General features: G+C 38.7%; 2 protein-coding genes and 1 long non-coding RNA gene across 3 annotated transcripts; 1 reads left to right on the forward strand and 2 right to left on the reverse strand.

Moving 5' to 3' along the window:
* Positions 1-30,947: 30,947 nt before the first annotated feature.
* Positions 30,948-31,631, reverse strand: LOC104249911 (uncharacterized). The gene has a single exon (XM_009806434.2). The coding sequence runs from the start codon at positions 31,629-31,631 to the stop codon at positions 30,948-30,950; it is 684 nt and encodes a 227-aa protein (XP_009804736.2).
* A 10,136-nt stretch (positions 31,632-41,767) lies between these two features.
* LOC104247605 (uncharacterized) lies at positions 41,768-42,492 on the reverse strand. Its single transcript, XR_716262.2, has 3 exons — positions 42,326-42,492; positions 42,059-42,120; positions 41,768-41,974 (listed from the first exon to the last, which is right to left on the reverse strand). It is a non-coding gene; the product is annotated as an uncharacterized lncRNA (long non-coding RNA).
* A 7,022-nt stretch (positions 42,493-49,514) lies between these two features.
* Positions 49,515-53,545, forward strand: LOC104247604 (phospho-2-dehydro-3-deoxyheptonate aldolase 1, chloroplastic). The gene is made up of 5 exons (XM_009803658.2): positions 49,515-50,183; positions 50,719-50,996; positions 51,610-51,886; positions 51,982-52,227; positions 53,087-53,545. The coding sequence occupies exons 1-5, from the start codon at positions 49,614-49,616 to the stop codon at positions 53,342-53,344; spliced, it is 1,629 nt and encodes a 542-aa protein (XP_009801960.1). The 5' UTR covers positions 49,515-49,613; the 3' UTR covers positions 53,345-53,545.
* Positions 53,546-72,089: the final 18,544 nt, after the last annotated feature.

Genomic DNA, 72,089 nt, shown 5'->3' on the forward strand with positions numbered 1-72,089 from the left:
TGACACAATCTTTTATTTTCCCTTTATCGAAATTTATCTCTACAACTTAATTTACACAAGGGACGAAAGGAACAAAGTATACTAAAACATATATTAGTCATTTAAGACATAAGCATCTTTAAAATATCACTGTGTCATTCCTAAACACTGTTACTACATAAAAACTTTGCAAAATTCATTTGAGCTAATTAAAATAATTTGAGAGGTGAATATGTATGAAGTTAAAAAGCAAAGAGAAACAATCCTTCTGCCAAATAAGTTACCTACTCTAGCATTAGAACATCTAATCCCAGAAACAAAGAAGTCACGATAAATAAGAATAAAAAGAGACTTAGCAGAATAGTTCTTTTTCAAAATCTATGTTCATGTAAAGAATGTAGAAGGCTATGTTCACTATCCCAAGCCTCATAGAGAGGACAGAAACACCCATCTACCATATACACCCATCTACACAAAATTTGAAAAGAAAGACGTTTTATCTAACCTTAAAAGAATGAATTTGAACCTTGGTTGTTTGACAGCTTTAAGACCCAAAAATGAACAGGACCACGACGGAGCTTCGAACCTCAACTGAAACTCTTGTGTTTTAGTGATTGGAGCTGCTGTTTCGGGTTATTTTTGGCAGCATTTTTTGCTAATTTTCAGCTGATTTTCGTTGCTCCTCTTGGCTGTTTTCGCAGCTAGTTTGCTACAATTTTGGGGTGAGATTTGAGCTGAAATTTTTGATGGTTTATTGCTGATTTCATAGCTGTTTCGAGGGGCGAACTAGCAGCGTTTTTGTTTGTTTTTGAGTGTTGTTGTGACTACGTTTTTGAGACTGTATTTCAGCTACATTTGGGGTCAAGGCAAAAGTATTTTCATGGAGTTTTCTAGCTTGGTTTTATTGGGTTTTCAAATAGACAACTACGATGGAAAATGGACGAATAAGGTGGTTGAAGGTGGAGCTTGAGTGGCGTTAATGGAGTGAAGGAGTGAAGGGCTGCTGCATTTTCTTGATTCTTAGAGGAAGAATACACAACTTTTTCTCTAAGGCTCTAAGGTTCCTCCCTTGCTCTAAATCAGATGTAATAGTTTTATAGGGTTTTAATTAATTGGGCTGGGTAAATTCTTACTAAGCATTTTAAAGTATTTGGGCCTTTAACTTGTGCTGGGCTTTCTTTTAAAAGACAATATGTAAATAAATAACATACTACCCTAAATAAAATATTTATAGTCTAAGAAACATATAAAGACTTTTTTGTGCGATTTTTTAATTTTATCAATAAACCTACTTAAAAAGGTAAAATAAAGGCTAAAATATTAAGATGAAACTTAAAATTATTTACATACTAAAAGTGTTGAAAAATTTCTAAGTATGGTAAAAAATTAGGTGCTCACAGTAAACAAAACCAATTATTTGTGAAAGTGCAATTAAGAGCAAAATCCGCATCTCTACTCGGATATAAACCTAACTCCAAACTAATTAGGCAAAATACATAAGTTACCCATTGACCTTGCACCCAAATCCCTGTTACACACCTCGTTTCCACGGGCAACCTTTTACACAACCAACCTTTTAAAAGTGTGTCAATGACACACCACTTCTGTGTTTGACCACTTTTTCTAAACACGTGTGTGTCACGCATGAATAAGGTTGTGGCACGTGTCACTAACTTAAAACTAGAAAAATAAAAAGAATCCATCCAAGTTTTATTTAAAAAGTAAAGAAAAAGAAAAGGATCCCCACCCAACTCGTCGGAGAATGCACTCCGGCCACCAATGTCTTGTATCAGAATTTCACATTTTTCTACAAATGCACCAGGTTTCAATTCCACAAATTCATTAGGTTCCAAATTATGGCTACAAGAGAATCTTTTTTTTTAGAAAAATTAAATTAGTTCTCTGCTCCTCCATCTCTCCTGCACATCAGCGGAGGTGACTACCACCACCATAGCTGGCACCACTCATCACATCACCTTCACATCCATTGAACCGGCAACTTAAAATTATAATTCGAATTTTTTTGACACGGGTTCGAATTTTGACAAACCCAGTAGCTTATTCAAAAATTTAAGCCCAATAACTGTTAAAATCAATTTTAGAACAACAACAAAAATTTAATTCAGTAAACAAGATCAACAATTCGGTCCAAACAATTTTCAATATTGTTGCGAGATTTCTCCGCCCAGACGCCGATTCGAAAACTCAAGAAACCCCAACAATGGAAGTTCAAAACTTTCTCCTCCGAAATGACGATTCAAATATTCGACACTACCACAAATCGTCAAAATTTCGGAATGGAAAAGGAAAAGATAGAGAAGATGACTAAATTACCTTATTTGATTGAATATTATGGTGTAAATGTGTATGATGGGCTTTACCTTCTTTATGGTGAAGCTGCCGGCGAATTAGACCAGATGGTCTTTTCCTTCTCTTCTTATTTTTTTCTTTAATTTTTTTGTTTGTTTTTTAAAATAATTTTCATTTTGATTTAATTTTTGACAGATTGCACTTAAATAAGATTTTGGACAAAAGATTTACCTTTCTCACGCTCTTATTTTTTGTGTTAAACACGCACATGCTAGCTAAGCAAAATAGTGTGTCATTAACACACTTTTAAAAGGTTGGGTGTCTAAAAGGTTGCCCGTGATAGAGAGGTATGCAACAGAGATTTGGGTGCAAGGTCAATGGGTAAACTATGTATTTTGCCAACTAATTAACACTCTGTGGATTCGATCCCGACCTTTGTTGGGTAAAACTGCATCGACCATCCTTGCTACTCTATAGTAGTGCAAGTTTGGGTTGGGGGAGGAGGTAGATGATGATAATGTGGATGAGATTCAACCCGAACCACAAGCACAAAGGAGAGGCCGACCGCCTCATGATAATATTCCAAACCCTCCCCTACCTCCAGCAAGGGCAGCACACCGGGTGTTGCCCAATGAAGGATACCCAAGTGCAATAGTCCCGCCCCGGATTAGGCCGAGCAACTTCCAAATAACCAATGTTATGCTTACAGTCTTGGAACAGAGGGGTTTCTTCACCACCGCGATGGAATTTCGGCGACCGCATTCAGGTAAGTTGTGGGGTCCATCTTCTAAGTATAAATAGGAGGTTCTTCATACCCTTACACTTTTCAACCCCTTTGCATTCCAACACTCTAGAGCACTGTTCAATCAGTCCGGTTTACATTGACAGTTTTTGATAATATGCTCTTTATCTCCCTGTTGGAGACCTCCACTTGTCCACTAGCCTAGAGATGATAAGGGGTTGACACCTTATGATTGACACCATACTTGAAAAGTAAAGTATCAAAGGCCTTGTTACAAAAATAAGAACCCCCATCACTGATGATCGCCCTTGGAGTGCCAAACCTTGTAAAGATATTTTCTTTAAGAATGCCACCATACACCGTGCCTCATTGTTGGGCAAAGCCACAGCTTCAACCCACTTGAAAACATAATCAACAACAACTAGAATGTAAGTGTTACTACATGAACTCACAAATGACCCTATGAAGTCAATACCCCACACGTCAAAAATATCAATCTCAAGTATAGTGGTGAGAGGCATTTCATCCTTCTTAGAAATTCCATCAACTCTCTAACACTCATCACATCTCTTAACAAGCTCACTAGCATCTTTATGAATGCTATGGAAGGGGTAAATATGATGGTCAACAAGTGGATACAAAGAGGTCAACAAAGTTAAGGAAATCCGGATCAATTTAAGCAAGGTAGTAGTGGTTACACTCAAAATGATATGTATGATGATCAAAGTGAAGAGGTTTAGTATGTGAACAACTACCAAGGACAACAGAACAATGCTCTGAATCAACAACAACAGTGGAGATCCCAAGGAAATTGGAAAAATTAAAATCAACAAGGAAATTGGAACAGTAGCAACAACAACAATCAAAGCAACTGGGGGAACAATAATCAAAATTGGGGCAACCAAGGCAACTGGGGTGGCAATACCAATAACAATTGGGGAGGCCAAAAATTGATCAGTTCCAAACCTGCACAACTATAGAGTAGCAAGGATGGTCAATGCAGTTTTACCCAAAAAAGGTCGGGATCGAATCCACAGGGAGTTAATTAGTTTGGAGTTAGGTTTATATCCGAACAGAGATGCGGGTTTTGCTTTTAATTGCACTTCCACAAATGGTTGGTTTTGTTTACTACTTCTACTTCTAGTGTGTAGCATGCAGTAATTGAAACTAAGTACTATGTTTTTGTTGGTTGTTTTCAAGGATTAAAAAGGACTAGGATAGTGACTTCCGCCTAGGTGGATATCTAACGGATAACAAGAATCTAGGGCAATCATGTGATTAATTGGGGTCGTGATATAGCTATCACACTTGGGTACTCACTCTATACCTCTCGGTAGTTTAAGTGATTTGCCCAATTTGGCTTTCTCAAGTCCAAATGGGTATTCATGCAATTCAAGTGATTTTAGCTCAAGTCGGGTATCACTATCTCTAGGTTTAACCTTTTAATTGGGGCTATTAATTTTTTGAGTTCACCCCAATTCCTTGTTAGCCTAGTTTTCCTAGACTTAGTCCCTCTTTCTCAAGTAGAGACTAAGTCATAAAGATCGAGTCCGCGCTTGAGCTTCCGCGGTCGCTTAATAATAACCGTGGTCCGCGTTTCTCCATATTTGAATCTGGACTAGGTCCTGTTTCGCGGATAGCATAAACTCCACCGCGTCCGCGTAGTTTGGACGCGGACCGCGTTCTTCAGTCAAACTTAACTTGCAGGGCCTCTGAACCTCGAAATACGATCTCAGCGAAAATACAATCTCGGCCGCGCTAGACATTCTGCAGCTGCACTTTTCTATCGCGGTCAGCGGTCAATATTGTGCCCAAAAATAGCCTCTCTGAGTCTCACTTTCGCGGGATGCGTATTTATAGCCGCCTCAGCAGTGGTCCTTATACGGTTGCTCTTTTCTGTTGTTGTAAGTGGTCCAGTCCCAGCCTTGAATTTGTGCAAGTTTGACTCCTTCATGAGTTGATTATGGCTTCTTTGCCTCATTTTGACCAAACCCTGCAAACAAGCACATTAAGTCCGTTTTTGGGAATACCTTTACGTATTTTCGACCTAATACCTAAGCAAAAGAGAGCAAATAATAGGCTAAAATCCCTAGTTATAACCAAGGCATCCTAGAGTTGCTCTAGTTACACCATAAGTGGATCCAGTAGAGGATACTATTATTGGAGAGCAGGGTGAGGTGCCTGCAGTAGAGCCAGCCCTAGAGGATTTCATGTCCGCACCAGAATTCCAAGAGATCATGGGTCGTATGTTACGGTTCATGGATTCTATGACACGGGTTGATTCCATTCCAGCAGACCCAGCCACATCTCAGGCGGGAGGGGGAGTACAGATAGGCTCCTAGGCATGCAACTACCATATATCAGACCTCGGGCATACTACCTGTGAGCGAAGCCCAGCCAGTGGCAGCAGCTATACTTGAGCCCAAACCAGCTGCGGCCGGTGAGCTACAGAAGCTATTAGATAGATGTCCAAGCTACACCCTCCTGTCTTTGGAGGTGAGCGACATGAGGACCCTCAGGACTTTATTGATTTGTGCAGGGACAGACTGCACAACATAAGGATATTAGAGTCCTACGGAGGGCAGGGCCCATCATATCTACTTGACAGACTAGTGGGTTCTCCTCCCATTACTTGGGATCAGTTCACACGCCTCTTCTTGGACAAGTATATTCTAGCCTCTCAGAGGGAAGAGTTGTGGTTTCAGTTCAAGCAGCTCCAATAGGGTCAGATGTTAGTGACCGATTACGAGACGAGGTTCTCTGAGTTGTCTCGCCATGAACTCATGATACTTCCTACCAATAAAGAGAGAGTGCAGAGATTTATTGTAGGTTTGCACTCTAGTATGCAGGCCACCATGGCCCTAGAGGTTAAGATAGGGACTTCTTACGAGCTAGTTGTGGAGATAGCTCGGAGGATTGAGGGTGTTTGTTAGTAGAGCCGAGTGCAAATGCCGCGAGACAAGTGGTTCCATTATTTCGGAGGGTTCAGTAGTGCCCCATATGGGGCAGAGGTAAGTTTGGGAGATGGCATCCTAGTAAGCCCACATATCCAGCACCACTGCCTCCTCGAGGTGCTCCAATGTAGCCCTATTTCAGCACCATATAGAGAGTTACTACCGGCCGCCATCTATTCAGGGTTCCTCCAGTAGGTATTCAGGCCATCAGGGTCAGACTTCGGGTAAGTAGTCCTCCATTCCGAGGGGTTGTTACGAGTGTAGGGATCCTGGCCACATGAAGAGATTTTGTCCTAAACTTTGGGGCAAGGTAGTACAATAGGGTTCTCAGCCTATGATTACAACACCAGCTGCCGTATCAGCCGCACGGCGGCCTAAAGGCAGATGGCAGGTGGGTAGGGGCCATCCTAGAGGTGGAGGCCAAGCAGGTGGAGGCCAATCAGGTGGCGCTCTAGCTAGATTCTATGCTTTTCCGGCCAGACCAGATGCAGTGGCCTTAGATGCCATGATCACATGTATTATTTTTGTTTGTTGTAGGGATGATTCAGGATTATTTGATCCAGGGTCTACATATTCATATGTGTCATCTCTATTTGCTCATTTCTTGGATGTTCCTCACGAGTCCTTGGGTACTCCCATTTATGTGTCGACTCCAGTAGGCGATTTTGTTGTTGTGGATCGGATCTATCGATCCTGCATTGATACATTCTATGGTTATGAGACTAGAGCGGACCTTCAGTTGCTTTATATGATCGGTTTTGAGGTCATCCTAGGCATGGACTGGTTATCTCCATATCACGTCGTCCTTGATTGCCATGTCAAGACTATTACCTGGCGATGCTAGAGTTTCCTAGATTGGAGTGGAAGGGTTTGTCTGTTAGTGCATCTAGTCAGGTTATCTCTTTTTCGAAGGCTCGACACATAGTGGAGAAGGGTTGTTTCTACCTTATGTTTGGGATACTACTACAAAGACTCCGGTGATTGATTTAGTGCCTGTAGTCCGGGAGTTTTCCGATGTGTTTCCTTCTGACCTTCCAGGCATGCCACCAAATCGTGATATCAATTTTTATATTGATTTGGCTCCAGATACTCAGCCTATCTCTATCCTACCGTAACACATTGCTCCGAAAGAGTTGAAGGAGTTGGAGGAAATACTTGAGAAGTTGCTAGCAAAAGGGTTCGTCAGACCTAGTGTATCGCCTTGGGGTGTGATAAGTGATAACTTAAGATTTTAAAGTTTTTATGTCCCTACTTGCCTATGCTTTGAGTATAAATTGATACAAAAACAGTCCCAAAATGCTCACAAGTTGTGCTTGATTGCAGGGTTGATTGACAAAGTGACGAGATGTCAAAAATCGGCTCAAAAAGAGTGAAACCTGCTCAAGTATCAAAGACCAAGAGAAGTGAAGAAAAAGGGGGCCTAGTGCGGACCGCGTAACAATGACCGTGGTCGCACTAGGAGGTTCAGAGACTGGACATTTTTCGAGCCTAAGGTCACGCGGCCGCAGTAGGATTCACGCGGCCCGCGGAGAAGGTTCGTGGCCGCAATCCTTCTCTGTGTGGTCCGCGTTCATAGGGTTCAGCAAAGGGGAATTTGTCCTCATGCGGTCCGCGGTCACGTATGCGCGGACCGCGCCAGTTGCCTTCACGGCCGCGGTACACTCCCACGCGGCCCGCATCCCCCAGTTCAAGTCATCAAACAACTGAAACCCAAGAGCTAGTGCGGCCGCGGTCCGTTTTGTGCGGCCCGCACTGATCCCACAGGGGTATTTTTGTCCAGTTTTTCCAGCCTAGTATAAATAGAACATTTTATATTTTTAGACAGGGAGGTCAGATCTGAGAACAGGAGAATAGCTATGCTTGGTGTTGTAGCCATTTTTGGCATATTTGCTCCCCATTAACAATAGATTATTGTAGTTTCTTCTTAGTAATTAATTAATATGTGTAGTTCTTCATCTATTTCTTCAGTTTCTTCTTTAATTATGTGTAGTAAACCCATTAGCTAGGGTTGTGGCTCAACCCTAGTGTGGGTAATTGATGGGTGTTGCCATCTAGGGTTAGATTGACTATGGGTATTTGTTATTTGGGTTGATTTTATGATTTAATTTAGAATTGGTGGTTGCAAACACTGATTCAAGCTTTGGGGGTTTAACTCTTCTTGAGAAAGAGAGTTTATGACCTCAAAATTGACCCAACAAGGAATTGGAATGGACTCATGAGAAATGATAGTCCCAATTAACGGGTTAAATCTCGAGAGAGTAATCACCCTACTTGAACCCTAGTTGTTTGGTCTAATTTGCCAACCCAATTGGTCTCGAGACAGTCAATTGGGTAAAATCATTCTCTCTACCGAGAGGTGTGAGAGTGGGTAAAATTTGTGCAACAGTTATAACATAACCCCCAAACAAGTCAATCGAACCTAAGTAACATCTACATGTCAATTAGCCACCAAGGTAATGCCACAACCCTAGTGCTCTTCCTTCTCATTAATTACAACTTAGCAATATTCTCCTAGCATAATCTAGCTTTAATCCGTAGTTTTATAATATTAGTTATAAATACAAAAACTCAAAAGATGATTGAAGTGACATTAGAAGCACAACCACAACTCTAGGCTAGACAGAAAATACAACTCCACTACTAGCTCCTTGTGGAAATTCGATCCCGGACCTCTATTCGGGTAAAAGCTATTGCGATCCGCTCTTCCTACCATAGTGTAGTGTCGAGTCGGCAGCGATCAATAAGTTGGTATTTTACCAACTTATCTAGTCTTTTAGCCTACATTTTTGCTATGTTTGAGTGATAAAATCATGAGTTTAATGCCATTTACTTCTATATTACAGGTTCTATGTGATTTAGAAGTGATCTTGAAGAAACCAAGTGAAACGAGTCAAAAAGAAGCTAAAAGAAAGAAAATCAGGGAAGGGGCCTCAGTTGTCACAATTGCGACAAATTTATGGGAATGCGAACAAAGCAGTAATGGGAATTGCGAGTTGAACTTCGCAATTGCGAAGGAAGACAAATTAGGCTGTGATGACCCGGCCAGTCATCTTAAGAATTAACGCCCTGATCCCCTATTAACTGTTTTCCCCGAGTTTATTTCTGCTATTTTGATTTTTCTGGATGTTTGGTTTTGAGTTTTGGAGAGTTTTGGGACACTTAGTCTTTAAATGAGAGCTTAAGTGTTGGAATATTGACCGTAGTCAGAACAATGTGAAGACCGCCTCGAAATGGAGTTCCAATGGTTCCGTTAGCTTCGTTGGGTGATTTCGAGCTAAGTGGCGTGTTCATATTGTGTTTTGGAGGTCCGTAGCTACTTTAGGCTTGAAATTCTGAAAGTTGAATTTTTGAAGTTTCCGGTTCGATAATGAGATTTTGATCCGGGGTTCAGAATGGAATTCTGGAAGTTGGAGTAGCTTCGTAGTGTTGAATGTGATGTGTGTGCAAAATTTCAGGTCATTCAGAAGAGGTCGGATAGACTTTTTGATCAAAAGCATGTTTTTAGAGTTTTTGGAGTTCTTAGGCTTGAATCCGATGAAAAATTGTTTTGATGTTGTTTTATGCGTTCCGAAGGTTGGAGCAAGTTTGAATGAAGTTATGGGATATGTTGGTAGGTTTGGTTGAGGTCCTAGGGGCCTCGGGTGTGTTTCAGATGCTCAACGGACCATTTTTGGACTTGGAAAGATTGTAGATTTTCTGTTGTTGTGTTGCAGAGAAAACATTCATCGCGTTCGTGAGAGGGTCTCGCGTTCGCGTAGAGCATCTGGGTGAAACAACTGAATCGTGTTTCGCATTTGCGATGATGTCCTGTGTTCGCGAAGGTATGGACCTGTTGGTCTTCGCGTTCGCGACATGGTCCTCACGTTCGCGTAGGGTCTGCCAGTGTAAGCTACGCGTTCGCGAAAGAGGAAATTTGGCCAGTAGGATTTTGTGCATCGCGTTCGCGATAGTAGTCTCGCGTTCGCGAAGAAGAACGCGTCTGGGCAGAATATAAAATTTCAAAGTCTAGGGTTTGGCCATTTTTATCAAAACTTAAGCTTGGGAGCTCGGATTTGAGCGAGGTTTTGAGGGGTTTTTAGAGATATCGATTGGGTAACGATTCCTAACTCATTTTTGCTTGTAATCCATTAATCTAAACATGAATTCGTCATTTAATTTCGGAATTTGTATGAAAATTGGGGGAAAGTTCTTAGACTAAAAATTTGAGTTTTGATTGGGGATTTGACATTGGATTTGGATAATTTTAGTATGGTTAGACTTGTGAGGTGTGAGAATTCTGGAAATGTAAATTTTACCCGATTCCGAGATGTGGGCCCGAGGGGCATTCTGGTCATATTTGGCTAATTACGCATATTATCTTAGAATTTAATTGTTGAATTGGTTACTTGAAGTGTTATTTACATTATGAAATTGAATTGAATAGATTTGGGCCATTTGGAGTTGAGTACTCGTGGCAAGAGCGTGGTTTCGGGTTGAATTGAGCTGGTTCGAGGTAAGTGGCTTGCCTAACCTTGTGTGGGGAACCTTCCCCTTAGGATTTGGTATTACTGTTATTTGAAATGCCTTGTACATGAGGTGACGAGCGTGTACTTGTGCTAATTGTTGAAAATCTGGTTTTTATTAAGTAATTACTAGTATATTTCCTTTCCTGTTTTTATTACTTGCACTTTATGCCTGTTGTTAGTTAGGGAAAGTATGCCTAAGTGATTTAATTGCTTTATTTGTTCAAACTGTTTTACCTGAATTCTGTGCAACATGCTAGACTAGAATTACCTGTTTGCCTTAATATGAAACTGACATTTGCTGAATATATTTCCATGTTGCTGTTGTGTATTTACATTTGGGACTACAGATGTGGGATTCCGGTAGATCCCCCTTGCCTGTTTATTTGGGACTACGGATATGGAATTCCGGTATATCCTTCTGCATAGTTATATGGAACTACGGGACTGCACCCGGTGGATTCCCCCAATACTGGGTATTTACATTTGGGGACTACAGAACAGGATTTCGGTAGATCCCCGGTGCATTATGAGTTGGACTACGGGATGACACCCGGGAGATCCACTGGACATTTACATTTGGGGGTTACAGGATGGTATCCTGGTAGATCCCCGGTTGCTATCTTTGTGTTGAGCTGTGTTCCCTCGGTGATTATTTTGCCTCTGTTTTATTGTTGTTGCTCTTTCTATTATATGTTATTTCTTACTGTTGCACTTAATTATATTGTTTGGTTCTACACTATTATGCTTTGTATTTTATTTAACCTCAGTAGGGCCCTGATCGGTAAGCTCCATGCCTTTCGGAGTTTCTAGGTCTAGAGCCTTATGTATATCTTGTATATATACGTATATATGTCAAGAGTAGGTCAAAGAGCCGTTCCGATCATAGTATATCCATTAGTGGAGGCTTGTAGACATATCTTGTCAGTTAGTGCAGTATGTTTGGCTTTCAGGCCTTGTATATATATTTGGTTGGTTTGTCAGCTATAATAAATATGGGGACCTTGTCGGCCAAGCTTTATATTGATATTTAGTCAGCATTCAATGTCGTCTTGCAATGTGTCCCATGGACAAAAGTATGACATCACATGTTCAGAGTCCCTTATTTGCAAGTTGGTACGCAAGGATAGGTGAGGCACTGGGTGCCGGTCTCGCCCCCCAAGTTCGGGGCGTGACAAAAGTGGTATCAAAGCAGTTCTATCCTAGGGAGTCTACAAGCCGTGTCTAGTAGAGTCTTGTTTATGGGTGTGTCGTGCACCACACTTATAAGCATGAGGCTACAGGGCATTTAGGATTGTCACTCTTTCTTCTTACTCTAGATCGTGTGGTAGAGCTCACTTATAAGAATTCAATTTCCGAACTTGTATTCGTAATAAGACGGTACTCATATCCAGAAAGAAGGTTGCAAAGAGAGATTGTTGTGGAAGTGTTGAATTAGAGGAACTTGACTTTGTATCATGCTTAGGATAAGTAAATATGAGTTCTTTAGCAGATCATGGGTGTACTGAAAGGTGTAAGCTTCCTAATAAGAAGCTTTAAGGCAAGAATGCCTATCCATCTTTATGGTGAAGGACAATGATAGATTAAGAAGATAAGTACAAGTTTCAGCAAGTAAAAGGAGAAAGGTAAAAAAGGGTACGAGGTACCTAGTTAATGAAGGTTAACAGCGTTATAATTGAGGCAGAGGAACATAAGCTTTTTGAGTTATATTCAATAGTAACAGAGGTATATACAATTGGTCGCACCCCTTCTAGATATGCCCTATGGGGGTACCAAAAGTAGTATAAGAAGATATGATGGATGAATTGTTTGCGTCAGTTGACATTTCCGAAGGATATTGCAAATATGCTAATAGATCTCCTTATGAGACACCAGATGGTGCACTCTAAAATAGTGCAGCCAGATATGAGTACTACAAAGACATGCACTATAAGCCTTGAAGGGATAACTATTACCTTAGTGTGGCTCGCATCCCTAGTAAAGCGAGAACAATTAAGCAATTTGAAGAGCCGATGAATGAAGCAAGGAGAGCTAAAAGCGAAAGAATATCGTGTTGAAGTTTTCACAAGAAAAGGGATATGCAGAAATATTAGCGGGAGATGAGAAGAGAATTAATGAAACATTATGAGTAAGATATGATACACGGATGATAACGGTAGGTCAAAAAAATGATGACAGTATTACAGAATTTACAGTCAAGTGAAGGGAAAAACAAAAGATGACAGACCTTGAGACAATGAAAGAATATAGGCCATAAAGTCATATTCTCACTTTGAGAAATAAGTTCACAACTCTGACGCAATTACCAAAAGGAAAAGTTAGACCCCAGAGTAACAAGAAATCAATAAGGGCTAGTGAATAAGATAAACTAAATATGAATTAGGGACTGAGAGATTTGGTAATAGTTAGCATCATGAGAATTTTAGATCACATTCCGGCAATAATATGACGGACAACAGAAAGAAGGTTCATGAGAAATTCAGAGAATGGTCATTCAGGAAGAAGCTTCCCTAAAGCAAGGAATGTTAACAAAGTTAAGCTTAAGGGACCATATGTACCAGTTACATTAAGTGTCACCCTCGCGAGTAAGGGGATTTTTCATCCTTGATACAGAAGGATTGCCGCAAGGCGAGTAAGTATCATTGATGTAAGAGGATGCCAAAGATAAAAAGGTAAAATATCTATAGGCAGGTCGTCATAGCTCCAACTCTTAGCACACCCCTAAGGGGGGGAATATGGAATGGTGTGGTATTAAATCAGAATTAAGTGGATCTAGTAACTATGGAATGGTAAAGGAAGAATGCGATAAATAAAAGAGGAATGAGACATCACTTATCCAAATCTTATAGATACGCTACGATTCAAGAACATTATGCAAGCGCGACGTCAAGGAAAAGAAGTAAGGGTTCCTGCTCGATATGTTATTAACAATTAAGGAGCTAGTGCAAGACGTAAGTTAAGACCAAGGAAATAACCCAAGAAAGATTCCACGGAATATTGACATGAGAATGGGATAACGAGTAGTTAGTAGTTAATTCAGGAAGAGCCTAGTTATGGCTAGTCAAGAGGATACAGACAAGACAACAGGTCGTGCAAGATAAAGATAGTAAAACCCAATATAGTGAATTTAACCCCGTAGTTATGACATTGTAATTACTTGGGAAATATTCAAATAGGAGTTGGGGTAGTTAAAGGTACCATATGAGTATTACAGAAATAAAAGGTATTTCCACTGGGACGACAGTCAAAACTTCAGTTCAGAAGTAGTCGTACGAGCAGATGAGTGTGGAGGTAAGTAACTAAGGATAATTGCAAGTGAGCACGAACATCAAGAATTCTATCAAGGAATACGATATAATAGGCTCGCATCTTTACAAAAGTCGAAGGATCCTCCCTAAGTACTACAGTGAAGGACTAGCTGAGGAAATGAGGAAGAAGGCTTCAACCTAAGCACAGTGACCTAAAGAGGAAATGGTCTTGTAACAACAGTTTCACAACAACATTGTACGTCCTCCATAAGAAAGAGGAATCTACCGTGGCTAGTGAACGTGAAGTAAAAATCAAAAGAAACATCCGAAGATCATATGAGTTGTACAAAAATTTCGGCATGCGTGGGAGCCACGCAACAAGGGGAAGAAATATCAGGAAATATAATAGCTTACATTAAAAGAAAACTGAGAAGGAACGAAAGGAATTATTTGATCAATAATCCAGAGTTAGTACGTTATGGATACACTCAAGATTTTGGAGCATTACTCAGGCAGTATATTTGTTGACAATCATACAGCCATAGAAGACTCTGGTATAAGTTAAAAGAAAGAATTGAGCCTAGGGCATAGACAAAGGATTGAATTGTTAGAAGATTGTATCATGGATATTCTATAATGGCCATGAAAGGCTAAGGTAATAATTGATACCATGAGCCACGGATTGGAAGATAGCTTAAGCCTACATAAAGGAAGAGAAATAACACAACAATCATAATCTATAATGGCTTTACAAGGAAGCCAGTTAGAAGAAGTACCAACCTCATAAGAAGTCAGTACGAAGCTCCCACTGGATTGTGTATGTACTAGAGGTGTGAGTATTATAATAGAGCTTCAAGTTATGAACGTGAATTACACCTAGGTGGAAGGGAGGTCAGGAAAGGGATAGAAGATACGATGAAAGATTTTAAGGTAAGTAAGGTAAAGGTAAACAACGTACGAGATACTCAAAGGCAGAAGATTGTGAATAGTCCATACTTCGGATAGAAGGCTATCAGCACGGGGATCCAGTAACCGGGAATGATAATGGCATTGTCAGCGACATATCTTCCAACCTATGGTTTCTAAGTTCTGAGAGATCTAGTTAAGAGAATAGAGAAGAGTTAGAGATATTGTGATATATCGCTTGACATTCCAGAATAATATAAGGAAATATATGGTGTAAGCAAGTTGAAGGAAAGTTACGAGTATTATAAATGGATATTTATAGGTTGCAAGCTAAAGTATAGTAGAGCGACAAAGTTTTGAGAAAACATGAGTAAGAATGAGGAAAGGCAAGTGAAAAAGTGACGAGAATGGATAAGTCCTCAAGATTAAGTCCATGAAAATAAGAGAGCTAATGGTTTCTCTAAATTATAGAAAGTTTAGTATAGCCTGAATGAGCTCAAAGGAGTCTAAGACTCGTGGCAATTAGAAGAGATGAAATGTTGCCCTGGTAATAGAATGAAGGTATAATTTGGGCAATCGATTGAGTAATGATCTGACGAAGAAAAGAAAGGAATCTCATGAATTGGATAGGATTAAAATACCCACACAAGGTGAATCACATTGAGATGTTATGAGATACGGTTATGAAAGCATGGTATTCCCCAGGGGGATCAATTTAATCATTTCAGATGTTCCCCGATGAAACGTGAATCCTAGCAGAGTGTTACATAAAAGGTTATGTTATTAGGGGTAGATTATAGATCAATATTGAGGTGAATCAACAATGGATGGATAAAAGTTATAAAGTATGAGATGATAAGTAGGTCGTCATTCTTAAGATGAACAGTAATGTGGAAGCATTAAAGGACATAAATTTATACGTATTGGATAAGTAATGAAAGTAACCTGGAATTTGGTAGCAGACCTCAGTAAGGAGAAATCGAGGTAAGAGTTACGGTATAATATGACCTATCTTGATGTTGTAAAGTCATACGGATGGATAAATGGATTTATGAAAAAAAAGGTATAGCAATATTCGTAAGTTCAACAAAGTACCGAGTGAAACACTTCAGTACACCTATAGATGCTCAGAGGGGCATCCTATTAAGCCTTATATATATTTACAAAGTAACGCCTAGAGATTGGCTAAAAGACGGAGGAGAAATGAGAGAAGAGTCGCATATGCACACTTACAAGGTCAGTATCATAGAGGCTTCATGATGAAAGGTAGCAACAGTTTCGAGATTGGAAGGATTCCGACTACAAGTTGGGGTGTGAGAAGGAGGCCTAAGGGAGGAATGCCCTGGTCTTTGGACTTATTCACAGAACAGTTGCCTAGATGGCAAGAGGACTACTAAAGTATTCACAAGAGCTATGGGATATGATAACGATAAGCGCATCAGTCAACATTCGAGGACGAATGTTCCAAAGGGGGGAATGATGTTACACCCCATATTTTCGTACATGAAAATATGCCATAAATGAATAATTTATGAGAGCCCGGAAGTGAGATGTCACGTCCCGCAGTATTATATTATGGTGATGTCACGTTTCGCAATATTAAGTTACAACGATGTTGCACCATGAAGTATTGTATGTTAAAATTTCGTTTTCAGTTAACCGATGTAAGACTCGAGGATGAGATCATCTTTAAGATTATTCTTGCTGCCACATTTTGGCTCACTTATCTTATCCAAATACTTTGATTAATCAATTATTAATTGACTAGTTAATTCCACTACTATCCCACAATTCACATAATTAAGGATTATCTCAAATTACTTAAAATACTATTCCCTTTTAACACACCTTATACACGTTACTACATGGTCATAGGGCACCTTGTATGGTACTAGTCCATAAATATCGGGTATTTTAGCTCGGGCCATATTTTATCCCAACATGTCAAACTTTGACTAAAAATTTTTTTTTTTTATTTGCTTACCCCCTCACCTTCACGAATTTACTCATCACTTGTTTAAAATAGCATAATGCTTATAATGCAACATCTCATTCCCAAACTTACGTTGATTAGCTTACGACGAAACTTTAACATACGAAAATGCAGGATGTAACATCTGACTTAATGCAACATCACTCCATATTCCCCCCCCCCTCCTTTAGGGAGTACTAAGATTTAGAGCTACGACGATCTACCCATAGATGCTTTCCCTCTTCATTTTTGGCATCTTTTCACATCATCGATGACCCTTACTTGCCTTACGGTAATCCTTCTATACCAAGGATAACAAAATCCCTTACTCACGAGGGAGACACCTAGTGTAACTGGCACACACAGTCCCTTAAGCTTCACTTTGCTCACATTGCTTGTTTTAGGGAAGTGTCTTCCTGAATGACCATTCTCTGAATTTCTCATGAATATTCTTCTGTTATCGCTGGAACGCAATTTTTGAAATTCTCATGATGCCGACTTTTATCAAATCACTCAGTCCCTAATTCATGTTTAATTTATCTTGTTTACCATTCCATACTAATTTCTATTACTCTGGGGTCTAACTTTTCCTTTTGGTAATCGCGTTAGGGTCGCGAACTTATTTCTTGAAATGAGGATAAGACTGTATGGCCCATAATCTTTTTTTTGTCTTAAGGCCTGTCACCTCTCATCTCTTCCTTCACTTGACTATAAATTCTGTAATACTCTACCGTTGTCATCCATGTATCACATCTTACTCATAATGCTTCATTATCTCTCTTCTTATTTTCGTGCTAATATTTCTGTCTATTGCTTTATTCTGAAAACTTTAACAAGATATTCTTTTGCTTTTAGCTCCTCTTGCTCCATCTACTGGCTCTTCGGGTTGCCTAACATTCTTTCTCTACTAGGGATGCGAGCCCCACTAAGGTAATATTTATTCCTTCAAGGCTTCCAGTGCCTTTCTTTGTAGTACTCATATCTAGTTGTACTATTTTAGAGTGCACTATCTGGGTGTCTCACAAGGAGTTCTATTAGCACATTTGCAACATCCTTCGGAAATGTCAACTAACGCAAACAATTCATCCACCGTTTTGGGTCACTCTAACCCAGTCGGATCCTGATATCCGTCCTTCTCTTATACTCCTTCTGCCCCCATAGGGCATAAATGAGATGGGTGTGGTCAATTCTATATACCTCTGTTATTGTTAAAGGTAACTCAAAAGGCTTATATTTTTCTGCCTGAATTGTAAATATCGATAATCTTCATTAATTGGGCGCTTTGTACCCTTCTTCACTTTGCTTCTTTTACTTGTTGAAACTTCTGAATCTCTCACAACCTTTTACCATAGAGGTGGATAGATATTCTTGCTTTAAGGCTCCTTATCAAGAGGCTTCTACGTCTTAGTGCACGCATGATCTACTGAAGACCTTACATTTACTCATCATAAGAATCATGAAAAATGGAGTTCCTCTAACTCAACTCTTCCATCGCCACATTCAATCTATTACCAATTGTAGGTATCGTCCTATTACGAATAAAATAGAAGTCAGGAGTTTGAATTATTATAAGTAAGCTCTACCACACAATCTAGAGTGAGAAGAAAAAGTGACAGTCCTAAATGCCCTGTAGCCTCCTGCTTATAAGTGTGGTGCACTACACACCCATAAACAAGACTTTACTAGACACGACTTGTAGACTCCCTCGGATAGAACTGCTCTGATACCACTTTTGTCATGATCCAAACCGATGGGCCACAACGGGCACCCGGTACCTTACTAAACCGAGTACCTACGTAACTTATTTTTTGTATTATACTATCATAGGTAGATGAGCCAGAGAGGTTGTCGTGTGATAAGTAGAATAAAACATGGGGAAATACTCGACATAGAATGACCCAACCTGATATAAAAACTTACATACGTGACATATGGGCCTATAAGGCCAACATGATCATTTGTAAACTCAAAACATAGGCTGACAAGGTCATAGAAGTATCTGTATACATGACATCTATTTACAACTCTAAGAATACATAAGTATCACAAAGGTTGGGACTGGGCCCCGCCATACCAATCAATACATGTCCTAATTATACTGACCAAATAAGCAACTCCGGAGCAAATGGAGTGCACCAACACCTTCTACTAAGCTGATAGCCTATTTGGAGGACTCTCAACCTGTCTATCGGAACCTGCAGGCATGAAACGCAGTGTCCCCATGCAAAGGGACGTTAGTACAAATAATGTACCGAGTATGTAAGGAATGAAAATCAGTAAACAATAGACATGAGAGAAATATGAGTAAAAGACTCAACATGTAAGTCTGGATAACTCTGTAAATCATGAAATACTTATCGTGTCATACATATGCGTACGAATGTCATGTCGTGCATAGGTACATATGTTCATAACATCATCAAGCCTCTAAGGGTATCCCATCATATCATCTCGGTCACTGTGGGCAAAATCATCAACGTATACCAGCTGATTAAGTGGTGGTGCGTATATAACGCCATAACCTTTTCCCATATCCCATATACATATAATATACATATATACGCGTATATAACACCATCTGGTCATGGGTCATGTACATTTATAAATGAATGCGGAGAAATACATCAATAAAATCTCTCGGAACATCATAAGACTATTATGCCTCTGATTAATATCATGAAATTAAATTTATCAACTTATGTATTTTCTGAGACCCATAAACAAACAATAGAATAATAAGACATGGGAATTCAAGAACATAGGCACCTCTAATACTTCTATGAATAGAGTCATTTATGGAAGTTGTGCATTTGCTCGTTTCGTTTGTGTCGTATGGATCATGCCAAAAATAAAGAAGGGATAGCCTTAACATACCTGAGCCGATTCTTTTGACAATCCTTCTAACACACGCCAATCGCGACGAAACACGTAACAGAGAGATCGAAATAGGGAACAATCCGTATGATATTCTTGAGGAAGATTGCACCGTACTGCCTTCGAATCACAAATCCCGCGTTGCTATAATATTAAGCAATCTCGTTTGAATGAAAGGTTTGCAACTCATGTTGCTAATGTAATTTTTATCTTTGCTGAAGCCTTTTAACATAACTTAGATGTTAAGTGTCTTCATTTGTAAATTAGAGAAGGAATTTTAAGTCTTGATGTTGAGGGCCCCACTTGTAAGACTTGGTGTTACATAATCCTCTTAAATGTGCCACCTTTAAACCTAATATAATAGTCACTTTATTGATACAACTTGCTACTATGTTGGGGGCTCTTTGAATTTATCCAAGATTATCATTAATTCCTTAATTAATTTCTTAATCCCCCATTGACCAATAATTACCCAATTATCTACATAATTAGGAATTATCTCAAATTACTTAAATACTACTCATTTTTAACAAACTTTGTACACCTAATATTAAGGTCATGTGGTACCTTGTATGACGCTAGTCCATAAATATCGGGTATTGTAGCTCGGACCATATTTTTATCCCAAAATATCAAACTTCGACAAAACTTCTTCAATTATCTTACCCTCTCACCTTCAAGAATTTACTCATCACTTGTTTGAAATAGCATAATGCTTATAATCTCAAAATAATCTCATTCCTGAACTTATGTCGATTAACTTACGATGAAACTTTAACATATGAAAATGCGGGTTATAACATCTCATTTCCGAGCTTTCATCAATTTACTTATGGCATACTTTTACGTACGAAAACATGGGGTGTAACATTTTCCTCAGCCTTTAGCAATAGGGGGAGCAGCTCCTCCAATGTCTGGAACATCCGCTGTGTGCATTCTCACCAACTGTGAGAGAATGAGAGAAAGATACTTAGTACAACATCAACTACACGATCGGAGATGAAGAAAGAGTAGTTTCCTAACACAAGCCTCTCGAAGATAAGTACGGACGTCTCCGCACCGATCTGCAAGACTCTATTAGGCCTGCTCATAACTTGTGAAACCTATGTGAACCTAGTGCTCTGATATCATGTTGTCACGATCTAATTTTTCCTATAGGTCGTGATGGTGCCCAACGTTACCGCTAGGCAAGCCAACAGTGAACTAACCATGTGATTGTTTCTTTTAACAATTTAGAAATAATTGAATTTTAAATATTAAGTAAATAAGAAGTGAGAAATTTAATAAAATAAGGAGGAAACAATTTTAAGAACATATGAGGTGAAGTAAATACTCAAAAATCATCAAGTGTCTACTAGCATAATTTCCAAGACCTGGTGTCACAAATGTATGAGCTAGTAGTAGAATATACAAAACACTAAGCTATTATTTGAAATAAAGTAGACAGAAAGTAAATACAAAAGAAAGACTTTGGGTGCTGCAGAACGGGCTCGGGAGGCAGCTCACTGCTAAGTCTCAGAGTATTAGGAGTGTGCATCGGGATAATAACCAGATGCACCTGCCTCAGATCCTACACGATTACTGCAGAAGTGTAGCGTGTGTACATAAACAACATGTACCCAGTAAGTATCTAGTCTAACCTCGAAGAAGTAGTGACGAGGGGTCAACTCCGACACTTACAATAGGCTAATAATAAAATACCCAAATTTCTAAATAAACGTGGATTATGTAAATAATAATGAAAACTCAATAACAAGCAGTAAATAAACAAATCTACCACTGATAGTAAATCCCAGGTCAATTTCCATATTACATAATTGTAACCTCTCAAGGCAATGAAACGATATCCAGTATAATTAAGCTTCGAGTATTATTATGCACGATTTATGCCGAGGTCGTAAATCGGGTCCAATCCTGCACTACTATTGAGTAACGAGGATGGTCGATGCAGTTTTACCCAACAAAGGTCGGGATCGAATCCACATGGAGTTAATTAGTTTGGAGTTAGGTTTATATCTGAGTGAGATGTGGGTTTTGCCCTTAATTGCACTTCCACAAATGGTTGGTTTGTTTTCTACTTCTACTTCTATTCTATAGCATGCAATAGTTAAACTAAGTATAATGTTTTTGTTGGTTGTTTTCAAAGATTTAAAGGGACTAGGGTAGTGACTTCCACCTAGGTGGATATCTAACGGGTATCGAGAATTTAGGGCAAGCTTGTTATGATTAGGGTCGAGATATAACCATCACACATAAGTGCTCACTCTATACCTCTCGGTAGTTTGAGTGACTTTGCCCAATTTGGCTTTCTCAAGTCCAAATGGGTGTTCATGCATAACAAATGATATTGGCTCAAGTCGTGTATAGCTATCTCTAGGTTTAGCCCTTTAATTTGGGTTATCAATCTCTTAAATTCACCCCAATTCTTTGTTAGCCTAATTTTCCTAGACTTAGTCCCTCTTTCTCAAGAAGAGTCTAAGTTATAAAGGCACGAATCAGTGTTTGCAACCACCAATTCTACAATTAAAGCATGAATTAGGCCAAATATCACTAACCCATAAACAATTAAGCCCTAAAATTCAAGACCCATTAAATAGACAACCCTAGCTATGGGTTTAGCTACTCATAATAATAGCAGAAATCAAAGATGAAAATGAAATATAAGCCATAAGATTCAAATACAAGATGAAAATCTAAAGATTGAAGGTAAATCTACTATAAAATTACTCAGAAAGGTAAAAACCACCAGTTCACGTGTTCAGCAAGACATAACTTAACCTAAAAATGTGAAAAAGATCTATTTATACTAGGCTGAAATTCCCGAACAAAAGTGCCCCTACGGAGAATTCGCGGAGGCGTAATTTTGACTGCCTCCACGCTTGAGCTTCCGCGGCCGCGTAATAATGACTGCGATCTGCGTTTCTCCATATTTGAATCTGGACTAGGACCTGCTTCGCGAACAACGTAAAATCCACCGCGTCCGCGTCCGCGTTAGCTTAATTCACGACCGCATAATTTGGACGTGAACTGCATTTTTCAGTCAAGCTTAACTTGCAAGGCCTCTGAACTTTGAAGCACGCTCTCAGCGAAAATACTCGCGCCAGAGATTCTGCGGCCGCGCTTTTCCACGCGGTCAGCGGTAAATATTGTGCCCAAAATAGCCTCTCTAAATCTCACTTTCGCGACCGCATTTTTGTGGCCGCCTCAGCGGTGGTCCTTACGCGGCCGCTCTTTTCTGCCGCTATTAGCGCTTCAGTCCCAGCCTTGGATTTGTGCAAGTTTGACTCCTTCATGAGTGTATTATGGCTTATTTGCCTCATTTTGACCAAACCCTGCAAGCAAGCACATTAAGTCAGTTTTCGGGAATACTTTTACTCATTTTCAACCTAAAACCTAAGCAAAGGAGAGCACATAATAGGTTAAAATCCATAGTTATCAACTCCCCCAAACTTAAGCTTTTGCTTGTCCTCAAGCAAACAAAGTAATTCCCACCTCCACAAGAAAAAGAAAGGAAAATTTCAGCTGTCCTAAGGTGACTTTATCAAGCATCAATTGGGACTAACAATTACCCTCAACACAAATGCATTACACTAACACACAACCTTTTGAGTACCAGAGTTCTAATGCAATACTAGAGCATCAAGAGTTGACTGAATTTACCAAGGAAGCTCACTCTATTACGTAGGTCGTTGTGGAACCCAAACTCTTTCTCCTCTACTCTCCATAAGCAAATATCACTTAAAAATTGAAGCACTCAAAACAAGGATTGCGAAGAAGCACACTCATCTCTATCAAGGGAATGTCACAAGTCCGGCTTTAAGTACCATAAATTTGACCCTTATGTGAATCAACAGTAATATAAGCTCACTCAACTCGAAATCCTATAGGGCTTTTGCGGGAATGTAATGAAGGCTTTTGGATCAAGGTAGGATATATCGATCTATGAAGGTTTCATCTTTCCTAAAGCACTTCATTTCTCATTTCGGCTCACACTTTCTTAACTTTTTGAGTCATTTTCTTCTTCCTTAGGGGAACTAGAGTGACACACTGTCACTCTTTCTTGTTCATGACAATCATTTTTCTCCTTTTTTTTAATCATTCCAAGCCTTTAATCATTGCTTTCATTGAATCCATTCATTTTTCTATACTATTCACTTTCTTTTTGACTTTTTGGCTTTTCTTTTCTTTTGCCTTCCCTTTTGTTCATTTTGTACCTTTTATCACTTTCACATTCCTTGTCTCATCCCCCCAAACTTATGCTTTTGACAATTGTGAATGCTAAGCAAAGATCGGGTGCCAAAAGAGAGTCATTATAGAACAGATAAAGGCTTGTAACATGGTTATTAAAAGAACAAGGGCTTCGGCTCAACGGGGTTGACTAGGGATATAATATTTGGTGGGCTATGGATGCTTTCAAGTTTCAAGTTGGATCAAGGAGAACCTATAATCATTTCTCAAGTTGAGCTACACTTAGAATTTTGCCTAGACAAACATTCAGGTCAAGTTCTAGATGTATTGGCACGAGACTTGGACTTGCAAATCAATACCTCACCTCACAAGCTGTTGGATTGCTAAAGAGAATAGAGTCGAGGGCCCACAACAACCCTAGCTAAGATTGAGCAACACAAATGGCTCCAAGAAGCCACTCGATGATTGTTTAGTCAACATAAGAGTCTAAAGGTCATAACTAGAACTATTCTTTGCCAATCAACTTGTTTCCAATCATGTGTTAGGCCCAAGTGAAGCTTTCCTGAGATACTATTATTCATTACTACTATTTACACAAAAACATAAAGAAAACGGACTCAAACCCTTAAGAAGGTTGTCATGCCATCCATTATCGGGAAGAGCCACCCGGTTCACACAACATCCACCTTTGGAAAGTACTGTGGCATTAAGAAAACCAAAGGCTTATTATCCACATAAAATGTAAAAAGAAGCTAACAACTTAACAAGAAACTACTAAAGGAAATAAAAAGCTAAGCTATTAAGGAAAAAAAACATAAGAAGTTATAAAGTAAACTACGGAAAGTAAAATGAATATGTACAATAATGGAAAGAAACGAATATATACATGGAATGGTAAAGTTATATACATACCAAAAGTGAAAACATAACGATAAGTAAAAAAAATAAAGAAAAATAGCATCATAATTATTACATGCTAGTCATCAAATCAAAATAGGACCCCCCCCCTCCCAAATAAAAGCTAGCATTGTCCTCAATGCTAAAAGCAAAAATAAAATTAGGGAGGAGTTAGAGAGTAAAGAAAACTCCCTATGAGGTTTGCATCGGGTCCTGCACATCAGTGGGGTCCTCGAACTACATAGGATCAGCAGCTCCCATCGGGTCCTCTAACTGGATCTCCAAATCTGACTGGGGGACCACGGGGTTGCTGAGCATCTGGATCATCTTTGTAGCAGCATGTGTAGTGGCATCAGACTCCTCAGACTGGTCAGCTACTGTTGCCTCATGCTCTGCTGCCTGTGCTGTTGCGTCGTGCTCCTCCAAGAGTAAGTCCAGTGGGATGTCTCCAGCAGAAGTGAATCTCTCCACATCCTTCTTCAGCTGCATCACTAACTCCTTTGAGGCTCGAGTATTCTTCATCTTTTTGACTTGTTAGCCCAGATCTTGTATAGATTTTCCCTGAGTCGCCAAAGTGTCCATGATTTTCTTTTGGTTGTCCATGAACTTCTTCTGGTTGTCCAGAAGCTCCTTCAACGACTCCTCCACTAATGAAGGCACCTGAGGTTGTGCCTGAGCTGCTACTGCACTGGATAAGACATATAGCTTTGATGTAGCTACCTGCATCCAGTTGTTGATACTGGACACTAGCCTGAGAAAGCCGCAGTGCAGTCTGGGGGTAGGTGGAAGAAGATGGCACAGACAATGGAATGGATAGCCCGAATGAAAGTGGAGGTACGGCAGCTGAGGATCCCACTGCTGTGGAAGGCTCTGACCCGGTGGCCACTACCCTTAGCTCTTTAGACTAGCCAGTGGGAATAGCAGCTTTACCCTTTGCTTTAGTTTGTCTGGTCCTTTTGTGCTATACCAGGAGAAGGGCTGCTTTGGTTTTGTCTTAGTGTCATAATTCTTCTTCTCAACTCCTTGGTCCTCAAAATACATGGTAAGGAAATTGGGGTATGGGTAGGATCTCCCGTCCTTGCCAATTGCCTTTGTGATGTTATAGTGCATGAGGTTCCCCACATTGATGGGATACCCCACTATGATTGAGGCTATCAAAACACACCGGGTGAGAGGGAGGACACTGTCATGCTGACACGGGTTCAGCCGGCTGCATACATAGGTGGACCACCCTTTGGCTTCAAAGTTGAAGGTGTTTCTGGCTATTGGAAACCCAGTTGTGATCCATGTCGGTGTCGTCCAGGGAGCTAATATCTTCGCCACCTATGGACGGGCTGCTTCACCAAGTGCCAGCTTTTCCAAATATTGCATAGCTTCCACATTCTCGAAACTAGCATACTCATTCAATGTCTTGCCATCGAATCGAATCCTCAAATTCCAGACCTTTGTCACCATGGTGCCTTTTTTTATGTGGGCCACGTTTGCATAGAATTCCTTAACAAGATATTCATTGGCATCTGGAACCTTGCTGGTGAACCATTTCCACCCTACTGTCTCCTCAAAGTTCCTTTTTACATTTGGATTGTGGGGAAGGAAGTCTCGCTCTATGAAGTGCCTCTCAAGGGTAAATGACCTTTGGGGCCACCATTCTCGGAATTTCTGGTAGGCTAACTCACTCACAAATCTGTGCTGCCACACCTCCGATTTTCTTGATTTTTCCAAACCCCCAAAAATAGTATCACCACCTCTCCCATCATCCGGAACCTCGTCATCATCAACATCAATAAGGGTAGGGGAAGCTGGTGAGGCCGGAGTTGTAGTAGGTGGGGAAGATGATCCTGAAGCCTCACTACCTTCCTCTAAGTCATCAGACGACTCAGAAGAGGAGGTAGATTTATCTCGTAACTGGTATTTCCCCTCAAACTGTGTAGGGATATGAGTGGGCATAGAATCTCCTTCCGAAGCTTCCCGGGAAGGGACATACTCACTAGTGTCTAAGTGATCAGCTGCTCTATCCGCAGCTCTGATGCTAGCTTTCATCTTGCCAATAGATTTTTGGACCGCTATGGGCATTTTGGTCTTTCCTTTACCCCTGCCTTGGGAGGGTTCTGCCCTCCCTTTAGATGTATCTCCTCGACCTCTAGATCGGACCATTGGCTGTAGCAAATAAGCAAAGAAGGATAGCCAGAACAAAGCTTCAAAACATATTAAAACAGTGCAGTCGAAATGCAGAAACTACTTCTCAGAACAGGCACGGTGAACCGTAGAAAAATGGTCGCGGCCGCGAAGAAGCAACCGCAGACACGAAAAAGCAACCGCGAACCGCGAAGGAGCTGGGATCAGATACAAACTCTCTGAACTTTGCTCACTGCGGACCGCGAAAATGTAAAAGCGATCGCGAAAGATCAACCACGGACCGCAAAAAAGCAACCGCGGATCGCGAACTTATATACACACAGTTTCTACAAACTAGGGAATGCGAACCACGAAAAAGTGGATTGCGGACAGCGAAATTCAACCAGCACGGGCACTAAGTAACGTTTGTAACCTAGGGTTTTCACTAAGTGCAAGCATTTGTGCAATTACAGGCATAGCTAATAACCCTATCCCCCATTAGGCATGTACAACAATTACCCACATGAATCTAAGCAACAATTAAGCGTAATTTCGATTTTGGCATGTATTAACCCTAATTAAAAAGAAAAAATTAAAACTAAGAGAGAAGAAAAGCAAAAATATAAAAGCAATGCAATGACTTGAGCATACCAGTTGTGAAATTGAAAGGAAATTGGACTCCTGATTAGTAACAATTGAGATTGAAAACCAAAGAAATGAGGATGAACAGTGCTCTAGAGTGTTTGGAAGTTTAGTTTGCGAAAAGGGTAAAAGGCCTAGGGACCTTCTATTTATACTCAGCATATGGACCCCACGACTTACCTGAACGCGGCCACGAAATTCTACCGCAGTCTGCGTTCTTTTACCTGATGAAAATTATTTTAGAAACATGTCCGTTGAGAGCAGAAAAAAGAGCGTGGTCGCGGGAGGTCATCGCGGACCGCAAAATTTCGACGACGGACGCGAATACAACTTCAGAGAGTTGATATTCTGGAATTTTCAAGTCCGCGTCTGCTATCATATTGTGCACCCGCAAAATGTTGTCGCGGACCGCAAAATTATGAGTGTGGTCCGCGTAATTCTCAACACTTAGGCCAATTTTCAGCCAAAGTCCTGTACTGCACAAACAAGTCCTACACAAACTTTATAACCAGTTAGTCCAAAGCAAAGCCTAAACTAAGAAGAAAATCAAAAAGAAAGAAAAACACATAGGTTGCCTCCCAAGAAGCATCTGATTTAACGTCGCGGCATGATGCATGTTACCATCATTCACTTGAAATGGATCAATGCCACCACGTGGCTATCATCAAACTTGCCAAGATAGTGCTTCACTCGGTGCCCATTAACTCTAAAAATTTCACCATTTTTGTTTTTCAAATCAAGAGTACCAAACGGAGTTACATGCACCACTTCAAAAGGGCCACTCTATTTTGACTTGAGCTTTCCAGAAAACAGTCGTAACCGAGAGTTGAATAGAAGAACCAAGTCACCCACCTTGAATTCCTTGTTCCGAGCATATTTGTCATGTAAATACTTCATCTTGTCCTTATATATGGACAAGATGGAATAGGCATGAAAGCGGAACTCATCAAGTTCATTTAGTTGCTCTACCCGAAGATTTGCAGCTACATCCCATTAAAGGTTTAACTTCTTCAGCGCCCACATGGCCTTGTGTTCTAACTCAACTGGAAGATGGCATGATTTTCTAAATACCAGCTGGTACGGAAACAAACCAATTGGAGTCTTGTACGCAGTCCTGTAAGCCTACAAAGCATCATCAAGTTTTCTTGACCAATCAGTTTGTTTTGCATTGACAGTTTTTGATAATATGCTCTTTATCTCCCTGTTGGAGACCTCAACTTGTCCACTAGTCTGAGGATGATAAGGGGTTGACACCTTATGATTGACACCATGCTTGGAAAGTAAAGTATCAAAGGCCTTGTTACAAAAATGAGAACCCCCATCACTGATGATCGCCCTTGGAGTGCCGAACCTTGTGAAGATATTTTTCTTTAAGAACGCCACCACACTCCGTGCCTCATTGTTGGGCAAAGCCACAGCTTCAACCCACTTGGAAACATAATCAACAGCAACCAGAATGTAAGTGTTACTACATGAACTCACAAATGGCCCCATGAAGTCGATGCCCCACACGTCAAAAATGTCAATCTCAAGAATAGTGGTGAGAGGCATTTCATCCTTCTTGGAAATTTCCCCACTCTCTGACACTCATCACATCTCTTAACAAGCTCACCGACATCTTTATATAGGGTAGGCCAATAAAATCCACAACTGAGAACATTTGAAGCAGTTCTCGCCCTACCATGATGACCATCCTAGGGCAAGGAATGGCAAGCATCAAGAATACTCATTTTCTCCTCTTCCGGAACACATCTCCGGATCACACCATCATTACAAATCTTGAAAAGATAAGGCTCATCCTAGTAATAATCCAAGTTGTCCCGTTTAAGCTTCTTCCTTTGGTTAGAAGAGAGCTCACTCGGGATAATGTTGGTCACAAGAAAGTTAGCCACATTGGCAAACCAAGGCATACTATTCAAAGACACGGAGAGGAGTTGTTCATCCGGAAATGAATCATTAATTTTGAGGCCATTATGTGGCCTCCCCTCCTCTTCCAAGTGGGACAAGTTGTCCGCCACTTGATTTTCACACCCTTTTCGATCAATAATTTCAAGGTCAAACTCTTGAAGAAGTAGAACCCATCTCATTGACCTAGCCTTAGAATCCTTTTTTATGATCAAGTAACGGAGTACCGCGTGATCGATGTGCATAATCACTTTAGTACCCATGAGATATGGCCTGAACTTTTCCATGGCGAAGATAATGGCTAATAACTCTTTCTCGGTCACCATATAATTTACTTGGGCGTCATTTATTGTTTTGCTTGCATAATAGACCGGATGAAATATCGTGTTGATCCTTTTCCCCAAAACCGTTCCTATCGCAACGTCACTAGCATCGCACATGAGCTCAAAGGGTAAGCTCCAATTGGGTGCGGTAATGATGGGAGTGGTAGTCAATCTCTACTTGAGAAGCTCAAAATCTTTCATGCAATCATCATTGAATACAAACTTTGCATCTTTTTCCCACAACTTGCACAAGGGGTTCACCACCTTTGAGAAATCCTTGATGAACCGACGGTAGAACCCCACATGCCCAAGAAAGCTCCTAACTCCATTGACGGAAATGGGAGGAGGGAGTTTTGAAATCACTTCAATCTTCACTTTGTCCACTTCAATACCATTCTTTGAGATCTTATGGCCGAGGACAATGCCCTCCTCGACCATAAAGTGGCATTTTTCCCAATTAAGCATTAGATTGGTCTGTTCACATCAGGCCAACATTTGTCAAGATTACCCAAGAATTCTTCAAAGGAGTCACCCACAACACTAAAATCATCCATGAACACTTCGAGAAAGTCCTCCACCATATCCGTAAATATTGCCATCATACACCGCTAAAAGGTAGCTGGTGCATTACACAAACCAAACGGCATCTGTGAGAATGCAAAGGTGTCATACGGACATGTGAAGGTGGTATTCTCTTGGTCTTTCGATGCAATCAAAATCTGGTTGTAACCTGAGTACCTATCCAAAAAGCAATAGTAGGCACGCCCGACAAGTCTATCCAATATTTGATCAAGAAAGGGCAATGGAAAATGGTCTTTGCAGGTCACTTTGTTTCGTTTCCGGTAATCCATGCATACCCTCCATCCGGTGACAGTCCTAGTCGAGATGAACTCATTTTTCTCATTTGTAATCACAGTCATACCCCCTTCTTCGGCACACATTGTACCGGTGAAATCCATGAACTATCCGACATGGGGTACACAACCCCTGCATCTAGCCACTTGATAATCTCCTTCTTGACAACCTCTTGCATGGACTCATTCAACCTCCTTTAATGTTCCACGGAGGGTTTGGCATCATCCTCTAGTATAATTTTATGCATGCAAAAGGCGAGGCTTATACACCGAATGTCAGCCAAAGTCCATCCAATTGCCTTCTTCCTTTTTTGGAGCACCGCAAGGATGGCATATACTTGCACATTAGTTAAGCACGCACAAAGAATAATAGGTAAAGTTGAACAAGGGCCCAAGAATTCATACCAGAGGTGTGAAGGCAAAGGCTTCAACTCCAATGTGGGAGGCTCCTCGATTGAGGACTTTGTTGGTGGAGTCTTCCGGTTCTCAAGGTCCAAGGAAAGTTTTCGGGGCTCATATGTATATGAACTCATTCCTCATAAAGCATTGACACATTCAACTAAGCCTCCATCCTCAGTGACATCATGGTTCAACAACACAGCTTCCAAAGGGTCCTCCACATTAATCATAGCACTGGTGTCTTCAATAATCACCTCGGTCACAAGATCCACAAATGAACATACTTCGTTGCTATTGGGCTGTCTCATTGACTTGTAGACATGGAACACAACTTTTTTATCACCCACCCGGAAGGTGAGCTCTCCTGCTTCCACATCAACTAAAACCTTCCCTGTAGTGAGGAAAGGTCTCCCCAATATGATTGGCACCTCATAGTCAACCTTGCAGTCAAGTATCACAAAATCCGCGAGAAGTATGAACTTGTCGACCCGGACTAGCACATTATCAATGATCCTCAATGGTCTCTTTATTGTCCTGTCTGCCATTTGTAACCTCATGAAAGTGGGCCTTTGTTGCCCAATCCTCATTGTCTTGAACACAGAATATGGCATCAAGTTAATGCTTGCCCCCAAGTCGCACAAAGCTTTGGCAAAATCGGCACTATCAATAGTGCACGGGATTGTAAAAGCACCGGGGTCTTCTAGCTTTGGGGCCATGGAATATACAATGGCACTCACTTGATGCGTCATCTTGACAGTTTCACAATTCATGGATCTCTTCTTTGTTACCAAGTCTTTCATAAACTTGGCATATCCTGGCATTTGTTCTAGAGCTTCCACTAAAGGCACATTGATGGACAAACTTTTCATCATATCAATAAATTTCTTGAATTGGTTCTCATTATTTTGTTTGGCAAGCCTTTGAGGATATGGTGGATGGGGTCCTTGGCAAAGGAGTCTTGGCTTTGGGCACTACTGTTTTCGGTATGTCTATCACGTGTTCCCTAGACGGGTTCACATCAGTTTATATCTCCTCCACGTTGTCATCAATGTCAATTTTTACTTCTTCATTCATATTTTAATCACTCACTTGCACATCATTTCTTTGCTCATCATCCTTTTGTACCAACACATCATCACTCACAACCTTTCTTGCATTAGAGGTACTAGCAACTCCACCTCTGCCACTCCTTGTAGTCACCGCCAGAGAATGGCCCGTGTTGTTCCCTCTCTTCGGGTTCACCACCGTATCACTAGGTAGTGTCCCTTTAGGGCGAGTATTCAAAGCTTGAGAAATTTGGTCAAGTTGGACCTCCATGTTGCGGATAGAAGTATTGTGGGACGCCAATCGGGTATCGGAGTCGGCAATTTTTCTTCAGCATTTGCTCAAACATTGATTCATTCCGTCCCATATCATTGTTGGACGAGTAAGGACCTTGTGATGGATATGGAGGCGGGTTGTTTGGTTGTTGAAACATCGGAGGCCTTTGAAATCCCGGCCCTCGATTCCTTTGATTATTATTCCAACCCCCTTGGTTGTTAATACCTCCCAAATTGCTATTGTTATTGTCGTCCCAGTTGCCTTGGTTACCTTGGTTGCCCCAATTTTGATTGTTGTTCCCCCAGTTGTTTTGATGGTTATTGCTACCACTATTCCAATTTCCTTGTTAATTTTGATTTTCCCAATTTCCTTGGGATCTCCACTGTTGGTAGTTGTTCCCATACTGAACCTCTTCACTTTGATCATCATACACAAAGTGCGGAGCCTTCCACTGTGGACCGAGACTACTCAAAGGTAGAACACCATGGAAATTTGCTGACTTTATCATCACACTTCATTTCGCTACGCTCAATAAGAACCCAGAATAGGGTAAATAGGTTTGTGTTCTGCTTCCAAAGTCAGTCATCTTTGCCCAAGTGTGAACTGCAGACGACTTCATTCTGTTGTGCTCAGCGAAAGAACTGCCTAAGCATACTTTTTCGGATCCAAGCTTCTTTGCTCTTTCTAAGCCTTCTTCTTGCATGGAAGAGCGCAACTTTTGCAAAACTGGGATTTTAGTAGTAGGCGGCATCCCCTCTTAGTTTTGAGTAGGCAGAACCATTCTATTTTGGTTCTTCTCCACGGGTGATCCAAGAATTTTCCTATTATTTTTTCAACTGAGATTTTGATATAGAAGGATCTCTTTGTTTCTTCACCACGGATTCTCGCTTCATTTTCTTGAAAAGATATTATATCACCGTGGGAGAGTTTAAAATGAGTAATGTTAACCATTCCACTATTCACACCATCATTCGTAAGGCTTGCTTTACATTGGACCCGATGTTGAGCCTCTCATAGCCTAGTACCGATGAACTAGGCAAGTGACCTTGCAAGGCAATTAACCTTTATACAAAATCAATGTCCACCTCGCCGCTGCTTTTGGGTGATTGGAGAATAGCAGTAAGGAATACTAAATGAAAGTATGCAGCGAGGCAAAGCCGATTGAGAATATAATAGTTAGCCCATCAGAGCTTGGGAGTCATCCTATTTAATACAGATTCTTCCTCTAGTCGAATAGAGTATTAGTCCACTCTATTATATTCCCCATTATTTCACTTTCTCGCTATTCGAAATATTATAAGAGAAGAAAGCTGGCAGATTGGCTTTTGGATGCTTTGAGGTTCTTATTTGAAGTCATTTGTTTATCACAGAACAAGTCCCATCAGTCACTGTCATAATTGACCCTCTATTCTAGCTCTCATCCACTGGCTGCAAGGAAACAACTAGATTAGCTTTTTTAACTCTCTTTAAAAGAGACTGCTTTCAAATTCACTTGCCCTAGAACCTGATTTTTATTGATATTGATCTAGAATCAGCTATTCCTAGTTTTTTTTTATTATTCCTAGCCAGAGAAATTAAACAAATCTCGAGATCCAGAAACCTATTTATACGCCTAGCCTTAAGCAAAAGAAATATAGGTAGCCCTACCATAAAAACTATTACCTCGACTTGGATTGGGAATCTGGTTAGCATCCATATTTAAGAATAAAAGAACAAAGACTTGACTGGACGGTATTCACGAGCAGATGACAAGCATGAGTGAAGAAGGGTCTTATGTTATCATTTTTTGTGATAAAGAAGATGTTCTTGTTCTTTCATTCCCCAAACCCACTTTAGCTTTCAAGATTGGGTTGGTGTTCTGGTAGGCGTCCTCTCCTTCAGGTTCTACTGCACTCTTCGGTCAAGTAAAACAAGCTCATAGAAAAAAGGAGCGCAAACGAACCTGAGCTGCTATACCAAATCCCCCGCTGGCCATCGGGGACCTAGTGGTAAGGTCATGATCCGCAGGGGAATAGATTACTCATTCTTCCACTGGGGACAGGTGCACGAACAACAACTCCAAACGTCACACATTCGCCGCCTACAATTTTTAAATTGACTTGAAATTCTAGATATGCTCGATATACTTGAAACAAGGACTAGATTGTATAATGATGATACTAAAAAAGAATATGTGCCTAAAATGTATGATCCTTTGTTAAATGGACCATACTGAGGAACAATCAAAAAAAGTTTTCACCTTCAATCGTAAACAAAACTTCGCTAGAAAATTTGCAAGAGAGTTAGAATAAATAGGATTCATACTATCTTTCTTCTGAATATTGATTACCAAAAATTTGAACAAAAATTGGATACTGTTATGAATAATTTGTACATTGGATACTACTTTAGATGTCCATGTTGTGAATAACTTAAAGATTAAATTTTCTACTTTATGTCCATCATCTTTACTTTTTATGCCTATAAAAGGTCATGTAATTGCAATGGAAAAATACACCAAAGTGAAAGAAGAAAACACTTCTCCCTTCTTTCTATCTCTTCTTATTTACATTTTACTGCATTACTTTTATTTTATAACACGTTATCAGCACGAAGCTCTAATTTTATTCTTAACTCCCGCTAAGTTGAGCCATTTTATTAAGGTATGTATCATTATAATCATCTTATTTATGGCAGTACATATCATATGCTCACTGTTTGCAGATTACTTGTGCGCTTGGGCATCTTAAATAGTTTAAGTACATTGCAGTGATTAAATAACTATTTCCTTCCGTGCTCAACTCTTAGAGGACCTCAAAGTCATCAAACTAGCTATGCACTAATGTCATGGACTCCCTGGATCAAAACATATCTTTAAGGCATTTTGAAGAACTGTGAGAAATGAATTGACAAGCAATAATTTTTTAATTACTTTATATTTATTGGAACATATAAATAATGTTAGTCACGTTCAATTCTATTAACACATATATATCAATAATATAAAGTGAAATGAAACAAGTATGTAATTTCTACTTTATGGCAAGAATAAAATGAAATAGTAGATTGTTAACATGATATAGCTCTATTTTCATTTCTTTTACCTTAATCGTTTTGTTTTCATTAATTGTTTATTATTATAATTATTTCTCTAACTTATTCATCTTTTATGATAGTTTTCACTATGTCAAATTTATCAAAACTTGAATTTGTGGCACTTGACATCACCGAAAGGAACTATTTATCATGGGTTCTTGATGCTGAAATTCACATTGACGCTAAAGGTCTTGGAAATACTATTATACAAGGAAATGAAGCATCAAATCAGGATAAAGCGAAGGCCATGATTTTCCTTCGTCATCATCTACATGAAGGGTTAAAAATTGAATATTTAACTGTAAAAGATCCACTTGAATTATGGATTAATTTGAAGGATCGATATGACCACCTAAAATTTACGGTATTACCGAAAGCTCGGTATGAGTGGATACATTTAAGGTTGCAAGACTTTAAAACCGTAAGTGAGTATAATTCTGCTATCTTTAAAGTAAGTTCTCTATTAAACTTATGTGGAGACACTATCACAGATGACGACTTATTGAAAAAAACATTTTCTACTTTTCACGCTTCAAATGTGGTGCTACAACAACAATACCGTGAAAAAAGTTTTAAGAAATATTCTGAGTTAATCACATACCTACTTGTGGCTGAGCAGAATAATACTCTATTAATGAAAAATCATGAAGCTCGTCCTATCGGGTCAGCTCCATTTCCGGAAGTGAATGTTGTAGCAACATATGATAAGTTTGAAGGAAAACAAAATAATTACTGTGGTCGTGGACATGGTCGTAAACGTGGACGTGGTAGGGGGCGAAACAATTATCGTCATTATGGTGGAAATAAATTGGAGAACAATAAGGGTTCTCAAATTAATCATTCAAAAGGTAAAGCTAGTATGTGTCACCGATGTGGTATGAGAGGTCATTGGGCACGCATTTGTCGTACGCCAGAACATTTTGTCAAACTTTATCAAGCCTCCCTCAAGAAAAAAGAAAATAATGTGGAGGCACACTTGACCTTTCAAAATAATGATGATGAAGCAGGTCCCTCAAATAAATATGATTCTAAGGCACATCTTGCATATAAAGATGATGATTTTGAAGGCCTAACAAATATTACTCATTTAGAAGTTGGAGACTTCTTTGAGGATATTGACTGAAGAACTAATCATCTTACTGGGGAATGAAGCTATAAAAGTTGTTATTTTTATGTTTGCAACTAGTTTATTTTTCTTGAGTGTATTTTCCTAATGCATCATGTGTTGCTAGTTTCTACATTCCTAATGTATTTCTTAATGTTTTTTTCGCTTGTCTTTCATATTTCTTATGATGTATTATTTGTTTTTTTATGAAGAATATGAAAATTCCCCAGTTTTCAGTTGGACTCAAGATTAATAAAGATGATATATGTCTTCTGGATAGTGCTACAACACACACTATTTTAAAAGATAAGAGATATTTCTCTTATTTGGTAATGAAAGAAGCGAATGTTAATACAATATCCGGTAGTACAAGATTAATTGAAGGTTCTGGAAGAGCCAATTTATTACTACCAGGAGGAACAAATTTGGCTATTGATGAAGCACTATATTGTAGTAAATCTCAAAGAAACTTATTAAGTTTCAAAGATATTCGCCAAAATGGCTATCATATTGAGACTACAAATGATGAAAAGATTGAATATCTTTATATTACTACAATAATGTCCGGTAAGAATTATGTGCTTGAAATGTTATCTGCTCTTTCCTCCGGCTTATACTACACAAGTATTAGCAGGATTGAAACACATGTCATAGTAAACGAGAAGTTTACTAATCAAGATAATTTTATTATTTGGCATGACCGGTTGGGCCATCCTGGTTCTAATATGATGCGTACATGCAATGAAGAATCTGAAGATTCTTCAATTTAAGGAATTCTCTTGTGCTGCATGTTCTCAAGGAAAATTAATTATTAGACCATTAACTATTAAAGTTAGGATGGAATCCCTTGCATTTCTGGAACGTATACAGGGTGATATATGTGGGCCCATTCACCCTTCATGTGGACCATTCAAATATTATATGATTTTGGTAGATGCATCTACAAGATGGTCACATGTGTGCTTACTATCAACTCGCAATATGGCATTTGCGAGATTGTTGGCTCAAATAATAAAGCTAAGAGCACAATTTCTAGATTATGCAATTAAGATAATTCGTCTTGATAATGTTGGTGAGTTTACATCCCAAGCCTTTAATGATTATTGTATTTCAACTGGGATAACAATTGAGCATCCGGTTGCTCATGTTCATCCACAAAATGGTCTAGCAGAATCATTGATCAAACGCCTCCAATTAATTGCTAGACCAATGCTTATGAGAACAAAACTTCCCATTTCAGTATGGGGTCATGCTATTTTGCACGCAGCAGCACTTGTGCGGATAAGGCCCACAAGTTATCATAAAGTCTCCCCATTGCAATTGGCTTTTGGTCAGGAGCCAAATATTTCCCATCTTAGGATCTTTGGTTGTGCGATATATGTTCCAATTGCTCCACCACAACGCACAAAGATGGGTCCTCAAAGAAGGTTGGGGATATATGTTGGATATGAATCTCCTTCTATTATAAAATATCTAGAGCCGATGACTGGAGATTTATTTACGGCAAGATTTTCTGATTGCCATTTTGATGAATCAGTATATCCAACATTAGGGGAGAAAATAAGCAGCTGAAAAAGAAGATAGATTGGAATGCATTATCACTGTCTCATTTAGATCCTCGAACAAATCAATGTGAACAAGAGGTTCAAAAGATTATTCATTTACAAAATATTGCAAATCAATTGCCAGATGCATTCACTGACCTACCAAGGGTGACTAAGTCACATATTCTAACTGCTAATGCTCCAATTCGAGTTGATATCCCGGCAGGATAATTAATTAAAGCAAATGAGTCTAAGCCATGCTTGAAACGTGGTAGACCAATCGGTTCTAAAGATAAAAATCCTCGAAGAAGAAAAGGAGCAAGTGATCAAAGTGAACATAACATAGAGGTAGTGGCTCAAGAAGAGCCCCAAGACGTAACAAATGATAAGACTTTAGGAGAGGTCCATGTACCTAAAAATAATGAAAATGAAGAGATATCAATAAGTTACGTCTCAACCGGGAAAAGATGGAACCGAAATAATATTGTTATCGATAACATTTTTGCTTATAATGTTGCTGTTGAAATAATGCAACAAGATGAGGATCTTGAACCAAAATCTGTCAATGAATGTAGACAGAGAAATGATTGGCCAAAATGGAAAGACGCTATCCAGGCAGAGTTAACTTCACTTGGAAAACGTGAAGTCTTCGGACCCATAGTTCGAACACCTGAAGGCATAAAGCCAGTAGGGTATAAATGGGTTTTTGTGCGAAAACGAAATGATAAAAATGAAGTCGTTAGATATAAAGCACGACTTGTGGCACAAGGGTTTTCCCAAAGGCCTGGAATTGATTATATGGAGACATATTCTCCTGTAGTGGATGCTATCACCTTCAGGTATCTCATAAATATGGCAGTGCAAGAAAAACTTGATATGCATCTAATGGATGTTGTTACAGCCTATTTGTATGGATCATTAGACAACGAAATTTTTATGAAAGTACCTGAGGGATTTAAAGTGCCAGAAGCATATAAAAGTTTTCGAGAAACTTGTTCAATAAAGCTTCAGAAATCTTTATACGGATTGAAACAATCAGGTCGTATGTGGTACAATCGCCTGAGTGAATACCTGTTGAAAGAAGGGTAAAAGAATGATCCAATTTGTCCTTGTGTCTTTATAAAAAAGTCTAGATCTGAATTTGTTATAATCGCCATGTATGTTGATGATTTAAATATCATTGGAACTCCTCGGGAGCTTCCAAAAACAGTAGACTGTTTGAAGAAAGAATTTGAAATGAAAGATCTTGGAAAGACAAAATTTTGTCTTGGTCTACAAATTGAGTATATGAAAGATGGAATATTTGTCCATCAATCAACATACACCGAAAAGATTTTAAAGCGATTCTATATGGATAAAGCACATCCATTGAGTACCCCGATGGTTGTGAGATCACTTGATATAAAGAAAGATCCATTCCGACCTCATGAAAATGATGAAGAGCTTCTTGGTGCCGAAGTACCATATCTTAGTGCAATTGGGGCATTAATGTATCTTGCCAATAATTCCCGACCAGATATAGCTTTCTCAGTAAGCTTATTGGCAAGATTTAGTACTTCGCCAACACAAAGACACTGGAATGGTATTAAACATATATTCAGATACCTCCAAGGGACCATTGATATGGGTTTATTTTATTCAAATGAATCCAAGCCATCATTGATTGGTTATGCAGATGCAGGATATTTGTCTGATCCACACAAAGGTCGATCTCAGACAGGCTATTTATTTACAAGTGGAGGTACAGCCATATCATGGCATTCGACAAAACAAACTATGGTTGCTACTTCTTCAAATCATGCAGAGATAATAGCCATTCACGAAGCAAGTCGAGAATGCATTTGGTTAAGATCTATAACTCAACACATTCAGCAAACATGTGGTTTTTCTTCGAAAGAGAATATTCCAACAATATTGTATGAAGACAATGTTGCATGCATAGCTCAATTGAAAGGAGGATATATCAAAGGAGATAGAACAAAACACATTTCACCGAAATTCTTTTTCACTCATGATCTTCAGAAGAATGGTGAAATAGATGTACAACAAGTTCGTTCAAGTGATAATTTGGCTGATCTGTTCACTAAGGCGTTACCAACCTCAATATTTGAAAAGCTGATATATAAGATTGGAATGCGTCGTCTTCGAGACATTAAGTGATTTTTCATCAGGGGGAGTAACTACACGCTGCACTCTTTTCCTTAACCAAGGTTTTGTCCCACTGGGTATTCCTGGTAAGGTTTTTAATGAGGCAGCAAGCAATGCATATTATAAATAAATATGTACATCCCAATATTTTTTTGTAAGTTTTTAATGAGGCACATTATCTTACATGGACATCCAAGGGGGAGTGTTATGAATAGTTTGTACATTAGATACTACATTGGATGTTACATTGGATGCCCATGTTGTGAATAACTTAAAGATTAAATTTCCTACTTTATGTCCATCATCTTTACTTTTTATGCCTATAAAAGGCCATGTAATTGCAATGGAAAAATACACCAAAGTGAAAGAAGAAAACACTTTTCCCTTCTTTCTATCTCTTCTTATTTACATTTTACTACATTACTTTTATTTTATAACAGATACGATTGATAAAAATCCATTATCAATAGAAATTGATGAGTTCTTAACTTTAATCAATGAATTTGGAATGAATCAAAATCGAGTTTAAATTTAAAAGACCTTTCTTTATTTCAGACCAAGAACAGGGAAGAATGAATTAAGAAAAAAGAACTAAATTTGTAAATTTTGTATTCAATGCAATTTATATTAATGGGCAACATCTGGGAAAAAATCGATTCAAATAAAAGAAATCGGTATAAAAATACCTCGCTAGTCACCTAAGTGTCAATTCCTCCATTCACAGAATGCCCTTATCAATCAAACTTTCTCTCTCTTATCGGAACTACTTTCTACAGCTCCATCTTCAACAGTTGCTCAATCTTTCATTTCGAAAATCAAACTTGGATGTCACGGGACTCTCAAAACTTCGTTCGGTGCATTCTTTTTCATCTTTAGCAGTTCCATATTAATCGATTTCATTCCGATCGATCAGTCAAGATGGTTAGCTTGGGCGCTAATGGTATTTTTTATCTAGATTACCTAGACAAATGATAATTTGTCCGTGCACTTTTCGGAAATGACAGAAATATAGTCCAGTACTGCAAAGGCGATAATATCTTACGATATGCGCTTGGCATATGTACACCATAGTAGCTAAGGTAACCCCATTCCAGCTCGTATTATATTTGAAGTTGAGGATTTCGCTTCTGATGTAGCCAGTGAGAAGCTAAGTTTGTTTTTAGTTTTAGCAAGCCTGTGACTGCCTGAACAAACTAGTCCACGCGTAGTCAACATCTCGATACTGACAGTTCAGTTCAGTAGGTGGGATAGTAGAGAGAGAAAGGAAAAGAAGACAATCATATCCTCCCTCCAGCAAATAAGGTGGAGTGGGTAAGGCAGAGAAGATCGGAAAACACAAGCTCAAACTTCAGCATTTCCATTACATGCGAAAGTAAAGGAAGTATTTCCAGTGAATAAGAACTAGAATTTTCATTGGTTCGAGAGCTAAGAGAGATTGGAAAGGTTTAAATAAGAGTGTGTCTAGCGTCTTTCGCTCTCTCTTATTAGAAGAAGGAAGGACCGCGACCTCACTCAGCTCGAAGAAGGGTTGTGGAAACTCGCTTTCTCACAGGAATAACTTTTAAGTTCCAGCACTTTTAGCTTATTTTTCCACAGAGATCAATTTATATGATAACTAGGGAACTTGACCGCGCTTCGCGCGATCATTTAAATATGCTATAATTATGTAATCATATTCCCACGTTGGATATTAGATATGGTGAAAATGAAAAACGAAGTCCATCAATTTGAGCGTCTAATAAATGGAAGGTAAATAACATTTATTTGTAACAATGTAAACTTAAATTTTGTAAATGCAATAACATAATATTCGAATATACATATAGTCATTCTTTGCATGATTTATCTGGTAATACTCCTTTATATAATTCATTTCTAAGTTGTGTTTGCTCATACTTCAAATATTTTATCCGCATTTGTGTGATTCTTGTATACATCTCATCCATGGAGGGTTCAGGTTGTTTTTCTACCTCTGTAACAAAAGACGAATTGTAGTTTTAATATAGCTAAGAATAGTAAAGTAATAAAATTATTTAATTTAGCAAAAATAATTTACCTTGACAATTATTCAAGGAAGTTTGATGTCGTTGATTAATCTGTTTATCCATTGTAGAAATCCTGTATAATGTAAGACAAATTTTAGTGTGCAGATATAAGCATATCATGAATTATATTATTAATGTATATTTAATATAGATCTCTATAATTATGTATTATTTTATATGCTTAAATCTTTATGCTACTTTAGAGACAAAAGTATTTGTGCAAAGGAATGTGATTTGTGTAGAACAATAGAAGAATAATGTATAGTTTAGGAATAAACCTGATGTTTAAAAACTGCTCCTCTTCGTGGTTGTGTTATGTTTTGTGTTATTTTGAATCATCCTCCCATCTTCCTTGTATGGTGTATTTCTTGAATTTATATGGGTAAATTGAATGTTTGTTTGAATCGCTGGAGATCTTGAAAAAAAGATGTGTATCAACAATTTGAATGAGAATAGGAGGATGATTAGGAATTTATTTTATGTTTTTAATAGGAAAAAGTCGTTAGTGATTTGGTGTAATAATGAGAGATTAGGAAGGTAAAGAGGAAAATGAGAGAATAGGTGTATAAAAAGATAAATAATAAATAAGAAAGAACATACATTAAAGCGAAATCTTTTTCGGAATCTCACCAATGTAAAATTCATAAAAACAGGACAATATTCATCAATCAGTCGATTATTTTTAAAACTCTTTTAATGTTATAATTACTGTTTTGTATTATAGATGGCCGTAAAGTATTAAGACCAACATAAGAAAAGTTAAATTTTGTAACTAAAAGTACCTCAGCGAAAACTCAACCAGCTGACCACATATGAATTGCATTTGTGTATTATGTAGCCCTAAAGATCAATTCATGCGCCCTGTAATAGCGAGATCAAATGTAGGTATATTGGGCTCCACAGACACCTATGGTAATTGAAAAAAATTCTGAGTAGATGCAAACACATATAAAAAATATAGTTCTCAAAAAACAACATGTACCAACATCTTTGAACTTCTAAAAGCACAAATCTTTAATTGTTTAAATAGAGGTTTAAAAAAATTGTGTCGAACTTGCTTTTGATGCAATAAGAGATTCCTACCTGTAGACCAATTCAATAATTATCGAGATGGATAATTCCGTTTCACAAGGCTTAATATGGTATACGAATGCTTATTATACAAAACATATATAACTGAATCTTATATTCGTACTCTATTAACACAGGGTTAAATAATCCTCTTTCTTTTATGTTTTTGTCATTTTTTTTATTGAACTGGGAGATCGGTAAAGGAGTAGGGCCTATAAAAATAGTAAAAAATGAACTCATACCTATTATGTGGTGTTGATAAAAGAAAAAGACGTAAATATTTTGAGATGAAAAGACACGAAGAGAATCTGTGTATAAAAGTATAAGAATCATGAAGGCACCTTTTCGTCAATAAATATCATATCCAAGTCAATCAACTCTCCGTTTTTCTTGGGATTAAAAGAATTCCACATTCTGCAAATTCTAACCCTTATTAACCAATTATCCCTATGAAGAGCTAACTCTGAAAGAAAAGAGTATGACATTCTAAGAAAATAATGAAAAGCAAGAGAAAGCAAGCTAGTTACAGTATGAACAACATTCATCACCATCTATATATAATCCATCAAAAAAGAGTATCAATAGGCAGAAGATTAATCATCAATTTAATAATAAGAAATTAATACACAATAAATATCATTGTAATTAGGAATTATGAGGATGAATGGAGAATTATTAGGAGAAGATAGTGGAAAAAATCAAACGGCTACAACATGCCATAAACTGAAGAAGGGATTTTACCTTGGCATGAAGCTGTGAAACGTGGGGTGTGTTAAGAGGAAACAAAAAAAAACGGTAAATTGAAATTTTATCGTGAAGGGTAAAACAAAACGGTTAGTGGGCTTAATGTTTGGGATGTTTAGTAGCATTTTAATAGCAGTTATTATTTGGAGTAGTGGGCTAATAAAATACTATTAGAAATAAATGGAGAAAATGAGTGAAATAACAAAAAAATTCAAAACAATCCAGGAAAAAGAAAAATATGAAAGCTGGCCATTCAGGAATGCCACATCAGCTGGCCATTTCCCAACTTTATATATATATATAGATTCTTGAAACTGGAGATTTTTTTTTTGTCTCTTCTCTCATAAATCTTTTACCGTGTGCCACCCTTATTGTGCGTAAATTCCTATGGATAAGGTTATAGGGCTTCAAATAGTACTTTATATACATAAAGATAAAAGTGTAAATATGAAAAAAAATAAAATTGACGGATTAACGGTTTATCCAATAAGGAAATTAAGTAATCCGCCTCCAAACCGTTAAGTCATTAATTATAAAATCTCAATCTGTTTACTAACCATTATCCTGATAACCCAATACCAATAAGCCAATTTTGTGGTTCGATTAACGGTTATTGTTCGATTTTGAACGACCCTACGTTGATTGATCCGTTTGCTCTTGTGGATTTGGTGTTACACTCTTGGCACCTTCTTTAGATATTTTTGTTTTTCAATTTATGGCATCATTTGTTTTCGGCACCAATTTCAGGGAACTAATAGAGAAGGAACTGAAAATGGGATACTAATAGCCATCACCATTTCTGTTGGTGGGTCTTTTGGTAATTGCATTGTTAACCTAATTTCTCTTAGTATTACTTTAGGCGACTGCTACTGTTCTTCATTACTCTGACGTGTTCATGCTACTTGCCTTACAACTTATACTGTCTCTTTTTTCTATTATTATACAACCGCCTAAATCTGCACTACCGATTGGCTGAATGAATGATTATTCGAGTTGGTGGATGGAGATTGGAGGGTGAGAAATAAGGAAAATTTTGACAAAGGATGGTATTTGTGTTTTTCAACTATTTTCTTTATCTTATGCCACGTAGCGCATTAGCGTGCCAAGCACTTCCCCTAAGAAAGTAGTCTAGACCATTAAGGAGGTTTTGGTTATGACTCTTAAGGGGCTCGTTTAGCAGGAGAGATAAGAAATAATTAATTATGGAATTAAATTTGAGATAAGTTTATTTTATATTTGGTGGAAATAAATCGTGGTATAATTAATTCCGGGATTACGGTACTTTTTATCCTTATGGAATGATATGATAACTAATACCGGAATAATTAATCATGGGATAACTTATTTCTCAACCAGACGATCCCTTACGAATTAGTTAACATGTGTAAAAAGATACAGGCAAAAATAGTAGAAATATATATTTTGAGTCACTTCCAAAAATAATAACTAACAAAATCTATATTTTGTATAAAAGTGTATTATATATTATTGTATAAATTTTTTGATTAGCAAATACAATTAGTTTCAACCATCGATCAATTTTATATTTTGCCAAGAAAAATGTGTAAAAAGAATTTTGGTGCAAGTTGAAGGGATCTAAACTTGCCTTTCTTCGAGGAATCGCTGGTCATATTGCCATACACTGACAAAAAGATCCCACAATTGACACGATGAGAGTCTTCTAAATTCAGTCATTTGGGCAATTCACTGGGAGGGATATGTAATAGAATATACCAGGTGATGCGTTGAAGTGCAAATTGGATTCTAGTTACAGAAGAGGCCTCAGGCTCAGCACACGTGCCTTTGACAAAGTCGTCTCTACTTTTTGAGTTTGTCCAAGCTTTTTGGTTTTTATCTCTTTCTCTAATTGGGTGTCTAGAAAGGAGTTAGGCATTACTTATAAGAGGACTCAGTTAGGCACAACTGATGCGTAGTAATTTTTTTTTATTTTGGATTAATCACTTGAAAATGATAAATTATCACTTTACGAGATTAAGTATCAAAACTCAATAGAACCAAAGTTGCTATATCCATGAGTCAATAGAAAAGAACGAGAACAAGAGGAGGCATCAGAGAATATAAGCGTAATAAAGAATAATTTTAACTTTCGACACTTGCATAATTCATGTATCTTAAACTTTTCGTTCTTAAGCTACAACAGTTCTTGATTGGATCCCCTGGCCGATAACTATGCAAGTTAGATCAAAACATCTAATTTTCTTACCTTAAGGCAAATCTTAATGTTATTATATTTCTCTATGTGAAAAAGAAGGGATAAATTGTCATTGAAAATAACGGTAGACGGTTTCATCTTTTATCTTGAGATTACTTGGATTGGTGGCACTAGCAATTTTGGGATGTTACAAAAACGTCCTCCTACATTCTAAATTTTAGTAACCAGACTTACTTTTTTTTCTAGATGTAAAATCGACCAAACTCACATATTAGACTACAATATAGTGTAAAATCATATATATTTACAAATTTAAGCACTACTCCTCGAAGCAGTGGCATAGCCAAAAATTCTGCTAAGGGGGTTCAAACTTGAAACAAGGCAATAATTTTTTTACCGATAAATAATGTACCAAAATTTTTAAATCAAATTACGCAATATTTAGCTAAATAATAATAAAAAAAGGAATAGAATTTTAATTTTTAAGAGTTATTTTATTACATAGTATTTCTTTTAGATTAAATAAGAATCAAATAGACCACACATAGTGGTCTCCGTTTAGTTTTGGCAAACAAAATGAACAGAATTGTGAACCCGCAAATAACATGTTATTTTGAACATCCTGAACCGCTGAACTGCCTCACTCAATTATATTAAGGGTGTTCAAAATATAATATATAACCATATAAAGTACTTCATTTAACTTATATATACAGTATAATTTTTCGACAAATATGTGCACTTGACCATCCTGCCACTTGAGTCTCCAAGTAAGCTTATTGTTCAAAAAAGAGGAGTAACATTTTTCATATGTTTTTAGTCATGATAGGGGTAACCATGTGGAATGAATTCAGCAATATTCGGGATTCAACAACAACAATAATAGATTCATTGTAATTATACAAATAGGATTTGGGGTGATTACTGGGTGTACGCAACTTTACCCACAAGTGACAATTTACTTTACTAATATTGACTTGTTATACAGGAAGCTCGTAAAACCTTAACAACCGATACGATTTTCACTAGGATAAATCTCTTTGTTTCCTTTACTCTTTTCCCCTTAATGTCTAATAGTATTACTACTTACTACTCGGACTGTGGAAAGCATTTCCCTAATGTAACTCTCTTGCAAAGTTCGGAAATTTTGACATTTGACCAATTATATATTAATATAGAGAAGATAACCTATCCTATTAGTATCAGGACCAACAATGGTTGGTAGAGTTGCCAAATTAAAGTAAAAGGGGAATTAATAAAAAGGAAAATAGAAATAAATTAAGAAAACGTGGTTGGTGAAGTGAAGACTCGAGATACTTACGTTGTTCAAGAGCTTTATAGGTTAATAAGTTTGATTGCAACAAAACTCTCTTCCTTTTAAAAATTATGAGGAGGTAAGAACTTAGAAGTATGAGGCCGGTTAAATCTTTCAATTTTCATTATTTTTAAATAATTCACATAATTAGAATCTAAATAAAAAGTACTATAAATAACAACTTATAATTAAAAAATAACTTTTTTAAAAAATAAAAAAAATTGCAGTCAAAGAAAAAGTTATTTGATTCTCCCAAATAATAAATAGTGTTATATAAAGTAAAGTGGAGTGACTATAGTTATGGTGAAAACCAAAAACAAAAAGAAAAATGAACATGGAAAAAATGATCAGATAGAATTTTTTTTTTCTTCTTCGGTATATTTAATGTTTGAGGCAGAGTGAGCCCGTGAATGATAAGGAGAAAAACGTTTAAAAGAAGAGAAAATAGTATAAGAGGGGAGAATCCTTTCATGAATTAAATTCTGCACTTGGTAGGTGTATAAAATAGTGTTGCAATCATTAGATTAAACACTCTAATTTTTTCATATGTCTAAATATAAATAATTATATTGTGTGAGTTAGTGCTTGTTGACCTAACTCACAAGTGGCTTTTACACATTACCTTTTCTTTCGAATTTAATTCATAAGCTGGTATTAATTGATAGCTTGCTTATTCTCTCTACTAAGCAAATTGTAAGAGCTGATTTTTTTACTTTAGTTCAAGGATGTACAGTAACAAGACACCTAAATACAATGGATCGGGTTTGGTTGGTGGACATGGCAGAGTAGGTTGTGAAATTACCACGGACTAGCCAGTTTTCGGATTGGTAATTAAAAAAAGACAGTGTTTATAAAGTCATTAAAAAATAGCCACTATTTTGCTGAAACATGGAAAGTTCTAACATAATATGCTGGATTATGGAGCTCTTGCACATAAATTTCCCGCATATTATGTTGGAACTCCAGTATATTATAAAATTCAAGCACATTATGCTGGAAGCTCATGATATGTAAAAAAATTCGAACTTAAACATATTCTGCTGGAATATTTCCGGATTTTTAAGAGTATTTTTGTTCAGATTTTATCTTTATATGAAAAAATGGCTAAATTCCGATTTAATTACCAGTTATAAATCTGGCTATTTTTTATTTCGCTTCTTTATTTTCCTTTTATTTTTATTTTTTTGGTTTTTTCTTTTACACTTTTTTTTTCAATTTCGGTTAAAGTCTATGTCGCTCGGATATTCAAAAGGTGCCAAGTGTTGAACTCTCTAAAATATACATTATGTTTGGTGATTCGATATAGATATTACATGATATTCTTGAAGAATCAAAACAACATATATTAAAATTATAATTTGATGATTAGTGATTACAAATTTAAGAAAAGAAACAAGACATGAAATGGCAAGTATAGTTGTTCATGCTTTTCGTGTTGATGCATTTAGATAGATGTTTCATGTTTGGTTCTATAAAACACAAAGCAAGAAAAAGAAAACTGGAGAAGACAAACTTATGTCTATTGTTCTCCTATTTTCTCCTTGAGGGTCGTTTGGAATGAGGTATAAGTAGATATAGTGCTGGTATAAAAATTTAATACTATTTTAATATTTTGTTTGGTTAGCAAATCAGGTATAAGTTATCCTAGGATTAAAATTAGTGTCGGGATAATTTATACCTTGTAGGGGGGTGGGGTAATTAGTAATGGGATAACTTATACCTTCTATTTAGAAATTATGTAATTGTCATTTTTTAATACAACATATCAAACAATAGATAAAAAATAATATTAGAATAACTAATCTCAGCATAAGTCAAGTATCGTAACCAAACGACCCCTGAGAAGTAAAAGTTCATCATCCGTTTTCATTTCCTTAAATTGTCACAGAGACAAACTCCATCATTTTTCTTTTGACAACAAAATACTATTATGTCACTTTGCTAAATTTATCTACGTTTTCTACCCAAAAAAAATTAGACTAATGTGCAAATTAAGTGGGTGCATATTGACTTTCTACCAGTTTAGTGGAGCAAATATGTTATACCTAAAATACCCTTTACCTAACAATAGTCCACTTGTTCCCATTCTCTCCTTCCTCCCTCCAACCACCTTTCCCACACCCAAAAAACCTCCTTATAAAACCCCATTCCATCTCTCCTTCTTCTTCAGGTACCCTTCATCTTCCTCAATTTCAGGTACCCAAAAAACAATAAAATCAAGTACCAAAAAACACTCACATTTCTCATAAAAGTATTAAATTCAATGGCTCTTTCAAGTAGTAGCACTACCAACTCTCTACTTTCCAACAAATCTCAATTGGTTCAAAACCAATCCCTTTTACCTTCTCCATTAAAGAATGCATCTTTCACCACCAACTCAACCAAAGCCGTTAGATTTATTCAACCAATCTCAGCCGTTCATTCCGCTGACTCTTCCAAGAACCCCATTGTCTCCGACAAGCCCTCCTCTAAGCCTTCACCGCCGGCGGCCACTGTTACGGCGGCGGCTACGACGGTGACGAAAACAGAATGGGCAGTGGAGAGCTGGAAATCCAAAAAGGCTCTTCAGTTACCCGAATACCCAAATCAAGAGGAGCTTCAATCTGTTCTCAAAACGATTGAGGAGTTCCCTCCTATCGTTTTCGCTGGTGAGGCGAGGAGTCTTGAAGAGCGTCTCGGTGAGGCTGCTATGGGCCGGGCTTTCTTGTTACAAGGAGGTGATTGTGCTGAGAGTTTTAAGGAATTTAATGCGAATAATATTAGGGATACTTTTAGAATCCTTCTTCAAATGGGTGCTGTTCTCATGTTTGGTGGTCAGATGCCTGTTATCAAGGTTCAATCTTTTTCTTCTCTTTTACCCCTTTTGGCTTTTGTGTGTGTGTGTGTGTGTGTGTTTTCCTTTCTTCAAGTTTTATGTTTCCTTTATAACGCACGTGGATGTGATACCTTATTTAAATCTTTCATTTAATAGTATCTTTCAATAAGATTCTTTTTTGCTTGTTTGTTTGTTTGTTGAATTTTGTTATTTTGCTTCATATTGTCCCTATTTCTGAAAAGTTTCAACTTTTATACACTTTTTAGGCTATTAGATTGCTTAATACTAAGTTTAGATTAGTGACATGAATAAATATGGTAAGTAACCTTTTATAATTGGTTAACTACATTGATGATAACAGGAAAAGTCTTTACGCTGTGAGTGTATTTAAGTTAAATTTTGTGGGAAATGAATCTAACTTGCATTCTTGGTGTGATTGTTATTATCATAGTACTAACATTAGCTTATTTTATATTTCCATGTTTTGAAGTGATCGATGTTCGAGTTTATTTCTGTATTAAGCAAAGATCCTAACTTGGGAATTTGGTTATAGGTTGGAAGGATGGCTGGGCAATTTGCAAAGCCAAGATCAGATAATTTTGAGGAGAAGAATGGAGTGAAGCTGCCAAGTTACAGGGGAGACAACGTGAATGGAGATGCATTTGATGCCAAGTCAAGAACTCCTGACCCTCAGAGGTTGATCAGGGCGTATTGTCAATCTGCAGCTACTTTGAATCTATTGAGAGCTTTTGCTACAGGAGGATATGCTGCCATGCAGAGGATCAACCAATGGAACTTGGATTTCACAGAGCACAGTGAGCAGGGTGATAGGTATGTTCCTTCTTGTATCACTTTTATTATGCACTCTAATTGTATTTGTCCTTCCTTCCGATCCATTTTATGAGACATTATTTCATCGTTAGTCCAATTCCAAAAAAAAAGGCACCTTTTAACATGTGGAATCAATTTAACTTTAAATCTCATGATATGATTTTATAGTCTCATAAATTTCATGGTATGTTCAAGATTGCGTTCTAAAAGTCTTTCTTCCAAAAATGAAGGGGCTTGAGTATTATTTTGTCTTACTGGGAATATTAGCTGGAAACCGTTACCATGCTATCACTATCAAGTACATTTGTGAGGGCATCACCAAACATTTCCTTTTGTAACTTCACCTATCAGTCTATCACTTACAAAATACTACCATAATTGCAAAGAAGAGATCCAAAAGGGAACAAGCCTTATGCTGCATTCTTATTATGAGACAAATAAATTGTAGAATTTAAAGAGCTTATTACCATATAAGTTTATGATTGACTATAAAAAGGCCTTTTGTTTTGCTTGCTGTTCAGGACTAGCTAATATATGAACTCCATTTGCTACCACTGATACTTTGGTCACTGGTTACTTTTGTGGGCTATTAATGCAATTTCTGTCACTGTAGGTATCGTGAACTAGCTAATAGAGTGGATGAGGCCCTTGGTTTCATGGCTGCTGCTGGACTTACAGTGGATCATCCTATTATGAAAACCACAGAGTTCTGGACTTCTCATGAGTGCTTACTTTTGCCCTATGAGCAGTCACTAACACGACTGGATTCAACTTCTGGCCTTTACTATGATTGTTCCGCCCATTTTCTTTGGGTTGGAGAAAGAACTAGGCAGTTGGATGGTGCGCATGTTGAGTTCTTGAGAGGAGTTGCCAACCCCCTTGGTATTAAGGTGATCACAACTCACAAGTGCTGTAATATCAACTTATTTTGATTGTTCTTTATCTGAATGTAAAATTAGGGTGCTGAAGCAACTTTGTGCCGCAGGTGAGTGACAAGATGGATCCAAGTGCATTGGTCAAGCTCATTGAGATTTTGAACCCTGATAACAAAGCTGGGAGGATTACAATAATTACCAGAATGGGAGCAGAGAACATGAGGGTTAAGCTTCCTCATCTTATCAGGGCAGTCCGAAGAGCAGGGCAAATCGTCACTTGGGTATCTGATCCTATGCATGGAAACACCATCAAAGCTCCTTGTGGTCTAAAAACTCGACCTTTCGATTCCATCAGGGTAAGTTCTCGTGCCAGGTTCAGGAATCCTTAATTCCTCATATCCTAACATTGAATTCACAAAATTCATAAAATATCTCTTAAGAGTAATTGCATAGTTCATCTACATGATTAGTCATTGCATCCTATAAAGCGGTCCCCCCTCATAATTCATTGAAAGTCACACAGAAAATCAAAGTTCAAGTTATAATAAGTTAGATTCCTTGTATCTGGGGAGTTGCTCAATGGGTATCCATTCTCTTGAACTACTCTCATCATTTTTTGGTAAGCTGAATGATATGAGTCTTCCAACCATAGATGGTGAGACAATTGGTAGTTCACAGAAAGAATAGTAGTTATTTCTTGGCAAGACTAGGACCAAAAAAATGAAAGTTACCACCAAAAAACTAGTAGTCATTTAATACAGAGTCTTTTCGTTGGGGACTACTAAATGGCCCACCATAGATGATGAGAGAACATGGGTAGTTCACAGGAAGAATAGTAGGTATTTCTTGGCATGACCAGGACCAAGAAAGTGAGCGTGCTGATTGGTAGGAGAGACGAGTAACGTGGAGTTTGTAAAGCTTTTTCTTCAGTGAATCAGTCAACAGAATATATTTTTTTTATATTGATGGTGGGTTTAGATAATGTGTGCAACTACTTTAGTAGGTTTGGTTGTTGCATGTCTCTTTCAATGAGTTTGATTATCCGGACCAAGATGTCTGGTGACTTATTTCTTTTAATCGCCCACCCCCCTCCCCCGCCACCCCCACCACCCAAAAAAGATTGATTGAATGTTCGAGGTCCCACATTGCCCTTTGCAAGTATGTTACATCATTAACACGAAGAACACGTCTCACATGACTCTCTTGTTGTAACAGGCTGAAGTAAGAGCATTCTTTGATGTTCATGAGCAAGAAGGAAGCCACCCGGGAGGAGTACACCTGGAGATGACAGGCCAAAACGTCACAGAGTGCATCGGTGGATCACGAACTGTGACCTTTGATGATCTGAGCTCACGTTACCACACCCACTGTGATCCTAGGCTCAATGCATCTCAGTCCCTTGAGCTCGCTTTCATTATTGCAGAACGCCTAAGAAAGAGGAGGCTTGGATCACAAAGCGTATTAGGTCAATAGATATTTGGAAAGGTCCAAAATGCTGCTTTTCTTGATTTACTTGTTCGCCTAAATTATGAATGATTGTATCAATGTTTACATTTTTTTTTAAAAACCATTTTGAAGGCTATTGTATGTTGCCCTATGTGCATACTAGAAGAGTGCTATGTTGTATGAGAGTTTGGTGACTAAGGAATAAAGCAAGGAAGTTACTTTGTCTTATGATATCTGTTAAACTTATTTATTTGAAATTTAGATGAGAAGTGTGTGTATAACGATACACTTGAATTGCCGGAGGTGGATCTAGAGCGCGTCGCTCCATATATTTCTCTTGTACTTTTCTCACAATAACAACATATCTGTGATCCCATAAGTGGGGTCCAGTGAGGGTAGAGTCTATGCAGACCTTTGTGATGACCCAAAAGGTCATCACTTGTTTTTAAAATGAATTTTGCGTCCCGAGGCCTTAAAAAACTCTTTCAGCATCACCTCGATTTGCGTGCGCAGGCCGGGCGCGTAGCCAGAAAGCTATTATGTGAAAATGTTGAAATTTTGATTTAAAATGCATTATTAAGTTGACTTCGATCAACATTTTGGGTAAACGGACCCGGACCCGTGATTTGACGGCCCGGGAGGGTCCGTGGAAAAATATGAGACTTGGGCGTATGCCCGGAATCGAATTCCAAGGTCCCAATCCCGAGTAATGAATTTTAAAGAAAATTGTTTTCTGGAAATTTCTATGAGTTTTGGAAATGAAATGCATTTAGAATTTGATGGTATTGGGCCCGTATTCTGGTTTCGGAGCGCGGTACAGGTCTTATATGTGAAATAAGATGAGTCCGTGAAATTTGGTAAGAAACGGAAGTCGTTTGAGGTGATTCGGACCCGTAGTTCTGAAAATTCATACTTCGAAAGTTTTGTGATTTTTCTTAGATTTCTATGCTAAATTCGTTGTTTAAGAGGTTATTTTGGCGATTTGATCGCACGGATAAGTTTGTATGATGTTTTTGAGTTAGTGCGTATGTTTGGGTTGGAGCCCCGAAGGCTTGGGTGAGTTTCGGATGGGTTTCGGAAAGTTTTGAACTCATAAAAAGTTGCAGGTTTTTGGCTGTTCAGTGCCCATGGATTTTGTTCTTCGCGTTCGCGTGGTCCCACTCGCGTACGCGTAAGGTAAATCTCCCATGTGCCAGATTTCCTCTTCGTGAACGTGAAGCCAGAGACGCAAACGCGAGGCAGAGGGGGGATACCCTTCGCGAACGTGTCCAAGCACTCGCGAACGCGTAAGGCAATAGGCCAAGGGGAGGGGATTCTCATTTATTCTATGCGAACGCGGCCACTGGCCCGCGAACGTGAAGGCCCGAGGGGTCAAAGCTCCGCGAACGCGAGCCCAATGTCGCGAACGCGAAGGTCACTGAGGCCTGACTCATCGCGAACGTGACAGGCCTATCGCGAACGCTATGAAGGCCTGTCCAGTGATTTTAATACAGAAGCAAAAACAGGACTTAACCAAAATTTCATAACTTCTTCTTCCAAACTCCAAATTGAGCGATTTTTGAAAGGGAATTTCATCACCAATCCTTAGGTATGTAATCTTAGACTCATTTTCTTCAATTTCCATTAACACCTATTAGATTTATAGGCTTAAATCATGTTCTTAAGGGTAGAAAATTAGGGATTTGGGTAGAGTTAGGGCTTTTTGTATAATTGTGATTTAGACCTCGTTTTGGGATCGAATTTTGGAACTAATTATATATTCGGGCTTGTGGGTGAATAGGTGAATAGGTTTTGGTCCGAACCTCGTGTTTTGACTAAGCGGGCCCGGATCAATTTTTTATTTTTTAGAAAGAATGATGGGAAAGCTATAATTAAGCATTGGAATTGGATTGTTTAGGAGCCGAATTCAAAAGGGAAAGCGGTGTTTGAGGTCTGAGTTGGCCGTGGAAGTTTGAGGTAAGTGTTTGGTCTAACCTTAGCTTGAGGGATTAGGAGTTGTGTCTTATTTGCTACATATTAATTGTAGAGTACGACGTATAGGCATGGTGACGAGTATCTATACGTTGGTGTCAAGCATGCCCGTGAGTCTTGTATTATAAGTGTTATGACTCTATTGTGGTTTATTGCGCTTCATATGTTATTATCACCATTGTTCCCTTATCGGGATGTTTGTTTGATATTAATGATCCCTTACCGGGATGTTTGTTTTGATAGTATTGTTCCCTTGCAGGGATGTTGTTGAAATATCAGTGTTCCCTTGCGGGGAAGTTGTTATATTGTTCGTGTTCCCTTGACGGAATTCCTTGTGATTTTTGTTGGCTTGTAATTGGGAGTGGATGGTACGCCTACCACAACATATAATAAAATGGGAGCGGGTGGTACGCCTACCACAAGATATAATGAAATGGGAGCGGATTGTACGCCTACCACGAGATAAATAAAATGGGAGCGGGTGGTATGCCTACCACGAGGTAAATGGAATGGGAGCGGGTGACACGTCTGCCACGAGATACATGAAATGGGAGCGGGTGGCACGCCTGCCACGAGACACAGGAAATGGGATCGGGTTGCACGCCTGCAACAAGATGTGAAAAGAAAGTGAAATCTGCCTTTGTTTTCCTTATTCTTGTTAGTGGTTGATTTTGACTCCTTTATAATTCTCTTGATATTCTATTTTACCCGTTATTCCCCGAAGCATGTTTCCCCCTCCTATCTTTATTTGTTTATTTCTGCATTTCTTTTGCGCTGTGTATATATTTGAATTGCACAGGTTTATTTGGTAGTCTGTTCCTAGTCTCGTCACTACTTCGCCGGGGTTTGGCTGGACACTTACCAGCACATGGGTCGGTTGTGCTGATACTACATTCTGCACTATGTGCAGATCACGGAGCAGCTTTTGGACAGTAGCTTGGAGGCTTCCTTCAGTCCATCCGGAGACCCAAGGTAGACCTGCAGGCGTCCGCAGGCCCTGGCGTCACCCTCTGTCCCTATTTTCTGTTTCATTTTCCTTTTATTCAGAAATAGTGTACTGTTATTTCTTCAGACTTTGTATGTAGCAATCTTAGACAGTCTGTGACACTAGCTTTTGGGTGGTTAAGGCTTAAGTATTTAGATGGGCTTATTCAGTCGATTCGTCTTCAGATGGCTAGGGAGACTGGGAGTGAGATATCTTTCCAGGAGGCGGCCAATGTGGCCCGGAGAGTGGAGATGGTTCTGTCGCAGGGAGGTGGTCATGGGTCGGACAAGAGGCCCCGTCATTCAGGCCGATTCAGTGGTACCTCGTTTGGAGGTAGGGATTCATATGGTAGAGTCCATCCTCCTAGGCATTTTCAGTCAGCACTTCAGGTTTCTCATGATGCTTCAGGTAGCCGTGGTTCTCAGATGCAGTATTCTGATCAGCAGTCCTACAGTGCACCACCAGCTCTTATCAGTGCATTGTCGCTTCAGAGTTTCCAGGGTCGTCAGCCCCAGCAGCCGAGGGCTTGTTTTACTTGTGGCGACACGAGGCACATTGCTAGGTATTTCCCTCGAGCACCGAGTAGCTCTCAGCATCAGGGTTTCTGTGCCATGGTTCAGGCACCACGTATTCCACAGACCGCCCAGCCAGCTAGAGGTAGGCGTAGAGGTGCTAGAGGTGGAGGTAGATGTATTAGAGGTGGAGCTCGGGTCGCTAGAGGTGGAGGCCAGCCAGTAGCAGGCCGTCCCAGAGATATAGCTCAGGGTGGTTGGGCCCAGCCCCGATGTTATGCTCTTCCAGTCAGGCCCGAGGCTAAGGCTTTAGATGTAGTTATTACAGGTACGGTTCTGGTTTGTGATAGAGATGCTTCAGTGTTATTTGATCTAGGGTCTACATTCTCGTATATGCCATCCTATTTTGCACCATATCTGGTTATGCCTAGTGATTCTTTGAGTGATCCTGTTTATGTGTCTACACCGGTGGATAATTTTATTGTGGTAGATCAAGTCCATCGCTCTTGTATAGTCGTGATTGGGGGTCCTGAGACTCGTGTAGATTTGTTGCTTCTGGACATGGTCAATTTTGATGTCATATTAGGGATGGACTGGTTATCACCTTACCACGCTATCTTGGACTGTCATGCCAAGACTGTGACCTTAGCCTTACCGGGTTTACCTCATTTAGAGTGGAGAGGGACTCCTGGTCATTCTACCCGTAGTGTTATCTCTTATGTGAAGGCAAGGCGTATGGTCGAGAAGGGGTGTTTGGCCTATTTGGCATATGTTCGTGATTCTAGTGTTGAGGTTCCTTCTATTGATTCTGTGCCCGTTGTTCGTGAGTTTCCTGAGGTTTTCCATTCAGACCTGCCGGGTATGCCACCCGATAGGGATATTGATTTTTGCATTGATTTAACTCTGGACACTCAGCCTATTTCTATCCCGTTGTATCGTATGGCCCCGCCCGAGTTGAAAGAGTTGAAGGAGCAGTTGCAAGACTTGCTTAAGAAGGGTTTCTTAGACCTAGTATTTCGCCTTGGGGTGTGCCGGTGTTGTTTGTTAAGAAGAAGGATGGGTCGATGAGAATGTGTATCGATTACCGGCAGTTGAACAAGGTTACAATCAAGAATAAGTATCCATTGCCGAGGATTGATGATTTGTTTGATCATTTTCAGGGTGCCAAGGTATTTTCAAAGATTGACTTGAGATCTAGCTACCATCAGTTGAGTATTAGGGCATCTGATGTCCCTAAGAAAACTTTCCGCACTCAGTATGGGCATTATGAGTTCTTGGTGATGTCATTCGGGTTGACAAATGCCCCAGCAACTTTTATGGATTTGATGAACCAAGTGTTCAGGCCTTATTTGGATTCGTTCATGATAGTCTTCATTGATGATATTTTGATATATCCCCACAGCTGGGAGGAGCACGAGCAACATCTTAGGGTGGTTCTTCAGACCTTGAGGGATAGTCAGTTATATGCTAAGTTCTCGAAGTGTGAGTTCTGGTTGAGTTCAGTTGCATTCCTGGGTCATATTGCATCAGCAGAGGGTATTCAGGTTGATCCAAAGAAGATTGAGGCAGTTAAGAACTGGCCTAGACCAGCATCAGCTACAGAGATTTGGAGTTTCTTGGGATTGGCAGACTACTACCGTCGGTTCGTGGAGGGGTTTTTATCTATTGCAGCCCCGATGACCAGGTTGACCCAGAAGGGTGCCCAGTTCAGATGGTCGGATGAGTGTGAGGTAAGCTTTCAGAAGCTCAAAACAGCTCTGACTACGGCACCGGTGTTGGTTTTGCCCCCAGGTTCAGGGCCTTATACAGTCTATTGTGACGCATCTCGTATTGGATTCAGTGCAGTGTTGATGCAGGATGGAAAGGTCACTACCTATGCTTCGCGGCAGTTGAAGATTCATGAAAAGAACTATCCGGTTTATGATTTGGAGTTGGCAGCCATTGTTCACGCGTTGAAGATTTGGAGGCATTATCTGTATGGCGTGGCATGTAAGGTGTTCACATCCACAAGAGTCTACAGTATTTGTTCAAGCAAAAAGAGTTGAATTTGAGGCAGAGAAGGTGGTTGGAGTTGTTGAAAGACTATGATATCACCATCTTGTATCATCCGGGAAAGGCCAATGTGGTGGCCGATGCTTTGAGTAGGAAGTCAGCCAGTATGGGCAGTCTTGCTTATATTCCGGTCGGTGAGAGACCGCTTGTTTTGGATGTTCAGGCTTTGGCCAATCAGTTCGTGAGGTTGGATGTTTCTGAGCCCAGTCGTGTGTTAGCTTACACTGTCGCTCGTCCTTCTTTATTGGAGCGTATCCGACATCGGCAGTATGATGATCCCCATTTGTGTGTCCTTAGAGACACGGTGCAGCACGGAGGTGCCAAGTAGGTTACCTTAGGTGATGATGGAGTTTTGAGATTGCAGGGTCGAGTTTGTGTGCCTAATGTAGATGGTATTCGAGAGTTGATTTTAGAGAAGGCCCATAGCTCCCGGTACTCTATTCATCCGGGCGCTGCGAAGATGTATCAGGATTTTGCGGCAGCATTATTGGTGGCGGAGAATGAAGAAAGATATCGTCGCATATGTGGCTCGGTGTTTAAATTGTCAGCAGGTTAAGTACGAGCATCAAAGGCCCGTGGTTTATTTCAGAAGATTGAGATTCCTGAGTGGAAGTGGGAGCGTATCACTATGGACTTCGTTGTTGTCTCCTGCAGACTCGGAGGAAATTCGATGCAGTGTGGGTTATTGTTGATAGGCTGACCAAGTTAGCGCATTTCATTCTTGTGGCAGTCTCCTATTCTTCTGAGAGGTTAGCTGAGATCTATATCCGGGAAATTGTTCGTCTTTATGGTATGCCCGAGTCTATCATCTCGGATCGAGGTACGCAGTTTACCTCCCATTTTTGGAGAGTAGTTCAGTGAGAGTTGGGCACGCGGGTTGAGTTGAGCACAACGTTTCATCCTCAGACGGACGGGCAGTCCGAGCAGACTATTCAGATTTTGGAGAATATGCTCCAAGCTTATGTCCTTGACTTTGGAGGCTCGTGGTATCAGTTTTTGCCTTTAGAAAAGCTTGCCTACAACAACAGCTATCAGTCGAGTATCCAAATGGCTCCTTATGAGGCTTTATATGGTAGGTGGTGTCGGTCCCCAGTTGGATGGTTTGAGCTAGGAGAGGCTCTGTTATTGGGTACGGATCTGGTTCAGGATGTCTTGGACAAGGTCAGGGTCATTTAGGATAGACTTCTACAGCTCAGTCCAGGCAAAAGAGTTATGTCGACCACAAGGTTCGTGATTTGGCATTCATGGTCGGTGAGCGGGTATTGCTTCGAGTGTCGCATATGAAGGGCGTGATGAGATTTGGGAAGAAGGGCAAGCTTAGCCCAAGGTTCATTGGCCCGTTTGAGATTCTTGATCGAGTGGGAGAGGTGGCTTATAGACTTGCGTTGTCGCCGAGCTTATCAGCCGTGCATCTAGTGTTTCATGTATCCATGCTTCGGAAATATTACGGTCATCCATCCCACGTGTTAGATTTCAGCATTGTCCAGTTGGACAAGGACTTGTCTTATGAGGAGGAGCTGGTAGCTATTTTAGATTGGCAGGTTCGTCAGTTGAGATTGAAGAGTTTTCCTTCTGTTCATATTCAGTGGAGAGGTCAGCCTTCTGAGGCATCGACCTGGGAGTTCGAGTCCGATATGCGGAGCCGTTATCCCCATTCTTTTCCCGACTCAGGTACTTCCTTCTTATGTCCATTTGAGGACGAACGGTTGTTTTAGAGGTGGAAAATGTGATGACCCAAAAGGTCATCACTTATTTTTAAAATGAATTCTGCGTCCCGAGGCCTTAAAAATATCTTTCAGCATTACCTCGATTTGCGTGCGTAGCCCGGGCGCGTAGCCGGAAAGCTATTATGTGAAAATGTTGAAATTTTGATTTAAAATGCATTTTTAAGTTGACTTTGGTCAACATTTTAGGTAAACGAACCCGGACCCGTGATTTTACGGCCCCAGAGGGTCCGTGAAAAAATATGGGACTTGGGCGTATGACCGGAATCGAATTCCGATGTCCCAAGCCCGAGTAATGAATTTTTAAAGAAAATTGTTTTCTGGAAATTTCTATAAGTTTTGGAAATGAAATGCATTTAGAATTTGATGGTATCGGGCCCGTATTCTGGTTTCGGAGCCCGGTACAAATTTTATATGTGAAATAAGATAAGTTCGTGAAATTTGGTAAGAAACGGAAGTCGTTTGAGGTGATTCAAACTCGTAGTTGTGAAAATTCATACTTTGAAAGTTTTGAGATTTTTCTTAGATTTCTATGCTAAATTCATTGTTTAAGAGGTTATTTTGGCGATTTGATCGCACGGATAAGTTCATATGCTGTTTTTGAGTTAGTGTGTATGTTTGGGTTGGAGCCCCGAGGGCTCGGGAGAGTTTCGGATGGGTTTCAAAAAGTTTTGAACTCATAAAAAGTTGTAGGTTTTTGGTTGTTCAGTGCCCAGGGATTTTGTTCTTCGCATTCGCGTGGTCCCACTTGCGAACGCGTAAGGCAAATCTCCCAGGTGCAAGATTTCTTCTTCGCGAACGCGAGGCTGAGGGGGGATACCCTTCGCTAACGCGTCCAAGCACTCGCGAACGCGTAAGGCAATGGGCCTGGGGGAGGGGATTCTCATTTATTCTACGCGAACGCGGCCACTGGCCCGCGAACGCGAAGGCTCGAGGGGTCAAAGCTCCGCGAACGCGAGCCCAATGTCGCGAACGCGAAGGTCACTGAGGCCTGACCCATCGCAAATGCGACAGGCCTATCGTGAACGCGATGAAGGCCTGTCCAGTGATTTTAAAGTAGAAGCAAAAACGAGACTTAACCAAAATTTCATAACTTTTTCTTCCAAACTCCAAATTGGGCGATTTTTGAAAGGGAATTTCACCACCAATCCTTAGGTATGTAATCTTAGACTCATTTTCTTCAATTTCCATTAACACCTATTAGATTTCTAGGCTTAAATCATGTTCTTAAGGATAGAAAATTAGGGATTTGGGTAGAGTTAGGGCTTTTTGTATAATTGTGATTTAGACCTCGTTTTAGGGTCGAATTTTGGAACTAATTATATATTCGAGCTCGTGGGTGAATGGGTGAATGGGTTTTGGTCCGAACCTCGTATTTTGACCAAGCGGGGGCGGGGTCAATTTTTGACTTTTTGGAAAGAATGATGGGAAAGCTATAATTAAACATTGGAATTGGATTGTTTAGCGTTTATTGATGTTATTAAGTTGATTATGTCTAGATACAATTGATTTGGAGCCGAATTCAAAAGGGAAAGTGGTGTTTGAGGCTTAGTTGGCCGTGTAAGTTTGAGGTAAGTGTTTGGTCTAACCTTAGCTTGAGGGATTAGAAGTTGTGTCTTATTTGCTACATGTTAATTGTGGAGTACGACGTATAGGCATGGTGACGAGTATCTATACGTTGGTGTCAAGCATGCCCGTGAGTCTTGTATTATAAGTGTTATGACTCCGTTGTGGTTTATTGCGCTTCATATGTTATTATCACCATTGTTCCCTTGCTGGGATGTTTGTTTGATATTAATGATCCCTTGCCGGGATGTTTGTTTTGATAGTATTGTTCCCTTACAGGGATGTTTGTTGATATTATTGTTCCTTTGCCGGGATGTTGTTGAAATATCGTTGTTTCCTTGCCGGAAAGTTGTTATATTTTTCTTATTTCCTTGCCGGGATTCCTTGTAATTTTTGTTGGCTTGTAATTGGGAGCGGGTGGTACGCCTACCATAAGATATAATGAAATGGGAACGGGTGGTACGCCTACCACAAGATATAATGAAATGGGAACGGGTGGTACGCCTACCACGAGATATAATGAAATGGGAGCGGGTGGTACGCCTACTACGAGATATAATGAAATGGGAGCGGGTGGTACGCCTACCACGAGATAAATGAAATGGGAGCGAGTGGTACGCCTGCCACGAGATACATGAAATGGGAGCGGGTGGCACGACTGTCACGAGACACAGGAAATGGGATCGGGTTGCACGCTTGCAACAAGATGTGAAAAGAAAGTGAAATCTGTCTTTGTTTTCCTTATTCTTGTTAGTGGTTGATTTTGACTCCTTTATAATTCTCTTGATATTCTGTTTTACCCGTTATTCTCCGAAGCATGTTTCCCCCTCCTATCTTTATTTGTTTATTTCTGTATTTCTTTTGCGTTGTGTATATATTTGAACTGCACAGCTTTATTTGGTAGTCTGGTCCTAGCCTCGTCACTACTTCGCCGGGGTTAGGTTGGACTCTTACCAGCACATGGGGCCGGTTGTGCTGATACTACACTTTGCACTATGTGCAGATCTCGGAGCAGCTTTTGGACAGTAGCTTGGAGGCTTCTTTCAGTCCATCCGGAGACCCAAGGTAGACCTGCAGGCGTCCGCAGGCCCAGACGTCTCACTCTGTCCCAATTTCCTGTTTCATTTTCCTTTTATTCAAAAACAGTGTATTGTTATTTCTTCAGACTTTGTATGTAACAATCTTAGACAGTCTGTGACACTGTGATACCAGATTTTGGGTGGTTAAGGCTTAAGTATTTGTAATAGATGCCGTTTTCATAAATCTTATTGTTGTCTTCCGTTTAAATTTGGATTTTCGTTGTTACCACGTTATCGTCTTATATTTGTTAAAAGAAATAATTGGTTAATGAAGTAATTAGATTAAAGATTTGGCTTGCCTAGCTCACATTAATAGGCGTCATCACGACTTTCGAGGACGAGAAATTCGGGTCGTGACAACCTTACTCTTATCTATAGAGAGGTTGTTTCCGATTCTCTAGTACTTTTTCTAAGTTCCTATATTCAGTTTTGTGCTAGTTGGGGGTGGGTTTGGTTGTTGGGATTGGTAGATCTGGATCAAAGCAAGACATGCGTTATGAGTATATTCTCAAGTGATTCGGCCACCTACCACTTAATCAAACATGTTTTATTAAAATAAAGTAGGTATTTATCTATTTTCTAGGTGAAATTGTAGATTCTTTCCACATACTCCTCACCTAGTTCTTCTTCTGTCTTTTAGTAATAGTTTTTCTCTGAACCGTAAGACACAGATGGGCTATATGTAAGCTGGTGTACTTTTTCGATGAGCCACATGAATATTTTATTAATATGCTATTAATTTATACACAGTATTTTTGTTCTCCATTGGAAATTTGTGATCTCTTCTTAATATTAAAGTGCACAGGTTAAAAACAATTTCGACGCCAAGTTTTCATGGGTTTCAATATGTTTTCGGGTAAAGAATCGTTCTAGTAGATTTACGGGGAATCTTAATTAGTAGCTCTATCAACTGCCTAAACTTTTACTTTACTGGTAAGGGTTCGATTCCCCACCTTATAATCTCCTCCCCATTTTAAAATTAAAAAAAATAAATAAATATATATATATATATATATATAAGGTTTTGTTTGATTCTGATAGAAAATAAGGTTTTGTTTCTTTGATTAAAATTTCTGGAGGCAAGTAGCCCAATAACAATTTTGGGATGTAGGAGCTATTTATTATTTTCTTTAATAACATTTCCCTTTCCTTTGGAATAGTAATTTTCTACTGCTTTTTATACAAACGTTGAATTTTTATAACCAAACACGTGTGGTGCGGCCTGTAGAAATTTGGAATACAAGTTCAATTGGACATTAGTGTAAACAGGTTCATTAAAATTAGGAGTAAGACGTCTTATATCATACAAAATGCTAGAAATAAATAAGGCTGTGGAAAATGTATCATCATTACACGAAGAGAACTTGTGCATGCCATTTACGTAGTTGGTTTCTTCCGTATTCTCGGTATTTGTGCTGAAAGCTAAAGAGATAGCTTGTTAGAAGAGGTTTTGGCATGGTATAGATGAGAGGCCGGAACCCAATTGTAATCTTTTTGGATAAGTGTTACATAAATATATGTAAAAAAAAAGAGTGATCATTTTATATATAACGCGGTTTTAAACCGCGCTATACTTTGACGGTATTTTGGCCGTCAAAGTATAGTGCGGTTTAAAACCGCGTTATACATATAACTCTTTTAATAACCGCATTATACATATAAGTGCTGACTGGTGCAATGGTTAAATGATAGTTGAAAAGTTAGTCTTGAGGTGTGGGTTTGAATCCCTACACAAGCATTCCTTTATTTTCATATTTCTTTTTCATTTTTTATTTTTTTTAATTATTTGGCTTAGTGTATGTGTATACCGATGCACTTGAAGTACCGGAGGTGGATCTGGAGCGCGTCGCTCAATATATTTCTCTTGCACTTTCCTCACATTAACAACATAACAGTGTAATTTCATAGGTGAAGTCTTATAAGTAGAGTCCGGAGAAAATAGAGTCTATGCAGATCTTACCCTTATGTATAGAGAGGTTGTTTCCGATTCTCTTGCACTTTTTCTAAGTTCCTATATTCAGTTTTGTGTTAGTTTGGGGGTGGGTTTGGTTGTTGGGATTGTTAGATCTGGATCAAATCAAGACATGCGTTATGAGTATATTCTCAAGGGATTCTGACACCTACCACTTAATCAAACATGTTCTATTAAAATAAAGCAGGTATTTATATTTTCTAGGTGAAATTGTAGATTCTTTCCACATAGTCCTCACCTGGTTCTTCTTCTGTCTTTTAGTAAAAGGTTTTCTCTGAACTGTTAGACACAGATGGGCTATATGTAAGCTGATGTACATTTTCGATGAGCCATATGAATATTTTATTCATATGCTATTAATTCAACACAGTATTTTTGTTCTCCATTGGGAATTTGTGACATTCTTTCTTTGTTAATATTAAAGTGCACAGGTTGATAACAACTTCGACGCCAAGTTTTCATGGGTTTCAATATGTTTTCGGGTAAATAATCGCTCTGATGGATTTACTGCTGCTAGTATAGAGATGCAAAGAATCACTCTGATTCTGATAGAAAATAAGGTTTTGTTGTTCTTAGGTTAAAATTTCTGGAGTCAAGTAGTCCAATAACAATTTTGGGATGTAGGAGCAATTCACAATATTCTCTAATAACCTCTCCTTTTCCTTTGGAATAGTAATATTTTTACTGCTTTTTATACACACGATAAATTTTTGTAACCAAACGCGTGCGGCCTATTAGAAATTTGGAATATCTGTTCCATTGGACTTTAGTGCAGAAAGGTTCATTAAAATTAGGAGTAAAATGACGACGACAACAAATACATACCCAGCAAAGAGACTGTTTCTGGTAAAAATGTCGTGGAATATATATCATCATTTCACGAAGAGAACTTGTGCATGCCATTTACCTAATAGGTTTCACTGTATATATTCTCAATATTTGTGCCTAAAACTAAAGGCGTAGGTAGCTCTCTATAAGAACACGTGATATTTATAGTTACAACAAGGGCGGACCCACGTCAAGAAAATTCAACTGAACCGCTTTGTCAAAAAAATTTGGTGTTTATATGTTTAAATTTTATATAAAATTATAGTATATAGTCTAAATGAATTCGCTTAAGAATACAGTAAGGCTGTGGCCCAGGTGTTTAGCGGGTCCTCTTTTTTTCCAGCAGAACTGAGATCGAACTCGGCAGTCAGCAGGTCCTGGTTATTTTAATTTTAATTTTTCTAAAGCCATGAGAGTGCAGGCATTAAAGTATAAGACACACACTAATACATTTTATTAACTTTATTTCATTTATTATTATTATTTTTGAGATCTACTATTGAAATATTTATAATAATTAAGATTGTATTATTTATTGTTAAATGTAATAACCTCTAAAAGTTACGTGTACGTGTAAATTTATGTATTTACTGCATGTTTTATACTATCGTTTAACACTTCTGTAATTTATAATGTCGCGTGCCCTCTTTTTGGATACATGAAATTTAGGTTTGTTTGCTTTTTATTTAATTATTTATTCTTTTAGTAAATTGTATGTTTATTTTGTTTCAAATTTCTATATTATTGTTATTGTTATTAACTATAAGAGTAAGCACAAATATCTAAAATTGAAGACTTTAAAGGATAATTGACGGTCTTATATAACTACAGAAAATGATGTTGTTTTATTTGACGTCTTTAAAGAAAAAATTTAGAATACCACCTCGAAATGAAAATTTTCAGGGGTATTGTGGGAATTAATAAAAAACAATAATCCCTAATGTCGATTATTCTTGGGGCTTCAATATCTTTTTGATCTCGCTTGAGTAAAATTCTGGGTCCGCCACCGGTTACAACACAGACAAATACTAATGTTACGGTTATTTTTCTTATTGTCCTCCTCTATTGTTAGTTTTAATTTTGTATATTAGCCACCCTAAGCCCAGAAAATAAAGGTGTACATGGATCGGGTTGGTTTGGCTTTTATCAAAACCGAATCAAACCAACTATATCAATCTTACTTTATTAAAGTTATAGTTAAAGTTTTGATAATTGAATATGTGTAGTAAAAAAATTTAAAAGAAAAACTGACAAACATATGATCAATTAAAATATTTTTATGTGAGAAATTTTTTAGTAACACATGATAGTTATTTTCTTAGTCATCTAACAATAATTTTTCGTTGATGTAAGCTTTCAAGGTTAACCGAATATACTAATTAAACATAAAAATCAATATGAAGCCTAAATAATGATAGGTTCTATTTAATTTTAAAATTATCAAAATACCATTTTAGATTAAAAAAAGATATAAGAGTTTAATAGATCTTGACATATGAATATGGAACAACAAAGAGATTGACGCATTTCAATAACACTTGATAAGAAAGTGATGATAAAACTCATTATTTAAAGTAAATAAAAATAGATGCACTTCATAGTCTTATTAACTATTACATTCCATGAAATATTTCAAGACATTTTTGAAAAAAAAAATTATATAAAGTATTAAAAGTATATAAAAATTATATACTTATATGTCGGTTTGGTTAGATTTTTTTTTATTCAATACTAAACTAAATCAAATCAATCCTAATCAAGGTTTTTAAATTGGTTTGGTTTGACTTTTCGGTTTGATACGATTTTCCAGTTCAAATTGAACATCCCTACCAAAAAGTATGGCTAACATTAGAAAGGATCACATTGGGACATCACTTAAGTATAATCAGACATTGTGTTTAGACAATTTTTAGAAGGAGAAAAAAAAGTAATTGTGAATTAATTTTTATGCAAAACAAGCAATTTTTAGTTATAGTTTTTTTTTTGGGTTAAAGGGATATTTATATAACTACTTAAGCAGAGGAAGTTACAAAGTACTGCTATTGCCGAGATACTTTAATTCCTCCAGTAGAGCAATGTTTTGAGAAACAGTATCAATATTACATGCCAAAAAATTCCTAAGATCTTCAGTTCCTAGGATGTCTGCCCAAAATACATCATTTGCAAACATCGGAGGAACTACTAGTAAAACGGATCTACCCAAAAAGCTTGGCTTTGCTGCCTCATTTGCTATAACATCTGCCACCCTATTCTGTTCCATGTACGTGTGCCTCACCATGACCCTGTCTATCCTTTGCATTAACAACCTGCATTCACAAATCATAGGATCATATGTTAGGTTGCTTGTGAGTAGCATTTGTATTATTTTTGCCGAGTCAGTGTTGATGTCCAAAGGGATCCATCCATTTTATTCAGCGAGCTGCAGTCCTTTTAGGAGCGATTTCAGCTCGGCAAAAGTGTTGGTTGTATGTGGTATATTCTCCATAAACCTCATAATCCAGTCCCCATTGTGATCCCTAAATACTCCACCTATTCGTCCGATGCCTAGGTTAACCCTAGCTACCCCCATCTGTGTTCAGCTTATATCACCCTCTTCTGGGGGCTCCCATTTTACAGTGGTTTGGAAAGTCTTTTTGATGGTGGTACTTTTCATCAACATAAAGTATTCAGTTGTTTTAGCTATAGTGTTGGTGATGTTGATTCCATCCTTCTTATTGTTGAACAGACTGTGGTTCCTGCATAGTCAGTGAATGTGCCAGAAATAGAAGGGAAGGATGTTTTCCTAAAGAATGTTTTCATTAAAGGGAGTGTTTCTAAGTTTTTTCCAAGTTAATGACCATTGTTGAGATGAGAAAATGGGATTCTGTTGCCTACTCTCAATAGAAGCCTTGGATAGCAATTCCTGTCAGAATTGGGCTGTATTTATGCGTTCAAAGAAAATGTGTTCGCTTGTCTCTTCAAAACTCTGGCAGAAATAGCATTGTAGGTTACAGTTAACCCCAATTTTGTGAAGGTGGCCTTTTGTAGGTAACCTATTGTGGGTAAGGAGCCATATGAAGGTCTTGACTTTGTTAGGAGCTTGTAATTTCCAGATCCAATTAAAGTTCCCTTCCACCTCAGTTTCAACATTGTTCTTGTTTTTGCTAAGGAAAGTGTAGGCAAAGTTGCTGGTGAAGGACCCACTAGGAGTCAATCCCCAGATTAGCTTGTCTTCTTTGGTAAGGTTGGGAGGAATAAAGATAGAATTGATAACATTAGAGATGTTTGGGGACAGATCCATAGAGATGGGGGAGAGATCCTAGTTCCCTGAATTGTAGACAGTGTCTACTTTGACAGATATGTCATTTGAGTAAAGGGGCCTTCTACCATATCCCTAATGGCTGGCTGATTAGGGATCCAAGCATTATTCAGGAAGTTTACCCTGTTTCCTTTGTGGACCACTCATCTGCTAGCCTTTCTGCATGTATCCCAGCCCTTAAGGATGCATTGCCATGTAGTGGATTTAGGGTTTCTAGGGGATCTAGGAGTTTGGTTCCAATTACAGTGCTTAGAGATAAGAACTCTAGACCATAAGCTTGAGGTGTTGTGGTAAATCCTCCAGGCCAGATTTGCATGGGCTGCTTTGTTTTTTAATTCTGCTTTTTGGAGCCCTAGCCCTCCATTTGCCTTCTGTCACGACCCAAATCGATGAGCCGCGACGGGTGCCTGAGTCCTGCCTGTCAAACACCCCTAAGCATGCGTCTAGGATATGAACCTGTATAACATTTGCCGAGTTACGAGAATAATGTAATGAAGGAAATCTGCCAACAAGGCATATGTACGTATACATGCAGAATACAGTGGGCGAGCCGGCAAGGCTGTAATAGACAACTATACATCCAATAACTGAAAGCCGACAAGGCCACATACAACCCAACTAGACATACTATCTACAGACCTCTAATGGAAACATAACTGTACAAAGACGGGACTGAGCCACGTCATACCCCCATATATATATATATACAAACGAATCGTACCAAACTCAAAAGCCGCTTCGTATCAAGTGGAGCACGCCAACTCTCGCTGATCAGGGATCCTAAGAAGGGGGACCGTCAGCTTGCCTACCTGTACCTGCGAGCATGAAACGCAGGCCTCATGAAATAGGACATCAGTACGAAAAATGTACTGAGTATGTAAGGCATGAAAATTAGTACGTAAAAGACATAGATGAAACATGGAATACAGAAACACATCTTTAAATCTGAATAACTTTGTAAATTCTGAAACGTTTATAATGTCGTGCACATGTGTATAAATGTTATGCCATGCATAGGTATGGGTGTACATAATATCATCAAGCCACTGAGGGCATCCCATCATATAGTTTCGGCCACTGTAGGCACATCATCAACATATACCAGCTGATCAGGTGGTGATGCGTATATAACGCCGTAACCTTTTTTCATATCCCATATACATATATTTACATATATACGCGTATATAACGCCATCTGGTCATGGGTCAATGCATATGGGTGAAATGCAAGAAAAATACGTAATAATCTCAATATTCCTTCCGGATAAACTTTTCCAACTGCGTATTATTCTGAGACCCATGAACAGAAAATAATAATAATTTTCATGGGGAATCAAGAATATAGACACCCCTAATAATTCTATGAATAGAGTAATTTATGAAAACTGTGTATTTGCTCGTTTCTTCAGTATCATATAGATCATGACAAAAGAAAGAAGGGAGGGGTTTAACATACCTATTCCTTGAATTATTTGATCGAAGTGAGGCTTCTGCTTCCGAATTCGAATGAATTTTGGCTTTGGATTTCGTTGAAATTTTTGGACGAAACTGTTTCGGCTCTTTTGAACCAAATGAACGAAATAGGCTTCTGTTAATTTGAACGAAACTTAGCTAAAGAAAGCTTCTGAATTCCAATCCTTAAGAAAGGATTATAGCTTCTGAATTCCAATCCTTAAGAAAGGATTATAGCTTTTGAATTTCAATCCTTAAGAAAGGAATCATTTTTGCCCTCTTTTGGAAGGAGTCACGTTACTAGTGTTTTCATTTAGTAAGACTTAAGTTATTTTAAGTCTTGGTGGCTTTGGCCACATTAATGAGTCCTTACATTGCCACATGGCATGATGACTAATGAGTCATTTTGTCATGGTGGCTTTTTGCCAAATTTTAGATGGTATATTTTATAAATTTTTATCCACTTATTAGTTAACTGGGTAATGTCCCGTTATCCAGTAATTAACCAGTTACCCGTATAATTTAAAAATTATCCCAAATTACTTAATATTTTAATTATTATTATTTTTATATACATTATATATTATACTATCGTGGTCATATAGTACCTTGCATGGTACTAGTGTCACGACCCAAACCGAAGGTCCGCGACGGGCACCCGGTGCCTTACTCAACCAAGTACCAACGTAACATATCTTTCTTATCATGTTATCGTGAGTAAATGAGCCAGAAAACCCGTCATGAGATAACAAGAATAAAACATAAGGGAATACTCAACATATGAAAACCCAACATGATATACAAACTAATATATGTGACATACGGGCCTATAAGGCCGACATGACCATTAGTAAACTCGAAACATAGGCCGACAAGGCCATATAAGTATCCATACACCTGATATATGTCTACAAGCCTCTAAGAGTACATAAAATCATAAAGGTCGGGATAGGGCCCCGCCATACCAATCAATACATATCCAAAGCATACTAACCAAATAGGCAACTCTGGAGCAAGTGGAGTGCACCAACACCTTCGCTGAGTTGATAGCCTACTAGGAGGACTGTCAACCTATCAATCGGGACCTGCGGGCATGAAACGCAGCGTCCTCAGGCAAAAGAGACATCAGTACGAATAAAGTACCGAGTATGTTAGGCAGAAAGCATAAACAAGAACAGTAATGTAAAGAGAGAGATAGCGGAGATACAACCTGTAACATGTGAGTGCCTCTAGGGGATATGATATGAAATGCATAATACATATATATACATAAACTTTTTAAAACATTCGCCTTTGTTGGCATCATCATCATCATATCGTACCCGGCCTCAAA

This window comes from Nicotiana sylvestris, chromosome 4, assembly GCF_000393655.2.
Source record: "Nicotiana sylvestris chromosome 4, ASM39365v2, whole genome shotgun sequence".
NCBI classification, from domain to species: Eukaryota; Viridiplantae; Streptophyta; class Magnoliopsida; order Solanales; family Solanaceae; genus Nicotiana; species Nicotiana sylvestris.

Bases quoted from the DNA above. Each gene is read 5' to 3' on its own strand.
- LOC104249911 (XM_009806434.2), bottom strand. From the start codon at position 31,631: ATGCCAGGATATGCCAAGTTTATGAAAGACTTGGTAACAAAGAAGAGA.
- LOC104247604 (XM_009803658.2), top strand. From the start codon at position 49,614: ATGGCTCTTTCAAGTAGTAGCACTACCAACTCTCTACTTTCCAACAAA. The intron at 50,997-51,609 runs GTATGTTCCTTC...CTGTCACTGTAG, and splicing joins CACAGTGAGCAGGGTGATAG to GTATCGTGAACTAGCTAATA. The intron at 52,228-53,086 runs GTAAGTTCTCGT...TTGTTGTAACAG, and splicing joins GACCTTTCGATTCCATCAGG to GCTGAAGTAAGAGCATTCTT.